Raw genomic sequence first — 71,367 nt, 5'->3', positions numbered from 1 at the left:
GCCAAATACTGAAATTCTGATATCGAAGAATGAAAGAATATTCAGCAGATGTTGAAGGCCTGGAGATTATTCACACCTGAAAATTACAAAGGAGAAATTTGAGGAGAATTTGTGGGGGCAGTTTCATTTCATTTCAGTCTCTGGCTCGCTAGAGTACTGTTGTCCAGTTTAGCTTAATGTGGCTGAAATAACTGCATCAAGATCAGCTTCACAGGGGATGATCAAATGAAATAAGGACGTGCTTTGCTAGCAAATGCACATTTTTTGTTTCTACTCTGCCTGTTCCTAGTCACTTCCTGTTGTGACTCCTAGTCCCAAGTATTTCAGCCCCCCAGCACCTGAACCCAGGAGACACACGTGACCTCACTTCCCACCCTAACTAATTCCACCTTGTGTTTGTAGCCAGCCTGGTGACAGAGCAGGACAAGTAAGTGCAAATCCACATTACAGAAAAAGAAGAATTTCTTGCTAGGGTGTCACTAAAGTCAAGTTATGAGGATGCCAGACACTTTGCAAATGGTTTACAAACAAGGAAAGAATGTATTATTTAGAAGGCGGCACCCATGACCTCAATACGTCATTAGAACGGGGCTAGGTAACATGTAGTCCTCTAGATGTTTGTATTTTTATTCAAAGCGGTTTTACTCGAGTAGACTTACTGAAATTAATGGGACTGACCTGGCAATGTTCATTAACTTGTATGTATTTTTATTTTATTTCATAAAACTTATACACTGCTTGATTGTTACAAAAAAAAAAATCCTCAGAGGTTTACAAAAAGATAAAACCATAAAATGGGGGGGGGGGTTTACAATGCATTAAAACAAACAATAAGTTAAAATGCTAAAGCAGATTAAAATTCACATCAGCATTTCTAAGCATCTGGGTAGGCTTGTCTAAACAATAATGTTCTTAAAGGTAAAGTATCCCCTGACTGTTAGGTTCAGTTGCAGACGACTCTGGGGTTGCGGTGCTCATCTCGCTTTATTGGCCGAGGGAGCCGGCGTACAGCTTCCGGGTCATGTGGTCAGCATGACTAAGCCGCTTCTGGTGAAACAGAGCAGCACACGGAAATGCCGTTTACCTTCCCGCCAGAGCAGTACCTATTTATCTACTTGCACTTTGGCGTGCTTTCAAACTGCTAGGTTGACAGGAGCAGGGACCGAGCAACGGGAGCTCACCCTGTCGCAGGGATTCGAACCGGCGACCTTCTGATCGGCAAGTCCTAGGCTCTGTGGTTTAACCCACAGCACCACCCGCGTCCCTTAGCAGGCGCTAAATGCTAGTGGACCTACTCTGAGCAAAATGTGGATGAGTACTACTCAAAGGAATCAAATCCTACAAAATCCTGGGAGAATAAGTCCATCGTCATTCCTCTGTGGAATCCTAACCATGTTATAATCCTAACCAGTTTGTGCCTCAAGAGGAAGGGAATTCCATAGTCAGGGTGCTGCTACAGAGAAGGCCCTGTCATGCAGTGAGCTGTACCTGCAGGTGGGGCAAGGAGATTCCCCTGCCCGCACGCCTGCCTGACCTCCCCACCTGAGCAGGCTGTTATGAGGGAAAGGGTCTCCATCCTACAGGGGTCTAGGAAGGGGGGCAGGGGGCGAGCCGCCCCGGGTGCCATCATGGAGGGGGGTGACAAATTATCAAGGAAGAAGTACTGCCCTACTAGGGTGGTTCATAAAAAACTTTTGTGTGTGTGAAAATGCCTGCTCCAAAGGTCTTATCTTACTACACATGGGATTATATAGCTATATCTGAAATTTCATGCATATCAGTTAATATCTTGACCCTCCTCCATGAAAATAACTGTTTACGTGGCCGTTTTCATATGTCATGAAGGCTGAAATTTCAGTTCAGTGGTGCCAAAACACAATCCATCCTCTAGATTTAACTATCTGTCCACAGTCGCCTCCTTGTTATCAGAGGCCCATAATCCACATTCCTTTGTAAGAAAATATGAAATAAAGTAAAACTATTTTTGCAGGCAAAATAAAAATAAAAAAATCAATGTGGGGGGGTGACAAGAAACTTTCTGCACCGGGTACCACCTGACCTTCCTACGCCTCTGCCATCATATACCTACATCCCAAGATATACAGGGCTGGCCATGTTAATGCCAACACCTTGAATTAGGTCTAGTAACATATAGACAGACAGTGCAAGTTCCACAGAACAGCTGTTACATTGGATACTGCAGAAGTACCAGATAGTACCATGCTGGTTGTGTTCTGTGCTAGCTGCATTTTATGGACCACCTCCAGCCCAACGTAAAGCACATGTCAGTAATCTAAACAAAAGGTTCTCGAGAATGCAAAATTGTGCCCATTATATCTTCGTCTTCCTTGGACTACAACATACATAAGCCCTGACTATTAGCTATGCTGATAGTAGCTAAAGTCCCACAACAGCTGGAAGAGACCACACTGGCTACCAGTATGAGTAGCCTCTTCCCCTCCCCTCTGTTTCCTCCTTTTAGGTCCTGTCAATTCCCAAGATGCCATCCATTTCCAAGGTACGTTCTGAAGACACACGGTCTTCTCTGTAGTGGCACCCTGACTATGGAATTCGTTGTGAAGACCCACAAGGCTACCACTTTGCTGCATGTAAGCCTCCTGTGTCTGGTCAGTGCCCAGCTGGGAGACCACCTGGGAACCACATGTACAGTGCCTTGGGTTCCATGGCATAAACATAAGAAAATAAGTAAATAAATATGTTCCTTAAGGCCAAGGGATTTTTAAAAGAACTATGTGAATACACAATACTCAGGACAAACAGAACCACCACCATAGCTAGTATTACTCTGATTTCAGAGAACCATTGCATCAATAATTCTGTTTCGTTTATTCATGGATATTTCGGCGTGGGACTGTGATCACAGCAAACTCTGGGAACTAGCACAAAGCCTGGCAAGAATAGAAATCCGGAACTTTTTCCAAACCCTTACAATATGTCACTTCCTGGTAGGGAACAGCTGCCTAAAATCTCTTCCTCAGCTACCCAGTAAGCATAGGTGTTTGCAGAAATAATGTTTTTAGGGGAGGGGCAAGGTCTATGACGCGTAACTACAGCTTGTTGCCTTTATACGACTGAACCCCACATACCAATCCGTGGTGTTGAAAGGAAGCAACAAGATACAATGTTGGGCTGTGCCTGTTAGTACTGTATGGGATTATACATTTCAGAACGATCTTTTAACAAATGGCTTTATTTGTCCATTTAACAATTGACAGAGCTGGGCCCTGGAAAGACATAAAGCTTCAGTCTGTTCATTGAACAACAAGACCGTAAGACTCTAAGCCAAATTTAAAACAACAACGTAAAGCTAAACTTTTATACAGAAACTGCCTGGGCTGTGGTGAATGCCGGATGTGAAGTCTGAAACCAGCCAGACTTCTTTGTCAATGCTTGTCTCCCATTCACTTAAAGCGAAATATGATACAAAGTCGGTCATTCCCTAAATGAAAACTGGAGTCTTTCAGGGTCTCGGTCAAAGCAGCCAATGGCACCTCTTATAAATTTGTCCTTTGACTTTTCTCCCTGAGCAGTCAACAAACACAAGCCAGGCAACTAAACTTTGCTTGTTGTGGAATGCAGCCATGTCTTCACCCTACACAAAGTGGTAAAAAGATCATTCAGTTGCGTATGTTGTCACTGGGAGGGAAAGTGCTGTAAAAATGCCCATTGTGATAACAGAGTGTGGGCTCGTCCACACTTCGCTCTGGTCCGTAACTTCTAGGCATGGGTCCAAGAGGTTTTCCCTTTGTCCCACCATGTCATGGGGAAATATTCCGGTGGCTTTAATTGTATAAACTGCACATCACTTACATTGTTCAGGTCATTTGCACTGAGATTATGGGCTTATCCACATTTAGCTTTCCTCCACTCTTTCCAGGCAGGGCTCACAATTTAAAGCTCCATGTCCGAGTGCCCTTTTTTGAATTGACATTTGCTCTAGTTCAGCTTTAAAGAGCAGGTTTTCAGGGGCTAAAGCTCAGGACAAAAACAAAAACCACACTCAGATAGCAACAAGCATGGACCAATGCCTGGAATCATAGAATCACAGGATTGTAGAGTTGGAAGGGACCCCAAATTCCATCTAGTCCAGCCCCCTGCAATGCAGGAACCTCAACTAAAGCATCCATGGAAAAATCACTTAGCCGACTCCAGGGTGGGCAATGGTGGCAGCTCAGCATGAGGACCCCTGGGCAGAGGAAAACAGCCTCCTCACTACATGGCTGGCCATTGGACTTGACCTCAGCCGGACTGCAGGGAATGGTGGGATAGCCTGCCAACATTCAAATTGTAGCCAGCCAATAGGGCAGATAGTGGGGGCGGGGCCTCGGTGATGGACCTGAGTGAAGAAGTCTCCCCTCTGGTCCACCGCTGGAGAATTTCAGCTGGCTGCCTTTGAGGCCAGCATCACCCTGGCCTCAGGCAGATGTGATATCTCAGGGAACCCTGGTAAAGGCGTCTGAGTGGGAATTTCTGTCTTGAAGCCATATGGAAAGCAGACAGGCCATAGAACTTCCAATGGCTGCCAGGGGAGAGACGGCTTAGTTGACCTGCCTCTGGGGGAGGGGGCTATAACCAGGCAGTGCCCTGTTCAAATTTCAGCCATTAGGCAATGACAGCTCCCCACATCAAATAGGGGGCGCTTTTTGCGTGGTCGCGCGCAGCCCCCCAGATCCCAGTGCGGCTCCCGGTAGTACGGGCTGGCTTCGCCCTCCCCAGGCTGGATACCTGGAGGTCTCCGCTACCTCAACCCATCGCCCAATCCCGCCTGGGGAGGCGTTGCCAGGGGATTGGCCAGGTAGGGGGAGGGACCGCCCTGCCCACACAACAGAAGATGAATCTTACCTGCAAAGCATCCGTTGGCTCCAGAGCTTCTCCCACCCTGCCCTCCCTCAGTGAAGCCTCCTTTTGCAGGTTAACCTCTTCTCCACAGGTTACGTCATGGTCGCTGTTGAAGGGCCGGAAAGGAATTTTTCCGCATTGGCAGGTTTTGACTTCCCTATAGCAAAATGTCACAACTTTGGTGGTTTCAGGCCTTGGGCAGAATCCTTTAGTCTGTCTTCCTAAATGGGCGGGGCGTGAAGCGGTTACCCACGCCCCCCTTGCGGCGGTGATCCCAGGGTTCCCCGTTAAAGGGGTCTTGAGGGGAGGCATTGGCCATAGGCCAAAAGGTTGTCATTGCTCTCCCCTCCAACGGTGGCGAAACGGGGGGCGGGCTCTCTGCTTGAATAAATGTTCTCCAGAGCCAGCCCAATCCCCACACATTCTGGATAACCCTGATGTCTCCCAGATCCCTGGCTGGGGACTGGGAAGGATAAACGCCCAATGCCTGAGCCAAGATCTCCCTACATCTGAAACTTAATAAAGTTGTGGCCAATTTTAATCCCATAACACATTGTCTTGAGTCATTATTCCGCTCGGGGGTCACCTGGGGTTGGGGGAGACTCCGCCTGTCCATGCAAAAACCTGGTGTCGTATTCACACCCAGTGCCTGAGCCAAAGCCTACCTACGCCTGTACTTAATAAAGTTGTGGCCAATTTTCAATTCCAGAAAGCTGTTGTGTCTTTTTGCTCCACCTGTCAATTCCATATTCTTCAGCCCCCAAGTGGCACACTGCGTGTGGGTCTGCAAAAAGTGAGTCTAAAGGTTAAGTGTGTACAAATCCTGTCTTTAGGATGAGCAGATTTGTGCTTCATTTCTTGCCATGGTTGGTAAAGGTAAAGGTACCCCTGACCAACAGGTCCAGTCGTGACCGACTCTGTGGTTGCGCGCTCATCTCGCTCAAGAGGCCAGGAGCCGGCGCTTGTCCGAAGACAGCTTCCGGGTCACGTGGCCAGCGTGACTAAGCTGCAGCTGGCGAGCCAGCACCAGCGCAGCACACGGAAACGCCATTTACCTTCCCGCTGGAAAGCGGTCCCTATTTATCTACTCGCACTTTGAGGTGCTTTCGAACTGCTAGGTGGGCAGGAGCTGGGACCGAGCAACGCGAGCTCACCCCGTCGCGGGGATTCGAACCGCCGACCTTTCGATCAGCAAGTCCTAGGCTCTGGTTTAACCCACAGTGCCACCCAAAGGATGTGTCAGAAGTGGGATTTGAACCCATGCCTCCATTCGGAGAGCAGAACACCCGGAGCCTGGGAAGGATATGAGCCTTGAGTCTGGCGCCTTAGACCACTCGGCCATCCTGACACTGACTGCCATGGTTGAACAAGCATTAAATCCTTGTCTAACAAACATTGAGATCCGGTCCAAAATCAGAACAAACGGGTAAGATTGTGCTGGCTGTGCCTTCTGCAGTTTGTTCTGAAATTGAAATAAACCCAAGGAATTCCTTTTGTACAGATGCATTTCCATCATTTCCATCAACGAATCTTATACCTTGAGATGGTTCTGGGCCAGAAATATGGCACCTGCTGTTTCATCTGCTAAAACTGAGACTCTCGTGGAAGCACATGCCCTCACAATAAGCTCTTCCCTTGAAGTTTGGCCACACAACTTTATTCATGCATTCTGCATTCTTGCAGATGTGCCCCAGCTTTCAAACTTAAAAAACAAACGAAAAACATTTCATCCCCTGCACAAACATGAAACTCTAAAAGGTCTACCATGTTACCTGTGAAACTAGTCTCGTCACGGAGAGCAAGTTGTGACTGATAATACCACAGCTTCTGTTTATTTTCCTTGATATGCTCCTGTGTATGACTTATTAAGATGCTATTCAGTTGAAACCTTTTTCCTGCTCGTGCCAGAAAGGAAATGAGAAGCATCTTCATGTGAACCCCTATGGCACAAACTTTGTGAATGCTTTCTTGCAGCATCATTGAAATCTTTGTACTTGGTACAAACCCTGGTAATGAATGTGCCCTGCATCCATTGTACTACTGGCTGGGGAAATGAAATGCAATAGTGAGATACAAGACCTTTCAAAACAGTAGAGTATGCTTAGAAAACCATGCAGGCCAAAATGTTATTGGTCCTGTACTAGCATGCCTGAAGCCATAACTTTCTGTCTGCATCCAGCATTGGGAGCCAGTGTGGTGCAGTGGTTAAGAGCGATAGACTCGTAATCTGGGGAACCGGGTTCGTGTCTCCGCTCCTCCACATGCAGCTGCTGGGTGACCTTGGGCCAGTCACACTTCTCTGAAGTCTCTCAGCCCCACTCACCTCACAGAGTGTTTGTTGTGGGGGAGGAAGGGAAAGGAGAATGTTAGCCGCTTTGAGACTCCTGAAGGGGAGTGAAAGGCGGGATATCAAATCCAAACTCTTCTTCTTCATCCAGCATTGCGTAAGCAGCTCAAATTTTCACTCATCTGGTAAAGGATGTGCTTTCAGTGTGTACTTCAGCTGCCATTCAGCTTGTCCTGTACTGGTAGCTGCCTCAGTATCTCTAGTTGGGATATTTGCATGCCTTCCTCTTCTGGTACCTGGCTATTTTTTCTCTCTTTCGATGCACACGCACATTGAGTGCTACATGCACAGAATAAAGTGCCATCTGAATGCAGCCTAGATCAAAGCCAGAAGCATTCCCCTGAGCTGCCTGCTCACCTCCATAAAAATGCAAAGAGTTTGAGTCTGGCAGCCCCTCTCTATAGGAGTGGTCTTGGAGATCACTTTAAACTTTAACTTGGAGATCACTTTAAACCTCTCGTTGACTAGCTGCTTGTGTGTGTGTGCCTACATTAAAATAAATATATCCAAGATTATGGGGAGGTGGCATGGAATGTCCTCTCTTGCCCTCCCCACACAGACACCACTGTCAGTAAATGCTGATTCTTCTTTTGAACTATTTCAATATGCATAAAGTCGGGACTTGATTTAAATCACCCCCCCCCCCCCCCAGAAAGACTCATTCTTGCTGGTATAATCTTAATATTTACAACCAGATGAAGGTTTCATTTTTGGAATAAAAAAAATTCAGAGTAGTTTTTAACAGTTATATAAAAAAATTACTGATTTGGTTATACTATTAGAAATAAACAGATGGATAATTATGAAACTGTTGTGAGGTTTAATAAGTTAAATATTTGTATTTGGACAACTTTTCTGCTGTACTTTATTGGAAGGAGAAAAATAATCATTTCCTTAATAACAATTAAAACAATAGCATTATAGCACATGTATCCATGTTTGTTAACTGATATGGTTAAACATTTTTTTAAAAAAAAACATAGACTGAGTTTTAGCACACATGAGAAACTTAAACAAATCCTTATTTCTTGATGAATAGCCTTTGGACTATAATGTAACTTAAATAAAAAACTATCTTTAGAAAGATATTTTCCTCCAAAAGCATTTTATTTTAAAAAACCCAATTTAAATTTAAAAAGTCCAATTTGAATAAATAAAAAAATCTGGTTTAAATTTTAAAAAATCTGATTTTTAAAAAATATATATATTAAAAAATCATTGATTTTAATCCACCCTGCATACAGTTATATTGACTAGTACATACCCACCCACCCATATCTCATAATAGCCACCCCAAGGCAAAAATGAAAAACTGCATCATTCCTTTCAGGTGGCATTTGGAGTGTCCGAGAGCTACTGAAGTTGGTAGATAAGGTAACGTTACTGGAACCACACAATGTCTGGAATGTGGCAGGTACCCATCAGCCAACAGAGTCTTTGTTTGTGCGTTGTACTTTCGCTATTGAGTAAGTATTCATTCTGTTCCAAAGTAATAGAAATGGCAGAGTCAGGTGCTTAAAAAACACATAATTACTGAGGAAAAGGAGCTGTCATCAAACATAACTAGGACTAAATCATCAGAGGAGAGTAACACCTCAGCAACTGTCTCAAAACTCTCTCTACATTCTCCAACCCCCTCAAGGTCTGTATCCCCTCTCTTGGAAAGTTAGACCATGGACTCATAGGGCTCGCTCCTTTGGCTCCATATTTAAATAGTTATTCTCTTCTCTATCTCCCAGCCACCATTTTGAAGTTGGATGACGTCCTAGCCAGCTGCCCAAGTAACAGCAACGGTGAGAGGAAGCAACCACGAAGAGCATTCCAAAATCCACCATTCTGGAACCAACTAAAATGTCAACACAATATTGTGCAAGCTTTCACACAATTCGGTGATGCGTGGGAGGGAGTGAAAGGAGTCGAATGACGCTGAAGTCAAGGCGTCTGCATCTGGTCACGGTCTTGAGCTGGAATGCGAGAGGAAGCAACAGACATTCAAAGGAGGCTCTCTTGGGTGCTGCAAAGGCTTTAGGTTGCACAAAGGGCTTCTGGGAAGGATGAAGGTAATGGTGGTTAAGAACATAAAAAGAGTCTTGTGGGGTCACATGGAGGAGGGAGCTTGCTTGTTTCCTCTTGCTCTGGAGGGTAGGACTTAATGGCTTCAAGTTGCAAGAAAGTAGATTGCGACTAAACATTCCAAAAAAACTTCTGACAGAACTGTTCAGCAGTGGAACAGACTCCCATGAGAGGTTGTGGACTCTCCTTCCTTGGAGGTTTTTAAACAGAGGTTGGATGGCCATCTGTCATGGATGCTTTATCTGTAATTTCGGCATTTCAGGGGACTGGACTAGATGACCCTGGGGGTTCCAACTCTAAGACTCTATACCGTATTTTGCGCCCCATAGGACACACCGGCCCATAGGACGCACCTAGTTTTTGGGGGGGGAATAAAGGGGGGGAAATTATTATTTTTTTCCCAGGTGCGGGGCTGGAAGAACCAGGTCAGCGAACAGCGGGAAGGCGCGCTCCACCTCCCCGCTGTCCCCGAGCTTGGGCTGGCGATGGGAAGAAGTGCGCTGAGCCTGGGACTGCAGGCAGCTCTGCGCAGCCACCAGGAGCTGGGCGGGACTTCGCGCCCCGCTCCCGATGGCCGCGCTGAGCTGCGCTTAGCCTGGGACTGCAGGCAGCTCTGCGCAACCCTTGGAGCCTGCATTCGCCCCATAGGACACACACACATTCCTTCTTCATTTTTGGAGGGGGAAAAGTGCGTCCTCTAGGGCAAAAAATATGGTAATTCTATTATTCTATGACTTGCCCTTGCAGAAGCCATGCTGGTTGTTCTTCAGCAAGGCTTTGTCTTCTATATGCTTGGTTATTCCATCCTTAACAATACTTTCCACCAGTTTCCCCATGATAGATGTTAAGATAACTGGATTGTAATTTCCAGGATACTCTCTTGACCCCTTCTTAAAAATTGGTGTTACAATGTCTTCTTTCCACTCCTTAGTTATGGAGGCTGATTTGAGGAACAAGTTCTATATTTTCTATATTTTTCTATATTTTTGTTAGAACATCAATTTCACAGCCGAGTTCTTTCATTATGCTTGTTCGGATGCTGTCTGTCAAGTTTTTATTTTCTCCATTTATCTTTGATCACCACCATCTGTCTCAGCTCCTCAGATTCCTCTCCTACAAAAGTCACCTCAAGCACTGGAGTCTGCCCTATATCTTCCATTGGGAAGACAGATACAAATAATTCATTCAACTTCTCTGCTGTCTCCTTATCTTCCATTAGACCCATTTGACTCCCTCATCATCCATGTGTCCTCATTTGGAGTTTAAATTTCTTTATTGAGAGTTTGAGGTTTCTTTATGTCAAGGAAAGGAGCAACGGAGTTGGGTCCCCTGACCTCCTTGCCCTGCTGCCCAACTCACACGCCTGTGTTAAATAAACCATTTTTGAATCTGTGGATTCATGTGGTGTCTTCCATCTGTCCATGCTGGATCCATGTTTACCTCTGGTGACCTGGGTTCACACGCTGTGCTTCATCCCACAAAGGTGGATAGTCCCTAGTCATCTGAATCACTGCCAAAAACCCAGTCATCTTCTGTTTCCTGTTCCGACAAAGAAGCAATATCAGACGTTGGCAAAGGTGACTGGATCTTGTCTCTGGCGCTGGCTCATTTTCTGCAAGCTTGATTAATTGTCCTATAGGTAATATATTGTTTCTGGGGAAGAATCATGACATCCTGCCTGCCTTTCTCCCGCTGAAGTTGATAAACCAGAATTTAAAGTAAATTCATCACCACTCTGTTTGGCTCCAAATTCTGTCTGTGTTTAACTCCCATTAGCTCTCTGTGAAGAAATTTCTGATCTCATATGCTGCTCTCATAGTATCTTCTTGATGTATACACAGTGGGGGTTTTCTGGGGGTATTCAAGGATATGTAGTACCTGCACTCCCCCCCAAAAAAAATTTTTTAAAGTTCCTTCATGGTGAGTACCAGCACCCCTTTTTCTTAAAAATAAAAAAGGCACTGGGTGTACAAAATGAGGTGAGATAACATAGCATCTCCAAGGCCTTCAAAATGTAGGGGTAACAACTTTCAGAAGCCCTCATTTCACGCTTCCTGATGGGCAACCCTGAGTCTTTTCCTCAACTGCCCCATTAGTGTTAATTATTTTCCAGAGTTAACAGGAAAGGCAGATTGCAACTCTACTTCTCTCCTCGTCGGCTCTGCAATGACTTCACATATGTCTCAGTTATTATCGTCTCCAGAATCCTTGAGAATAAATGCTCCCAAACTTCAAAGAAGAAGTTCTGTTTGGAAAGGGCAGTATCAGCGACAACAAAACCTCCAAAAATTATAGCAAATTATACCTACGGTAAATGTTTTGCTTCTAAGAGGCTAAGTGAGGCAGCTGCCTCAGGCAACTGATTTTGGGTGTCATGACAGGGCAGCAAATGGCCCGTTTCGAAATTTTTGTTATTCTTGCTGTTGTCATTACCATTATCACTACTACTACTGCTGCTGCTGTTGTTATAGTCTTAGTCCTAGAGAGAGATGCTTGAAGGATTTTCTGACTCAGGTTATAGCATAACCTGGCCAGTCTTTGTAGGGAGTCGAGATGGAGACCTTTGCCATTCCACACGAGCCAAAAATAACATGGCCAGCTTGATTGGGAAGATTGGGACATATCCTATGACATCTCATAGAGCAAAATGTCCTGGTTATACCTGCATTTCATCAATCCTCCTGATACAGAAAGTGCTTGCTATTGCCCTGTTTCCATCAATAATATCCTGCATTCTCATGAGTCTATGTTTTCAACTTATTTTTCCAGATGCTTTTTTTTTTTAAGGAAAAGCTGCATAAAGTCAACACACAAATAATAAACATAAAATAGTAAAATAAGAAGAGGAAAATGTGAAATGTTCAATACATTCAGAATATAGGCAGAAGTGGAGTGTCCAGATTAAGGGAAGCAATAGCATAGCCTCCAACATTTTTCCGATAAAAATAGGGACGCTCCATTCCAGAATGATAATTTTACTCTTTATACCCCATACATCTAACTGGGTTGCCCCAGCCACTCTGGACAGCTTCCAACATATATAAAAACATAATACAACATTAAACATAAAAAAGCTTTCCTATACAAGATTGCCTTCAGACAGCTCAGAGGGTCGTCTTACTCCATACATTTACTCCAACATTTCTCCAGTGAAAATAAGAACATCCTAAGGAAAAGCGCGTCCTAAGGGACGCGGGTGGCGCTGTGGGTTAAACCACAGAGCCTAGGATTTGCTGGTCAGAAGGTTGGCGGTTTGAATCCCCGTGACAGGGTGAGCTCCCATTGCTCAGTCCCTGCTCCTGCCAACCTAGCAGTTCGAAAGCACGTCAAAGTGCAAGTAGATAAATAGGTACCGCTCCTGCGGGAAGGTAAACGGCGTTTCTGTGCGCTGCTCTGGTTCACCAGAAGCGGCTTAGTCATGCTGGCCACATGACCCGGAAGCTGTAGGCCGGGTCCCTTGGCCAGTAAAGCGAGATGAGTGCCACAACCCCAGAGTCATCCGCGACTGGACCTAACGGTCAGGGGTCCCTTTACCTTTTTAAGGAAAAGTGGGACATTTCAGGACAAATCTGAAACCAGGATGGTTTCTCTAAATAGGGACACTTGGAGGGTCTGCAATGGTACTGCTCTGTTCAGCCTTGGTCAGACCACACCTGGAGTGCTGTGCCAGGTTCTCGGTGCCGTAGTTTAAAGAAGGATATTGACAAGCTGGAACGCATGCAGAGGAAGGTGACCAAGATGATAAAGGATCTAGGAATCAAGTTGGCTGGGGAAGAATCGACTGAGAGGTGATATGAAAGCCATCTTCAAATATCTGGAGGGTTGTCACGTGGAATACGGAGCAAGTTTGTTCTCTGCTGCTCTGGTGGGTAGGACCCGAACCAATGGATTCAAATTAGAAGGAGATTCCAACTAAACATTGGGAAGAACTTCCTGACGGTAAGAGCTGTTTGGCTGTGGAACAGGCTACCTCAGAAGGTGGTGGGTTCTCCTTCCTTGTAGGCTTCATGGCAGAGGTAGGATGCCCATCTGCCAGGGGTTCTTCAGAAGTGATCCCTACATTCCAGGGGATTGGACCAGGTGACCATTGGGTTCCTTCCAACTCTACAATTCTATGCCCTGAGTGCTCACTGGAAGGACAGATCCTGAAGCTGAGGCTCCAATATTTTGGCCACCTCATGAGAAGAGAAGACTCCCTGGGAAGGACCCTGATGTTGGGAAAATTGGAGGGCAAAAGGAGAAGGGGACGACAGAGGACGAGATGGTTGGACAGTGTTCTCGAAGCTACCAGCATGAGTTTGACCAAACTGCGGGAGGCAGTGGAAGACAGGAGTGCCTGGTGTGCTCTGGTCCATGGGGTCACGAAGGGTCGGACACGACTAAACAGCTAAACAACAACATTATCTTAGGATTGCGATATTTCAAAAAGTGAAAAGTTTTTGAGTTGGTGTTGTTGTTTTTCTAATTGCCCCCCAAGAAGCAACACTTCCATGGTTGCCATATGCCCAGGTTTTCCCGGGTGCTATGTCTGGCAAACAAATCCCAGCTATGTCTAGGCATATGTCAGCCTCTATATCTGCTCTTGTGACATTTTAACCAGTCTTGTGCATGTGGCTGCATTTGTGTGTGTTCAAACATGCTTGCACAAGGGAGGGCAGCAAGCATCCCTATAAAATATTTTTGGCAACGTAGACCTTAGAACAAAATTGGTTTCCTACCCCTGTCCAGTTTCCCCCATCACTAAATTCTCACTCTCCTCCTCTTCTGTAACAAGTGGTTTCTGACTCTCTCTCTCTCTCTCTCTGTCTGTCTCTGTCTCTGTGCTGCCATTCTCCTGGTATGTAAGCAATTTTGAGGGGGGGAGTGTTGAGATGTGTGACTCGTCATTTCTTGCTCATTTGGAAGTGAATTTTTTTTCCTGTTCACCCTCTTAACAATCGCTTGACGCACGCTCACTTTTTATAGAAACCTCATCTGAGGATTTTTTTTATTTTTTTTGCATCGCAGGGGGCGGGGGGGAGGGAAGCATTCACAAACTCTTCTACTCATCTTGTCGAGAGAGATTTTTCCTATTTTCGTCACAAAACAAACAAAGGGCAAGATTAATCATATCAGCTCTTTCAAAGACTCATTCTGAGCCCTGCCCTTCGTGGAGAGACCGTCCATTAAGATGAATAAGGTGTGCCACACCTTCTCAATCAAATGTGGCACATTTAGTCTGGCCCACCTGGTATAAATGCGACAGCTTTAGGAAGAGCTTATCCAGACTCTCACACTGCTAAAGCCGCAATGGACCACCTGCCGAAATTGTCCAAGCGTTCCTTGTGGATTATTTTGCTGTTGTTCCTTAACTTAACAGGTAAGGATTTTATTTTATTTTATTTTATTTTATTTTATTTTATTTTATTTTATTTTGCCTCTAGATCTTCTTCATGCTAGATTCCCAGGTTCCACGGAGCTTCCAGACAAGCTGTTTTGCTCAGCATTCATTCTGATTTGTTTCCAAGGGAGCTTAGATGAATTTGAATCAAAGCAAGCATTAAGCCACACTTCCTAGCGCATTTCCCCCGTCGCTTTTTTATTGCAAACGTCAGGTTCTTCTGGAGAAGCGGAGGTGTTGTGCAAGACCTCCCAATCAACTATAATTGCACAATCTGAATTTGCCAGCGTGCACTTGAATCCCACCTAAAAATAGAGGTGGGTTGGAAAACAGACCTTACAAGAGAAGCACGAAACTTGCAGCTCCCTGCTTCTCTCCTACGGCAAATGAGGAGGGTACTAGCGAGGGAGAATCAGTGGGAGGATGGGGTACCTAGCAGGCCCTCCAAGTGTCCCTATTTTCCAGTGACAGTCTCAGATTTATAGAAGCCGTTCCAGTTTCTGATTTGATCCCAGAACGTCCTGCAGAAATCACCAGTTTCCAGAACAAATATGTGTTTTTTTTAAGGTTTCTAGCCCTCATGAAGCAAGTATTCTTTCTTTTGAAATATTAGAAGCTGGAGGAGCAGCTTAAAATAATCTAAATTTCTATTATGTGTATTTTTTTGGGGGGGGGAGTTATTTGTGGGCACCGTATATAACCCCGTATTCAAAATGGTGTGTGTGTTTTAAAGAATAATAATATTTGTAGCCCCAAGGAGTTCTTCAAACTGACTTACAAATAAAAAAACTCACTCAAATCAAGAGCAAGTTTACTGCATCCATAGGAGCCAACGCCTAGGGGCCGAAGTCTCTTTGCCCCTCCCCAGTAAAATATTTGAGGAGGCCGGGATCCTTCAATGTTGATGGGAAGTGCCATTCAAATTGTGTGATTGATTATGTGGCGTGGGACTTACCTGCCACCACCACCACCCCATTTTTTATTGAAGTTGGCACCCCGACTATGGCCCCCAAAAGCTCATGCCATAAGGAATTTGTTAGGATGCTTCCAGATCAGTGTTTAACATGGGAATGGTACTCCTTGTGAATGCGGGTCTCATCCTTTCTTTCTATTTGCCCAGCATTTTGTTGACATAAAAATGTCAGCCTTTATTTCCCCCATCCAATTTAATGCCTATTCAACCTTTCTGGCAGTACAGTGGTACCTCAGGTTAAGTTCTTAATTCGTTCCGGAGCTCCGTTCTTAACCTAAAACTGTTCTTAACCTGAAGCACCACTTTAGCTAATGGGGCCGCTTGCTGCTGCCGCGCCACCGGAACACAATTTCTGTTCTCATCCTGAGGTAAAGTTCTTAACCTGAGGTACTATTTCTGGGTTAGCGGCGTCTGTAACCTGAAGCGTATGTAACCTGAAGCGTATGTAACCCGAGGTACCACTGTAATCATATCTCAGTGATCCATTTGGAGAATTAAGCTGCTCTCCAAAAGCAATCCTCATCTCGCTCAGCCCACAATGGCAAAAATCTTGCCTTATCTTGATAAACTCCGTCAATTCCAGCCTGGAAATTACCATATTTTTCCATTTATAACACTCCCCCCCTCCCCCCTCCCTCCCTCTCTCTCTCTCTCTCACACACACACACACACACTGTGTAACACGACCCCTATTTTTTGGGACTCCAAATAAAGAAATCCCCCATATGCACTATCCATGTATAAGACGACCCCCAATTTTAAACTTGAAAAAATACTGGGGGTATAGTCTTATACACGGAAAAAATACGGTATCTGCCCTATCTGGTTTACTTCCAAGCCAGGAACGCCTTGCTAGGATCAGGCCAATGTCTGGCATGTTGACATGTGATGAAGACATAGTGGCCACTTTTGTTGGAAGGACTTTAAAGCCATTAAGGAAGGCGAGCAGGGTCTTCATCCGTGTTCTACTCTAGTGTCACTTTTCTGCTGTCGACTAGCAGCTAAAGCCACTACATTTTGTATAATTTGCACGACAGTCGGATTTCAGAATTCAGCAGCTCCTGACACCACTTTTACACCTGAAAACCAGGACATGCCAGGAATTTTCTTGACGTATGGAAAGACTAAAATTCCTGCAATGCAGAGGTGTCATGTAAAGGGAGATGTAAAGGCACTCGCATAGCCAAACTTCTCAACAGGACTAGAATTATGCCTCTAAAACGTTTTAATAAAGTTTAATCATATTTTATCAGCCACAGCAGCTCAAGCAGCCTCTGGCACTACCACTCCAGCTCCTGCAGCCTCTGGCGCAACCACTCCAGTTCCTGCAGCCTCTGGTGCAACCACTCCAGTTCCAGCAGCCTCTGGCGCAACCACTCCAGCTCCTGCAGCCTCTGGCGCAACCACTCCAGCTCCTGCAGCCTCTGGCGCAACCACTCCAGTTCCTGCAGCCTCTGGTGCAACCACTCCAGTTCCAGCAGCCTCTGGCGCAACCACTCCAGCTCCTGCAGCCTCTGGCGCAACCACTCCAGTTCCTGCAGCCTCTGGCGCAACCACTCCAGTTCCTGCAGCCTCTGGCGCAACCACTCCAGCTCCAGCAGCCTCTGCCGCAACCACTCCAGTTCCAGCAGCCTCTGGCGCAACCACTCCAGCTCCAGCAGCCTCTGGCGCAACCACTCCAGCTCCTGCAGCCTCTGGCGCAACCACTCCAGCTCCTGCAGCCTCTGGCGCAACCACTCCAGTTCCTGCAGCCTCTGGCGCAACCACTCCAGCTCCTGCAGCCTCTGGCGCAACCACTCCAGCTCCAGCAGCCTCTGGCGCAACCACTCCAGCTCCAGCAGCATCTGGCGCAACCACTCCAGCTCCTGCAGCCTCTGGCGCAACCACTCCAGCTCCTGCAGCCTCTGGCGCAACCACTCCAGTTCCAGCAGCCTCTGGCGCAACCACTCCAGCCCCAGCAACCTCTGGCGCAACCACTCCAGTTCCAGCAGCCTCTGGCGCAACCACTCCAGTTCCTGCAGCCTCTGGCGCAACCACTCCAGTTCCTGCAGCCTCTGGTGCAACCACTCCAGTTCCTGCAGCCTCTGGTGCAACCACTCCAGTTCCTGCAGCCTCTGGTGCAACCACTCCAGTTCCTGCAGCCTCTGGCGCAACCACTCCAGCCCCAGCAACCTCTGGTGCACCCACATCACCCCCAGAAACCTCTGGCACACCCACATCACCCCCAGAAACCTCTGGCACAGGCACCTCCTCTTCAGCAACCTCTGGCACTGCCACACCGGACTCAGTAGCCACTGGAACGGGCACCTCAGCTTCAGGGGGCACTGCATCCCCCGATACAGGCACAACAGTCCCCACCCCTGGTGCCAATGTTACAATGAGTTCTGGAACCACAGATTTAACTTCAGCATCAAATGCTACCACAGGTAGGATTATTTATTGTTATTACAACACAGCACTTAAGGTCCCCATATTAGACATAAATATCTGTGCAGACAAAGACATTATGTGAAGAAGGCTTTGACCTGAGTGTTTCCCTGGCGTATTATTTTCCTACATGCAGGGATATGCTTTTTCCACTGGAGGTCCAGATATAGAAGCCCTCACTGGCAGCCTGAAATGGCACAGGCTGTGAAAGGCATTACCTCTTCACAGCTGGAAGGACTAGGTTTGTGTAGCTTGGTTGTGAGAAAATGGGAGAGGACCATGATAGTGGTCTTCAAATATTTGAAAGACTTGTCCTCGGTTGCTCCAGAAGGCACTACTAGTAGAATCTGACGGGTGGCAATTGCAGCAACCCAGATTTTGGATGGGCATGAGCAGAAACATCCTAAGGGTATGAACCGAAAGCCATCTGCTTTCACTGTGCATCGAATGCGCTTTAAATGCATGCACGGTGCAGTCAACACCAGGGATGGGAACCTGTGGCTTTCCAATAAATTGTTGGCCACCCCTGGCCATTGGCCTTCCCTCCTCATTATGGTAACCCGCAAAAGGAGCGTGTATGTGCATAGTTCTGTTAATGCCTGACTTATAACCCTTATCTTTTCTCTGCAGAAAACCCCAAACGGGACGAAGGCCTGCCTGCTTGGGCCATCATTCTGATCAGTGTATCCGCTGTGTTGGGAACTGTTCTCGTGGTTTTCCTGAGCTGCTTGGTAAGGAACATGGGTGGTGCAAGAAAGCAGACCCTCCAACTACCCCTCTTTTCCAGGGACAGTTCTGGATGTGCCGAAGCTGTACCAGTTTCTGATTTGACCCCGGAATGTCCCGCTTTTCCTTAAAAGGTAAAGGTAAAGGGACCCCTGACCATTAGGTCCAGTCGTGACCGACTCTGGGGCTGTGGCGCTCATCTCGCTTTACTGGCCGAGGGAGCCGGCATACAGCTTCCGGGTCATGTGGCCAGCATGACTAAGCCACTTCTGGCGAACCAGAGCAGCACACGGAAACACCATTTACCTTCCCGCCGGAGCGGTACTTATTTATCTACTTGCACTTTGACGTGCTTTTGAACTGCTAGGTTGGCAGGAGTTGGCAGGACCCCGGAATGTCCCGCTTTTCCTTAGGACGTCCCTATTTTCACAGGGGAAATGTTGGAGCTTGTGGCAGGGCATCCCTGTCTTCATGGGAGAAATGTTGGAGGGTACGGAATAGGACAGCTCTATTTCCATCGGAGAAGTGCTGGAGGGTTTGAGAAAGTCACCCAGCAACAACAAACACAGGAATGGAGAGCAAAAATGTGTTTTTAGAAGTTGTGTGTGATTGGTTGAGAGCAGACAACAGGGTGCTGGACCACAATGGACCATTGGTCTGATTCAGCAGGACTCTTCTTCTGTCTCAGTGATAGAGTCATCGTTTTAATAGCTACGGATGCTGTTCCTTCCCTGTTTAGGGAAGCTTTTAATGTTTGATGCATTACTGTATTTTAATATTTTGTTGGAAGTGGTTGGGGAAGCCCAGCCAGATGCACGGGGTATAAATATATTATTTATTATTATTATTATTATTATTATTATTATTATTATTATTATTATTATTATTATTTCTGCTCTACCTCTTACTCATGTGATGTATCTTGCTTTCTTGATGTTTCTGCTCTGTAGATTTGCTACTCCCTAAGGGCAGAGAGCTACAACACTCAAAACCAAACCCTCCCAGTTTACCGAACCCACAGTTTCCTCCAGAGTTTTCGGAATTGCAGTCAGTGGTGAAGGAAAGGAGATTCACCCGCAGCCTCTTACAGCGATAAGCTTCTTCGGAGCAGCTTTGCAGAATTCGGTCCGCTCCCGAAGCTTTCTTCCCAAGCATCTAAAGACTCCTCCAGTGGGCAGAAGTGGAATCCCCAAAACATTTAGTCGCAAAATGACTCTAGAAAGGAACCCAGTGAAATCTTTAGGGATTATTTGCCTGTTTTGTTTCTACCTTGTGCAGCCAACTGAGCCCACTTGATCTCAGAGCCGAGCATGTTGTTCAGCAGAAATAAAGAATATGGACAGGAATGTGGAAGCACAAAGCTGATAACCTGAGAATTAGCAGAGCTTAAATGGAGAACTTGGGAAAACTGGTTTAAAATCCTTGCTCGGGCACAGGAAGTATACTGGCTAATCCTGGCCAGAAAAGCACTGGTTAAAAATGTGGCACTTATTTTCTAGAACATGCAGACCTGGATACCTGGAATACAAACATATATCTATATAATATAATTTTTCCCCCTCCAAGTTCCTTTGCATTTTTTTTAACCATCTGGTGAAGAGTGATGGAGCACTTGAAAGCTTGCATACTCCATACTATTTTGTGGTATTGTTATTGTTCTAATAAAAAAGTATTGCCCCAAGATGAATTTTTGAAAGTTTCTAACGGGCCAACCTAGCTACCTCTCTATGTTTTATTTTTGTGTGTGAGAGAGACAAATTTGGGCTCTGTTCTGTTAAACACCTGCCTCACATCTTAACAACACCACCGGCTACGAATCCCAAATGGAGGTGTTCTGGAATGTACAATCTAGCCAGGATGTATTTATTCAAATATATATATATATATATATTTGTCTGTGGAAGATTTTAATAAATAAATGCAACAATACTGCACTGTCTAATTATTGGCATGTCCTGGTAATTATTCTACCTGAAGGAGCGTCTCCACCCCCATCGTTCAGACCAGACACTGAGGTCCAGCTCTGAGGGTCTTCTGGCGATTCCCTCATTTCAAGAAGTGAAGCTACAGGGAACCAGGCAGAGGGCCTTCTTGGTAGTGGCACCCGCCCTGTGGAACACCCAGAAGTCAAGGAAATGAACAACTATCTGACTTGTGTGCAGTAGTCACTCTCTGCAGAGCTGGCAGCGGCTTGCTAGTCATCATGGGAGAAGGAGGTTGATATTTACCTTTGCTGTCCTAGTCACCCAGCCACATGTCCCCCAGTCCTAGTCTTCCTAGATCATAGAGGAGAGGTGAAGCAGGAATGTCTGGTCCTGCACATCATGTTGTGCCCTTGCTCTCCGCAAGCACCTCTCTGTAAAGTGTTCCCAGTCTAGAAGCACAATGCATTGAGGGAGGTTTGGCCAAAGCTACTCAAAGACGAGAGGAGGAAAGAGCTATACAGGTCATGTTCGAGCAAACTCAGAGGGGATGTGAGGAGGACTTTAAAACAATCTCAGTGCAAAGTCCTGAGCTCATAACCTCCTTGGCTGAAACCCTTCATTTAACTTGCAGCAATGCTTTTATGGCTAGCACAGGGTTGTATATAGCCTTGAGTATATCGCCTGCACACAAGTCTTAATAATAATAATAATAATAATAATAATAATAATAATAATAATAATAATATATTTACACCCCGCCCATCTGGCTGGGCTTCCCCAGCCACTCTGGATGGCTTCCAACAGAATATTAAAATACAATAATCTAATATGAAATACAATAATCTATATTATAGATTAACAGCTTTGGGCTTGTCCACGTTTCCCTCCCGGGGAAAACCCGCTCTTTACTGCTGAATTGGAGCAAATGTTCATCGGGTTTTCTGCAGATCAACGTTTGCTCCAATTCAGAGGTAAAGAGCAGGTTTCCTGTGTATAAGGGACCACTTGGAGCACCCCACAATCTCCTAACCTTGGCTCCCATAGGTTCAGGTTGGGGGTCACAAGAGACTTCACCCAGGAGATAGAAGCAAAACAGTAGCCTGTAGGCCTGATCTTTATTGTTACAACAAGGCTCCCCACTAGTACAAAGATGAAGCAGCCAGGAGCCCCAAACAATGTTTACATCCGTATTTCAAAGTTTCCCATAATACATCTCAGAATGCATCATCAAGACAGCATAGATATGTCACAGAAAAAGGTGTGGTCTCAGGTAGAACCTGAGATCCAGATGTCAGGAGCTCGTCCTACACTCGAGTAGGACCCCGGTAGAGTCACATGCCCGACTGGCATGTTCCCTCCCTTCTGGTCATTCGTTCGGGAGCTTCAAAAGCTTTCTTCAGCCCGCACATCACAGCGACCAATGCCAACAGACATCGGCACACTTAGGGATCCGCAGAGTCATCACAGCTTGCGTAACAGACCACAACAACTCAGCATTTTGGCTAATCTACTTTATTTACATATAAACACACACAGAGCACTGCAACATGGCTCCTTCTCTCTCTAGCATCAGACAGCAAAGGGGGGGGGGACAAAGGACAATAGTCCCACTTCACGGAACACAGTAACACAAACATTCTGTCTCTATCACTTCCCACTCTTTGGAGTCAAAACATACACCATCATGTGATAGACAAAAATCCCATGACTGCAATCATGGAGCAGGAATTCTAACACCAGACATGCCCCGTCACTCAAATATAGTCTTTCACACTTACTCCACCACAGTACAAAGGAAAGCATTTACAGTTCCCTGGTCCCTGAGTCAAGTCTGATACTCTTGGGCAGGATATCGTCCTGATCTCAGGGATTATGGTGGGCTCACTAACCTCTCCTCTTGTACCTCACTTCCCTGGGTCCTACATGCCACTGGAACTGAGAAGATTGATACGACAAGTGATTTCTTAAGAATTTCTAAAGTTTTCCTATTGAGCCAGTACATAGATGCATTTATCAGTGAATTGCTACATTTGGTAATGTGCAGCAGATTCTCTTTGTCTTTGCCTCGTAGTGTGGAAAGGAAAGGCTTGTGGGGAGGGTGTCTCTCACCCGCCCCCTTCCAATTTCCCGGTGACACCTGGGGGAAGCAGTGGGGCACACTAAAAACTGCTCAGACCTTTCTCGACATGGGACAAGCCTAAATCAGTTAGTAGGTACAAGTCACTGATCTCTCATGGGTAAATTGGGGGAAAGAATCTCTCACACTCACTGCACTCTTATGTGGCAAATCTGCTTCACTATGAGGAATAGGATTAGGAAGGATAGCACAGGAACTCCCAACCCAACCCCTTCGTTGATGGCCCCAGAGTGAACCATAGCCCCCAAATCCCTATCTTTCGCTTTAAAAAGAGAGAGCAAATTTCTAGCATTTTTAGAACCCGAGATATGACGCAAAATGTACGAACAACATTCTTTTCGGTGGAAGTTAGGCTGCTCCACCTTTTCTACAGGCACCTGTGTGAGAGAGAGAGAGAGGGACAGATTGGGGGAGAGAGGGAGTTTGGGAGAGAGATGTAGGGGTATGTGAGAAGAGGGAGGATAGTGAATATTTGCAGTGCGTTTGTAGCACATGTTGTTGTACAAATATACCAAAGAAAATGTTGTTGCACAAATATACAGACTGAGTAGGTGGGAAGCAGGCTTAAAGAAACTCTCCAAGTGTCTGAGTGCAAACCACTTGCAAATGCTAGCAACCTTTTTCCTCAGCTGCATACAAAACCCAAACTGTTCTCTCTTGCCAAATTCAACCCATTCTTCCTTTCAGCATATATATCATAGAATCATAAATCAGAGAGTTGGAAGGGAGCCTGAGGAACATTTAGTCCAATCTCCTGCAATCTCCTGTGACCTCAGGGTGAATCGCAGTTTAATAATACTAATATAAAAAAGAAGAAGAAGAAGAAGAAGAAGAAGAAGAAGAAGAAGAGGAGGAGGAGGAGGAGGAGGAAGAGGAAGAGGAAGAGGAAGAAGAAGAAGAAGAAGAAGAAGAAGAAGAAGAAGAAGAAGAAGAAGAAGCTGTTCGACAGTGGAATTTGCTGCCAAGGAGTGTGGTGGAGTCTCCTTTTTTGGAGGTCTTTAAGCAGAGGCTTGACAACCATATGTCAGGAGTGCTCTGATGGTGTTTCCTGCTTGGCAGGGGGTTGGACTCGATGGCCCTTGTGGTCTATTCCAACTCTATGATTCTATGATTCTAAGAAGAAGAAGAAGAATTTGGATTTGATATCCTGCTTTATCACTACCCTAGAGAGTCTCAAAGTGGCTAACATTCTCCTTTCCCTTCTTCCCCCACAACAAACACTCTGTGAAGTGAGTGAGGCTGAGAGACGTCAAAGAAGTGTGACTCCTCCAAAGGTGGAGGAGCGGGGACGCGAACCTGGCTCACCAGATTACAAGTCCACCACTCTTAACCACTACACTACACATACAGTCATACCTTGGAAGTTGAACGGAATCTGTTCCGGAAGTCTGTTCAACTTCCAAAATGTTCGAAAACCAAAGCGCGGCTTCAGATTTGCTTTAGGAGCTTCCTGTAGCTAGTCGGAAGCCATGGAAGACCCGTTGGATGTTCAGCTTCCAAAAATAGTTCACAAACCGGAACACTCACTTCCAGGTTTATGGCGCTCAGGAGCCCAAATGTTCGAGAAATAAGCTGTTAAGAAACCAATGTATATGCATTTACATCCCAGGTTTCCTAAAGTGAAGAGTATGTGAACAGATTCATACAAAATCCATATAACAGTATAAAAATGTAGATGTATTAATATACTTATAAAATTATGCCGCAGAAATGGAGTACTGCACAGAGTTTGACCTGTAATGCATATTATGCATATAAAGTATGTCTTTTTAATACAGTTCTGTGTATAATTTTGCATGCAATTAGCCAGGCTTCTTTTTAATAATAAAACAATCCCAGCAATGAACAGTTGGCTGAAAATGAGCAAGTGCTGAATGCAAGAGATGATCGGATGTAGGCAAAGCTCAATCAACTGCCAAATTCCATGTATATAAACCCATTTAAAATGGATTTATTCCTAAAGATAGTAAAGGTAAAGGGACCCCTGACTGTTAGGTCCAGTTGTGACCGACTCTGGGGTTGCGGCGCTCATCTCGTTTTATTGGCCGAGGGAGCCGGCATACAGCTTCCAGGTCATGTGGCTGGCATGACTAAGCCGCTTCTGGCGAACCAAAGCAGCACACGGAAACACCGTTTACCTTCCCACCGGAGTGGTACCTATTTATCTACTTGCACTTGACGTGCTTTCGAGCTGCTAGGTGGGCAGGAGCTGAGACCAAACAATGGGAGCTCACCCCGTCGCGGTGATTCAAACTGCTGACCTTCTGGTCAGCAAACCCTAGGCTCAGTGGTTTAACCCACAGCGCCACCCGCGTCCCTATCCCTAAAGATAACACCCGGTTATTTCCAAGTATACTCAATTACCAGATATTGAAGGGGGGGGATAATAAAACAATTTGCTGCAAGGGTGGGGAGAGAGTGCGCATACAACGAAGGGGATAAACATGAGGAAGCATAGAAGAAATTACATGCCGTTCTCATTTTCAATGGGACATTAGCAATGAATGGGGCTCAGGGCATACTTTCCACTCCTCAAGCCACTCCTGGCTCCAGACTTCCCGAAACTTGACTGCGGCCCTCCTTCCACGCAGATTCAAAGTAAGCCAGAGAAGCATATCTCGGTGTCACTCGGCCGTCACAGCGCTGAAAACCTGCTGCTATTATTAGGTTCCTCTCCCCGCAAATGCATACCTCTCCAGCACAAAGGTGATGCAATGCGTTCCGGACACTTTATTTTTAATTTCCCATCAAGGGAGCCGCACCTGGGGAAAGGTAAGAGGGTGAAAGTATGCAGGCAGAGACAGGCACGGAGGAGATCTGCAGCTCAGCTACCCTCCTTCAGCAAGGAATCTGGATCCAAACGCTCATGCAGCTTCGCTCCTGTCCACCCTGCAAAGCGGCAAGATGAAACTGCTGGGGATTCTGGCATCAGGGATCAATTACCTGATTCTCCTGCTCTTCTCCATCTTCTTAGCAGGTAGGCCACTGGAGCCGTCTTAGCGGTGGTCAGCAATCTGACCGGTCATGGAGGAAAAGCAAGGAAAAGAGTAGGGGGGCGAGCAGGGTTCCTCCTCCTGCAACTGCTCCTGTTCCTCCTGTGGTTCCATAACATGTGGAGGTTATTCTAAAGTGTCTCACTGTCCATCCAGGGTGGTTGGAGGAATTGCTTCTTCAGATGACCTGTTTATTGGTCCTGGTTTGCTTGCCCAATGCTTACACAGAAGAAGGGATGGACGAACATCAAAGATGCTCAATCAGTGTGGTGTAGTGGTTAGAGTGTCGGACTAGGACCTGAGGGAACAGGGTTCAAATCCCCACCTGTAAAAGAAACTCACTAGCTGACCTTGGGACAGCCATTGCATCCCCTCCAACATGTTGAGTCCCCAAACCGGGATGCAGGTATCTTCCCATCCGTGATATCACATGAGTCATGTGACCCGGTTGACATCACAGCGCTCCCAACATATGCTTTCTTTTCAGGGCCGTGCTCTCACAGTGCCCCAGACCACACATTTTGGGGCACCATGCAAGATCTGGAAAAGTAAAGCTTTTTTAGGACAAAATCTTCTGGGGCGGTGGAAATTGAGTGTCCTGTTTTTGGGGGATACTTGCGGGCTATTCCGCTGCCCCTCAGCCTAACCAACCCCACAGGGTCTTTGTAGGGATTAAATGAGGAGTTTCTTCATAAAAGTGATGCACCACAAATTGTAGTACCAGTAGCTCCAGTTGTGTTAGTAGATCATAGATCATAGATCATAGAATCGTAGAATTGGAAGGGACCCTGAGGATCATCTAGTCCAACTCCTGCAATTCAGGAATATGCAGCTGTCCCAGGCAGGGATCGAACCTGCAACCTTGCTATTATCAGCACCACGCTCTAACCAACTCAGCTATCCGGGTGATAGGTAGTCTTGGCAGATTATAAATTTAACAAGAACAGTAAGAGGGCTGTGTCCCTACTAAATGTGCTCTGAACTGGGTATTCTTAATATCCGGCATGAGAATTGGGGAAGCTTTGAGTTTGAGATGTCAGCCCCCCCAAATGTCAGCACACAATCTGACCAGCCACTGGCATAGCTGTCGAGGTTTCCCTTTTTTTAAGGGAAATTCCCTTATTCCGAATAGGATTTCTCACAAGAAAAGGAAAAAGTTGACAGCTATGACCACGGGGTTTGAACCCAAAGAGCCAGCAAGAATTGGCTACTTGATGTCAGTGTTGTATGAGGCGATGCTAGCACATGTATTGTTCGTTTGTTTGTTTGTTTGTTTTACAGAGGTAGATTGAAAACCAGTTTGTTTGGGTTGGGATGGGGGAAAGCTCATCTGTCAAGGAGAAACTGTCACTGCGAAGGAAACAAGCCCTTGTGTCTGCAACAGAATAAGATTCTTTTCTTACGGGAAGGGTGGCTGATGTGAATAAAGGCAAGAGTTGAAACAGAGTTCAAGCCTGCTTTAAAAGCCAGAACCAAGGCCAAGAAGTACAAGCCAAAAAAGGGAGACGCGGGGATGAAGAGAGTGCTTGTCTGCACCATGAGTCACTATCTGCTCTGGCTTCTGAAGAGCCCTTGGGCTGCCTCTCTTCCCTCACTGAGTCTACCTCAGGATTCATCAACCCGGTACTCTCCAGATGTTGGTGGGAGTTGTAGTTCAGAACATCTAGAGGGCACCAAGTTGGTGAGGGCTGGCCTACCTCCCCACTGCCATTATCACAAGGTTGCTACCACTGGGTGGCCTGCCAAGCAGAGAGCCAATGACCATAGAATCATAGAATTTTAGAGTTTGAAGGGACCCCAAGGCTCCTGTAGTCTAACCCCCTGCAATGCAGGAATTGTGGGAATGCTGTGGATAGTTGGAGAGGGTATATTTTTTAAATATTATCCTTCCTTCCTCACTCACGCTAGTGAGTCAGTAGCAGAGTACCGTATTTTTCGCTCTATAAGACGCACCAGACCATAAGACGCACCCAGTTTTTGTAGGAGGAAAGCAATAAAAAAAAATATTCTGAATCCCAGAAGCCAGAACAGCAAGAGGGATCGCTGTGCAGCGAAAGAAGCGATCCCTCTTGCTGTTCTGGCTTCTGGGATAGCTGTGCAGCCTGCATTCGCTCCATAAGACGCACACACATTTCCCTTTACTTTTTGGGAGGGAAAAGATGAGTCTTACAGAGCAAAAAATACGGTAGTTGGTAGATTCATTTGAATCTGTTTACTTAAGCAATTCAATCTGGCTTGTCCAGTTTGGATCCTGGTAAATTCCCCTGTGATCCCTTTTAAAAAGAATAAAGACACAACAGTCTTTTCTTAAAGTAATGATAAGAAGTTTACTTACGTTCAGTTCACAGTAGGTTCCCTGAAGGCAGGCTTTAGCTTGTAGTTACAGAAAAGAGAGTGGGTTCATCCCATGCTGGGAAATGAGCCCATGTGCTGCTTGCTGGCTGAGAGCCAGCAGACAGCCAAATACCGTATTTTTTTTGCCTTAAAGGAAAATATTATGAAAATGGTTTATAGGTGGTACATGACTCCAGTCAAGCTGGCAAAAATTTATCATTTGCCCGATAATAAATGTTGGAAATGTAGAGAGACTGAAGGCACCTTTTACCACCTCTGGTGGACGTGCCCGAAGATTAAGGCTTTCTGGGAAATGATCTATAATGAAATGAAAAAGGTACTTAAATGTACTTTTCCTAAAAAGCCAGAGGCCTTTCTCTTGGGCATTGTCGGCCAATTGGTGTTAAAAAGGGATAGAACTTTTTTTATGTATGCTACAACAGCAGCAAGAATACTCATCGCGAAGTATTGGAAGACACAAGATCTACCCACTCTGGAAGAATGGCAGATGAAAGTGATGGACTATATGACATTGGCTGAGATGACAGGCAGAATCCGTGACCAACGAAAGGAGACGGTGGAAGAAGAATGGAGAAAATTTAAAAGCTATCTTAAGGACTATTATAAACTTAATGAATGTTAAAGTGTTGTGGTTTTTAGAAACAAAGGGATACAGTGATATAAGGTCAGAATATAGAGAGGACTAAGATGACAGAGGTTGGAAGTAACAATTGGGAGTTGCTAAAAATTATGGACATCGGGATGCAGAAAGGGGGGGTAAGGGGAAGTCCAAGAAAAGAGGTTTATGAAAATATGTTATGAAACTATACGTGTATGTTTGTCTCTTTAAGTGTTTGTTTGTTATTTAAAATTTTTGTAAAACCAATAAAAATTCTATAAAAAAAAAAACAAATACCGTATTTTTTGCCCTATAGGACGCACTTTTTCCCCTCCAAAAATGAAGGGTAAATGTGTGTGCATCCTATCGGGCGGATGCAGGCTTTGTTTTGTGATGTTTTGGTTGATCGCGGTCGATCTCTGGCTCCCTTTCCTCTGCGTTGGTAAATCTGACTCCTGCGCCGACCTCATCCCGGCCTCCATTGTTGTTTGAACTCAGGAAGGGAAGACAGAGCTCCCTCTTTTTGGCTGTTTTCATCCACAGCGATGTTTTTGTGAGTGACTTAACCCCAACCTCCCTTGCCTTCCTCCACCACCCCAAAATGGAACTCCCCTCCCCCCAAAAGCCTGCACCTTAACCCCCCCCAAAAAAAATGGGGCATTCCTCCTCCCAAAGAAAGCTCAACAACTTTGAGCTGAACCCCTTAAAAACGGGGGTAGATCACTGCCAGATTTTAATTCTGAAAGTGGATCGCAGTCTCTTGGGAGTTAGCCACCTCTGGACTAGATTATCCTCAGGGTCCCTTCCAACTCTGCAGTTCTATGATTGGCCCTAATGCCATTTGCTAAAATAGAGTACACTGGCAACAAGGAGAGATTGTCGCAGCATATATCATTTTGTTTTTTTGTTTTTTTTAATAAAAATTTTATTGGTTTTACAGAATTTTTTAAAGACAAACAAACACTTAAAAAGACATACAAACATGTATAGTTTCATAACATTTTTTCATAAACCTCTTTTCCGGGACTCCCCCATACCCCCGCTTTCTGCATCCCAATGTCCATAATTTTTTAGCAACTTCTAAATATTCCTTTCCAACCTCTGTCATCTTAATCTTTTCTATAATCTGATCTTATATCACTGTATCCCTTTTTTCCTGAAAACCTCGACATTCTAGCATTCATCAAGTTTATAGTAGTCCTTAAGATAGCTTTTAAATTTTCTCCATTCTTCTTCCGCCGTCACAGATTCTGCCAGTCATCTCAGCCAATGTCATATAGTCCATCACTTTCATCTGCCATTCTTCCAGAGTGGGTAGATCTTGTGTCTTCCAATACTTTGCGATGAGTATTCTTGCTGCTGTTGTAGCATACATAAAGAAAGTTCTGTCCCTCTTTGACACCAATTGGCCGACAATGCCCAAGAGAAAGGCCTCTGGTTTTTTAGGGAAAGTACATTTAAGTACCTTTTTCATTTCATTATAAATCATTTCCCAGAAAGCCTTAATCTTTGGGCATGTCCACCAAAGGTGATAGAAAGTACCTTCAGTCTCTTTACATTTCCAACACTTATTATCAGGCAAATGGTAAATTTTTGCTAGCTTGACTGGGGTCATGTACCACCTGTAAATCATTTTCATAATGTTTTCCTTTAAGGCATTACATGCTGTGAATTTAATACCGGTGTTCCACAACCATTCCCATGGTCGCAGCATATATCATTTTGTTTGCAGATAAAGATAAAGGTAAAGGGATCCCTGACCATTAGGTCCGGTCGTGGCCGACTCTGGGGTTGCGGCGCTCATCTCGCTTTATTGGCCGAGGGAGCTGGCGTGCAGCTTCCGGGTCATGTGGCCAGCATGACTAAGCCACTTCTGGCAAACCAGAGCAGCGCACGGAAACGCCGTTTACCTTCCCCCTGGAGTAGTACCTATTTATCTACTTGCACTTTGACATGCTTTTGAACTGCTAGGTTGGCAGGAGCAGGGACCGAGCAACGGGAGCTCACCCCGTCACGTGGATTCGAACTGCTGACCTTCTGATTGGCAAGTCCTAGGCTCTGTGATTTAACCCACAGCGCCACCCGCAGAGCAAAATAGATGTGAGTTGTTTATAGATTTTTAAAAAAACAAACCAAAACCTACTTATTAGCAGCCACAAAGATTCAGGAAGTGGCACTAAAGGAAAGGGTATTCATCCTTTATATCCTGCCCCCTCTTCCTTTCCTCTCCCACCCTTCACAGAATCTGCCATTTGTTCAACTTTGGGGAAAGAGGGACAGAGCATCTATCATCTGCAGGAGGACGTTAACAGCATAGGAGAGGTATAGAAATTAAATTGGAGAAAGAGCATGAGAGGAAAGAGTTAAACATGCTCGCTCTCGAGTGCTCTCTCCCCCCCCCCCCAACTCCACTTCCTTGATCATCCACATGAGGCCACTAATGAGTTCTTGTTTTTAAAGAAGTAGATCCAGGTCATAATTTTGTACATCTCACCTGTTGTTGTTTAGTCGTGTCCGACTCTTCGTGACCCCATGGACCAGAGCACGCCAGGCACTTCTGTCTTCCACTGCCTCCCGCAGTTTGGTCAAACTCATGCTGGTAACTTCGAGAACACTGTCCAACCATCTCGTCCTCTGTCGTCCCCTTCTCCTTGTGCCCTCCATCTTTCCCAACATCAGGGTCTTTTCCAGGGAGTCTTCTCTTCTCACGAGGTGGCCAAAGTATTGGAGCCTCAGCTTCAGGATCTGTCCTTCCAGTGAGCACTCAGGGCTGATTTCCTTCAGAATGGATAGGTTTGATCTTCTTGCAGTCTAGGTTGCTCTCAAGAGTCTCCTCCAGCACCATAATTCAAAAGCATCAATTCTTGCAGTGCAAATAATGTCTTCACCAGGACAACAGCAAGGAAGAAAGGGGTTAAATGCCCTCTCCCTCTGCTGTGATGCCAGTCACAGAATCACAGTATTGTAGAGTTTGAAGGGACCCTGAGGGTTATCTAATCCCCTGCAATGCAGGAATTTCAGCTAAAGCATCCATAGCAAATGGCCATCCAATCTCTGCTTATAAACCTCTGAGGAAGGAGAGTCCAGGAGCTCACAACACAGTCCTTTTTACCATTAAACAGCTGTTACTGTCCTTTCTTGTAACTTAAATCCATTGGTTGGGGCCTACCCTCCAGAACAGAATACAAGCTTGCTCCTCCTTCCATGTGACAGCCCTGTAGATATCTGAAGGTGGCTATAAAGTCTCCTCTAAGTCTCCTCTTGATTCCCAGATCTTTGATCATCTTGGTCACCTTCCTCTGCAGACATTCCAGCTTGTCAGTCTCGTTATATGGTGGTGCCCAGAACTGGACACAGTGTTCCACGTGTGGTCTGACCAAGGCAGAATAGAGCGGGACTATTATTTCCCTTGATCTGGACACTATACTTAAGCACATGTTAAGCTTTTGGTCTACCAAGACCCCTATCCTTTTCACATGTACTAGAGGCAATCTAGGTGTCCCCCATCTTATATTTGTGCATCTGGTTCATCCTGCCTTAGTGCAGAACCTTACATTTGTCCCTATTGAAATTCATTTTGTTAGTTTTGACCCTGTTCTCCAATCTGTTAAGGTCATATTGAATCCTGATTCTATCTTCATTGGCTCCCAGTATGTTTCCGAGCACAATTCAACGTGTTGGTGCTGACATTTAAAGCCCTAAACGGCCTTGGCCCAGTATACCTGAAGGAGCGTCTCCACCCCCATTGTTCAGCCCGGACACTGAGGTCCAGCGCTGAGGGCCTTCTGGCGGTTCCCTCATTGCGAGAAGTGAGGTTACAGGGAACCAGGCAGAGGGCCATCTCGGTAGTGGTGCCTGCCCTGTGGAATGCCCAGCAGATGTCAAGGCAATAAACAACTATTTTACTTTTAAAAGACAACTGAAGGCGGCCCTGTTTAGGGAAGTTTTTAATGTCTGACACTGTGTTGTTTTTAATATTCTGTGGGGAGCTGCCCAGAGTGGCTGGAGAAACCCAGCCAGATGGGTGGGGTATAAATAAATTATTGTTATTATTATTATTATTATTATTATTATTATTATTATTATTATTATTATCATCATCATCATCATCATCTTCTGTGGCATTAGCTGCCCCTCCCATTCCCCAGGGGCGGAGGAAAGTGGTGGGGGGGGCGGTGCGCACCGGGTGTCATCACTGAGGGGGGTGACATTCGGCGCACCGCCCACCCGCAACTCCCAAGCCTACCCCAACCCATCAGGGGAAGAGGCAGAGCTGCACCGCTTTGCCGGTGGCCTTCCCCCCTTCCTCCTTTGTTTTGACAGCTTGGGGGAGGCTTGGGAGTCACGGGCAGGTGGGCAGATGGTGTGCCATTGCCCCCCACTCCCAGGCTGCTTCCTGGGAGGGAAGCCTCCCCCAAGCTGTCAAAATGAAGAGGAAAGGGAGGAGGTCTGCTGGCAAAGCGGCGTAGCTCCCTCCCCAACACAACGCGGGAAGCAGCCCACCATGGGCGGCTCGCTCCACCACTACCCCTGGCAACTCGCCCCGCCCCCATGGGCGTCTTGCCCCTTGGGACGCTCGCCCCGTCCCCATGGCCCCACCCCAAGGTGTACAGCTTGCTCCGCCTCTGGCTACCCCTCCCAGTTTGACGCTATAATTATGGTCTCCTCCCAGAAGCTGCTATTTGTACTTGCTCATTAATTACAATGTATTTAGCATGGCACATTAAATATAATGTATTTAACAACACATCTAATTTGGCTGGAAGGATCAGGATTCCTGACTTATTTCAGAGTTTTGGAGAAGAAATGTATTTACAGTCATACCTCATGTTATGTCCGCTTCATGTTACATTCTTTCAGGATACGCCCCGCAGCGACCCGGAAGTACCAGAAAATGTTACTTCCGGGTTTCGCCTCGTGCGCAGACGCACAAAATGATGTCACGCACATGCGCAGAAGAGGCGAGTTGCAACCCACATGTGCGCAGACACACCATTGCGGGTTGTGCTCTTTTCATGTTGCGAACGGGCCTCCGGAACGGATCTCGTTCGCAACCAGAGGTACCACTGTACTTACTGGCAATTAGAAAAATGGTTCAACAGTCTGAGTTAAAACTTGGCAGTGTAGGAAAGGTGAGCCATGAATCCTTGATGAGTTGGGAGTAGAAACAAATACTCACTTTGAATGAGTGACTTCATTTGATGAGTGACTTCATGAATATATATTATGCTTGATGATTTTAAAAAATGCTTAAGCGGACACTATTGCCTGAGTTGGGCTTGTTGTTTTTTCTGGAACTATTGTTATCTTTTTTCCTCTTTGCTAACAAGAATACTTCTTTGTCTTTAATTGCAGATAAATAATTTCTAAGCCAAAATCCAGGTTTCAGCTCCTCTTCCTTGTACCTTCCTTATTCAAGAGAATAAACAAGGAACTGCTGTTACACTTGTTCAGGGGGGCTGCAACCAGATCCTGTGGCAAGTGTGATCCCCAGCAGATCCATCCGTCATCATTTGAGCATCCTTAAACTGGAACCAGAAGTTCCATAACTCTCTTAAGTCTTCCCAACTCCTAACTCAAGCACCAGACCTTAACTCAAGTACAGTGGTGCCTCGCAAGACGAAATTAATTCGTTCTGCGAGTTTTTTCATCTAGCGAATTTTTCGTCTTGCGAAGCACGAAATCCCATAGGAATGCATTGAAATCCAATTAATGCGTTCCTATGGTCAAAAAAAGTCCAAACAAAGCCAAATTTGGTACAACAAGAGTTTATTAAGTGCTCTTTAAAGTCACACATACTGTAAAGAGCATTTCAAAAACTGAAGGAACAATAAATTAAGTTTCTAAACATGACAGGGAAAACATTTAAAAATAAACAAAGTGTACAGTACATTTTCTAAGACTCTGGGGGACCACTCGAAGAAGGTTCCTCTTCCACTCTTTGCTTCTTGCTGAAGAACCTGTCCATGGTCTGCTGCTTCATCCGCCTTTTCAGCACCTCCCTGAAAGGCGACATGACCGTCGTATCAAAAGTGTTCGCAAGGTCATGTGCCACGTGCTTGTTAGGGTGGTGCCGCTCTGCAAAAGCCTGCACATCCTTCCACTTCATGCAAATGTCCCTCAGTTCTTTGGAGGACAGCCGTTGACTCTGACCACTGTTGACTCTGATGCATCAGAGTCACTTGGTGCCACACAGTCCAGCCACAGGCTGCGCCAAGCGCAATTCAAATTTCTCTGGCTGGCAGCCTCTCCATGCCTGACCACGCTGTGGATTCCAGATCTTGCCTTGAACCTGTCAAACCAGCCTCTGCTTGCCTTGAAGACTTCTGGCTCGCCTGAGGTTCCTGGCTGTTCCCGGACGAGGTCTGCATGCAAGGCCTTGGCCTTCTCACAAATCACGGCCTCAGTCACTGTGTCCCCTGCACGCTGCTTCTCTTCTAACCAGATGAGCAGCAACTTCTCGACCTCCTCCAGAACAGCTGGGCGGTTCTTCACGATCCTGGTGACTCCCTTGGCTGCATCAGTCGCAAGGATCTTCTCCCTCATCTTCAGGATGGTGCCGATGGTCAATGGGTTCCTGCCGTACTCCCTGACGAGGTCTGTCACACGCATTCCACCGTCGTGCTTCCGGATGATCTCCTTCTTCATTTCCAGTGTCACCTTCTCCTTCTTCCTCTCGCCGGCCTCTGCAGCAGCAGTCTTCTTGGGTCCCATGGCAGCACAGCTCCTAGCTTCGTAAACTCAGAAAGAAAAAAAAATCAGTGCTTCACACCCAAAAAATTCAAAAGCACCCAACCACCCACCACACAGGAATTCAAACCCAGAATCAAGTCCTTGAATTCTAAACACCCAACCCAAAATCCAAAAACCCCAAAAATAGTTTTAAAAGTTTAAATTACGAAATGGCTGCAAATCACAAAAGTCTTCAAAATCCTCAAATGGCTGCAAAAGAAGTTTTGGAAAAGCTTTAAAAATCACCAAAGTCTTCAAAAACCTCAACTGTTCCCCCAGCCACCCACCCACCACACAGAAATTGCAAACCCCTCCCCAACTGTTGCAAACCCCTCCCCAACTGTTCCCCCAGCCACCCACCACACAGAAATTCAAACTCAGAAAATTTTTTTTTGGAAAAAAAACAACATGGCCCAATGGACACAGAAAATCATAAAAATTCAAAAAAAAACCCCACACAAGCTCCCAGATTCTTGCAAACCCCTCCCCAACTGTTCCCCCAGCCACCCACCACACAGAAATTCAAACCCAGATTTTTTTAAAAAAACAACAACAGCAGAGTGCCCCAATGGTCACAAAAAATCATAAAAATGCAGAAAAACCCTACACAAGCTCCCAGATTCTTGCAAACCTCTCCCCAACACCAAGTCCTTGAATTCCAAACACCCCAACCCAAAATCCAAACCCCCCCCAAAAAAGTTTTAAAAGTTTAACTTACCAAACGGCTGCAAAAGAAGTTTTGGAAAAGCTTCAAAAATCAGCAAAGTCCTCAAAAACCTCAAAAAAGGCTACCACACCGCGTGCTATGTGTTGCTCCTCAAAGTCAAGTCGCAACTGCACCTCTTCAAGCAATGCACCCTGGGTATTAACGGTTTTATGAAAAAGGAAACAAACTTGCAAGACGTTTTCGTCTTGCGAAGCAAGCCCATGGGGAAATTCGTCTTGCGAAGCAGCTCAAAAAACAGAAAACCCTTTCGTCTAGCGGGTTTTCCGTCTTGCGAGGCATTTGTCTTGCAGGGCACCACTGTACAGAGAGACTTTAGAACAATGTTGTGGAGCACCAATGTTTTCAAATGTGGGGAAAAAATAAGACACACAAGCTATTTCTATCAAATATCTTTTGCATTGTCTTGGTTTTCTCAGCCTAAAAATGTAATGAAATGTAATTAGTCGCATGCTAACGATCCCCTGATGGGTGAGATCTTCCAGTTACCACTTGGGGTACTATTTCCTTTGCCCCAAAATTCTGCAAAACATTGGGGGATCACCAAACGCAAACATGAGACTTCGGTGTGCAATTGTGGAATCCAATTCCACGGGGAAACTTGCACTTCTTTGACTGCAGAAGGTGGCAGTAGGGATTATCTATAGATCATAAAGAAAGCCCATTAAGCAATTATGACTCACTGCTATCCTGTTCTGCAAATGCTGATATATGGAAAAGTAGGCACCTATAATGTGTCTAAGAGTAAGCACCACCACTTCTCATTCCCAGTTCTTCATTGCTACACAGACTTGCTGACTGCACAGCACGCTTCCCGGCCCACACAAAGCCTCAAGCTGCTGTTTGTTCTGTAATTTGCCGCTGTCACCTCAGTTGTATCCTCCAGGGAAGGGAACTTTTATTTGACAAGATTAGCTGAGGGATTGCAGGTTCTGTGTCTGGCAGCGTCATATAATTAATAAAATAGGCAGGGTTTTAATAGCACACTGGTGCCTTGGCCTTGACATTCTGTGCCAGCATGCAAGGTGAGTTATGCCTGCTGGGTACGAAGGTTTGATTAAACCCCAACACCACTGACACCCCATGACCAATCATTGAGGGTGTATCTTAGCCCTCCAATGTTTGGTGAGCGATGCTCACAACAGGTGCTGCTATTGGCTCAGTGCGCTTTCTTTACAGCAGAGAATTCTGACCCCAAAAAAATTGGTAATGGGAGCCACCTGCTCTGGGCACTAGGGATGGGGGGAAATTCAGTTGCCATTTAAAGGGGAACTTACTTAATTCACACTTTCAGAAACAATGCACATGCCGAAACACACCCACCCTTTGAAATTCACGCTTCTTCAGATTTTGGAATGCAGTCCCCCAGTCCAGTATCGTATACAAAAAATGCATATATTAAGGCAAAATATGCATAAAATTGCATATATTAGTGAAAATAATATACCAAAATTGCATTTTATTACAGAAAATCTCTTTGCAAAAATCAAAAACTAAAGTACATTAGACACAAACTAATGTAGGAATGTGGAGAATCCATTGTAGAGCTGGAAGGGATCACGAAGGGCATCTAGTCCAACCCACTGCAGTGCAGAAAACTAATTGTGCAATGCAGGGCTCAAACCCACAACCCTGAATCATATTGAGAGAGTTCGTGCTCTACCAACTGAGCTATCCCACAGGCCCTGAAAAACAGATAGAACCCAACATTTCCAGTGTCACTCATCTCTACCAGGCAAAGATGTTTGATGGGCATTCAGATTTCCTCTGCCCTTAATATACGCCCCCCCCCCCCAGTCCTTTCAGTGGGGCACACACAGAGGCAGCCCAAGTCATTTCACGGCCTAAGGTGAAAGACGCAATAACACCATTTTCCTTCTTCATACAGAAGTCAACCAGACTGGCGTTGGACTTTTACTTCATTATGAGTATTAGGATAGCACAGTGGTGGCAAACCTATGGCATGCGTGCCAGAGGGGGCACTCAGAGCCCTCCCTGTGGGCACGCGTGCCATCGCCCCAGCACAGAAGGCGAGGGCAGCGCGTCGAGTCCTCAGCTCAACTTGTGTCTGAGTAGAAGTGCCTTGAATGAGGCGTGGGTGGGTGGGTAGGTGGGTGTACAAAATAGAGCCACAACCTTCAGAGTGATTTTCCCTTGGGGAGCCTCCACTGTGGGTGGGGAGGGTGCAGCGCTTTGCATGCGCTCAGAAGCGCACTGCCACATTGGTGGGCCGCCGAGAGTTCTGAGCAGCCGCCTTCCTCCTCCTCCTCCTGCTGCTGCTGCTGCAAGGTTAAGGCTTTACACACCTTCTGGTTGGAGACAACGGGAGTGGATTCAGAAGTGGAGCCGAGGCTTTGCGCTCCCCACCGGAGCTGCCCGATCCCGCTCCTACTTGTGTGCAAGCAGGAGAAGGACGGAGATCTCAGCTGGGAAGCACGAAGCCTCCATTTCTGAGAGATCCTCACCCTGCTCCTGCTTGCTCGCGAGTAGGAGAGGGAGCGGGCAGCTCAGCTGAGGAGTGCCTGGCTGCCTTCAGGTGGTGCAGAGGCTCTCAGATGCTGCCTCCACCTTCCCCAACCCCAGCAACTATTCGGCCTGCCTGCCTTCAGATCTGACGCGGAGGTGGGGGCTCCTTTAAACTTCTCCCTTGAGGAGAGTGCAGCCGCGAACCCCTCAATGGAAAGTGTGACGGAGCCTGCACCTCCCCAGCTGAGCAGCCCCGATCCAGCTCCTGTTCCCGTGCAAGCAGCAATGCTGCCTAGCAGAGCAGCCAGATCCCACTCCTACTTGCCTGTAAGCAGGAGCAGGCTGGGGGGGGGGACATCCCTTGCCTGCTCGCTTGCCGCCCAGGCCCAGCCTTCCCTCACTCAGAGCCTCCGGAGCGGGGGGGGTGTTGCTGTTCCGCTTCTGAAAAAAGTTCGAAAACCAGAACACTCATTTTCGGGTTCCAAGCAGTTCGAGAACTAAGCTGTTCAAAAACCAAGGTACCACTGTATTGCTCCGCTCTTTCTTCACATGGATGCGCCAACCTCCCCTACTAAACTAAAACCTCAGTATTCAGGTTAAATTGCCGTGTTGTCACTTTGAGATAAATAAGTGGGTTTTGGGTTGCAGTTTGGGCACTCGGTCTCTAAAAGGTTCGCCATCTCTGTGATAGCATCTCACATGTGGGGGCCGAAGGGTAGATATAGAAGGGAGCCAGTGTGGTGTAGTGGTTAAGAGCGGTGGACTCGTAATCTGGTGAACCAGGTTCGTGTCTCCGCTCCTCCACATGCAGCTGCTGGGTGACCTTGGGCTAGTCACACTTCTCTGAAGTCTCTCAGCCTCACTCACCTCACAGAGTGTTTGCTGTGAGGGAGGAAGGGAAAGGAGAATGTTAGCCGCTTTGAGACTCCTTAGGGTACTGATAAAGCAGGATATCAAATCCAAACTCTTCTTCTGCTTCTCTTATACCTGTGCTATGTCTCACACAGAGCTCTATTCTCCTACATAAAATTATGGCCAGGAAGAACATCTGGTGGCTTCCACCACAGCCCCTCAAGACCAGCCACCTGAGGCAGTTGCCTCATTCTGCCTAACAGTAGGGCCGACCTTGAGCACACGTTCCTTTGCGTGTGCAAATTGCTCCACACAGCTAACATGAATAGAAAATTCTTGTGTGCATAAGCAACTCTGGCTGGAAGTGGCAGTTACCCCACTAGTAGGTACAAGAAGCTCACTTTCCACTTGACTGTCTGGTTAGATTCCTTCTGTGCCCAAAGGAGTCATTATCCAATGCCCTCGAGGTGGGGGGAACCCTTTTCCTTCATTCAGAGGGAAATATGCAAATACTTCCTCTTGCATGTTTCTTCCAACTGCCAGTGACTGGTTCTTTCTGTTATTTTATCAGGCTTACGCATCTAGGCAACATGTTTTCTAATTAGACTGGAAAACTACAAACAAATGGATCTCTTATCTTAAACAACAGAGGGCTTATAAACCCTCTTCCCTAAGGAGCAGCTGCTAGCAGTTGACCCATGCTGGCTTACAGGACATTTGCGTGATTATAAATGATAGAATAATAGAATGTCATCGTTTGCTAATAAATCTGGAATGGATTTGGTACACCTCTACTCACTGGGTTTGCAAGCCCAGATTCTGAGCCACTAAACCCACCCTGTTAACTGGTAGTAGTAGTACTGGTAGTAGTAGTAATAATAGTTTATTTATACTCCACCCATCTGGCTGGGTTTCCCCGCCACTCTGGGAGGCTTCCAACAGAAGATTAAAAATACATTAAAACATCAGACATTAAAAACTTCCCTTTTGATAATTACTACCTTTCATGAGTGCATCCATAAATATTCAGGCCAGGAAGAATGGACTGTTTGGATGGTTGCAAGGGCTGGGCAGATGTTTTATTATGGCTGTGCAAACATGCAGAGAAGATTGCATTAGAGCAAACAATAGATATTTCTAATGCAAATATTTTATTTGGAGTTTTTTTATTGTGCAAGAAGCAGTCATAATTGTCTTCTCGCTTGTAACCAAGTGGGTGGCATACTACAGAAAATAGTTCTTGATAGACAGAAGAGTTGGGTAGGTAGGTAGAGAGAGACAGATAACGTATACATGTATCATATAAACAAATAGACATAACTGCACTTCAGGTAAAAATGCAACATTACAGGATAGTTCGATTGAACGGTGGCTGGAATTTGCTCTGCAATTCACCAAAGCTGAATTGTATCTTCAATGACAGGGTGAGTAATCTTCTTTTTCCAGTTGTCACTCAACTTCCAAGAGCTATTCAGGAAAGATTTACAACAGGAGCCAGTCTGGACTTGGAATACTCATTGCTGACATGTGTGTGGTAAATAGAAGGTATGGTTCTATATCAGCCGCAGGAGAACCCTGGAGAACCTGGCTGTGTAAAAATTAATCCTCATCAGAGGGTTGTTTAGGAGGTTTCCCTGAATCATCCCACTCTGGCAGTGGTGGCCAAGGTGCAACAGGCATCAGAGGAGATGGTAGAAAAGGGTCATCAGGCAGCGGTGGCTTAGGAGGACTGGATGGTCCAGGAAACGGTTGTGGTTTGTTAGGGCCTAAAGGTGTTGGTGGTTGTGGGGACCTTGGACGTCCAGGATCAGGAGATGTAGGGGGGCCTTCTGGCCACGGCTTCCCAGGCACCAAAGGCCCCAGTGGTTGAGGACCTTCAGGCTTGGGTGGTCCCACAGGCCAAGGTTTCTCTGGAACGGGAACCAATGGATTGTCGGGTTTCGGCACAGGAGGGACTCCTCTTGATCCGGAAGGGCCAGGCCCTGGGTGACTTGAAGACATGTTGAGCCACCACAGGAGGGTGCAGAGCTAGAGAATCCAGGAGGGGAGAAGGTGAAGATCTTTTGCAACATCTGAGAGTATAAAATGAGCTGATAGAATCTAGCACAAAGCAGTCATAAACGTAAGAGTTTAAAAAAGAGTTTGTAGTACCATGTACTTTCCAAACAGACTGAACTCAAACCAATGTCTAATTTCCAATATGCAAAGACTCAAACCTGTCAGGGAGACCTTGAATCCCCTTCCCCGGGGGATTAAATCAAGTTGATAGACTATGCCAAAATGGTGAAACTAACTGGGAAGCTCAGGAACCAAGAAGATAATAACTTTAAAAAAAGAGTGGGGAAAGTTTATAATTTATATACAAGATAATTGTAAGCAGGTTAAAACATGGACAGGATTTTAAACACACTTGTAATGTAACAGAATGTATGGATGATTTAGAAAGACTAAAAATTGGAGAAGTATTGATATGCAGTGGAAAACAGTATCATGGAAGGGATGGGAGGAAGTCAAGAGATTCAGAGTAATCTCGATATTTGGATTCGGAATTGATTTTGTTATGTGCAAAATCAAACAAAATTTATTTCCAAAAATAAAAAGGAAGCCCTTTAATCCCACATTTTTGCAAGTAGCCAGTTATCCAAACAGCCATCTTATGCTCAGAAATGGCCTCGCTGCAGTTACGGTAAACAGTACATGCTAACATATTTCACTAGAAGTCACTGCAAGCCAATACCTTTGTAGGAAAATAATGAACTCTCTTCATCACTGTTACAAACATTAATTGCTAAGATAAAACGTAGCCATGTATTTATTTCTTGTTACACTCCTCCTTATATTAATAAAATAATATATTCTTAGGAGTCTTTATCCTTGCTATTATTATTTTTAAAAGATCCAAAAGCCATAAAAACTGCAAATATAATGCTCAGAGCTGTTCCACTGAATCATTTATATTATAGAAATTTAAATACCTTTACTGTCAAACACACTACAGTACCCCCAAGCCCACTCTGATAATGGCTATACCTAAAGGCTGAGAGATGTTGCCTTTGGCTCCCTCAGGAAAGCAGCAGTCACTCCTCTGGGAAGCTCACGGCTTTGGTGCTTTGAGGGCTCTGCCTGGCTTATAAACCCTCAAGGACCAGATAAACCAGAGCTGTGGGAGTTTCTCAAATAGCTCCATCTCCACCCACAGTGGAAGCAACTTTCCAGGCATCCTAACAAAGTCCACTGGGGGGGAGGGGGTGGCAGGAAATGTGTGTCAGCATATTGGGGAGTCACTCAGACCTGTACAGGGCATAGGATGCTGAGTCAGAGAAAAACCAGGTGAGCCAGGGCAATAACAGCCGCTGGGAAGAGGTTTGTCAACAGGACACAGCTAGTGATATGGAGTTAGACTAAGATGCTCCAATAGGAGTCCCTGGAAACTTACTGGTAGAGAAGCTCTTTGATTTGCATTCTTATTATATGGGCATATAGTGCCTTCAGTGTTTTTTTGGTGTTTAATGGTGAAGAAGAAGAAGAAGAAGAAGAAGAAGAAGAAGAAGAAGACCAGAAGTTTTTTTATTAGGCATTTCAGGTCAAGATATGCCAAAAGAGAAGAAGAAACTTCTTATGTATGCTACAACTGCAGCTAGGAGAATGCTAGCCCATAGACTGAAAAGTGATGAAATACCAAAGACCAATGGCAAGAAAAGCTGGTGGAATATGCTGAAATGGCGAAGCTAACTGAAAGACTCCGAGACAAAGACAACATAGAGTTTTAAAAAGACTGGGAACCATATATGATGTATCTACAGAGGCAATGTAAAGAAATGAACTCACTGGCAGGGTTTAAATAAACACTTACAATTAATAAAATAAATATAGAAATTAATGTTGTTGTTGTTTAGTCGTTTAGTCGTGTCCGACTCTTTGTGACCCCATGGACCAGAGCACGCCAGGCACTCCTGTCTTCCACTCCACCTCCCGCAGTTTGGTCAGACTCATGTTTGTAGCTTCGAGAACACTGTCCAACCATCTTGTCCTCGGTTGTCCCCTTCTCCTTGTGCCCTCCATCTTTCCCAACATCAGGGTCTTTTCCAAGGAGTCTTCTCTTCTCATGAGGTGGCCAAAGTATTGGAGCCTCAGCTTCACGATCTGTCCTTCAAGTGAGCACTCAGGGCTGATTTCCTTAAGAATGGAGAGGTTTGATCTTCTTGCAGTCCATGGGACTCTCAAGAGTCTCCTCCAGCACCATAATTCAAAAGCAGCAATTCTTCAGTGATCAGCCTTCTTTATGGTCCAGCTCTCACTTCCATACATCACTACTGGGAAAACCATGGCTTTAACTATATGGACCTTTGTTGGCAAGGTGATGTCTCTGCTTTTTAAGATGCTGTCTAGGTTTGCCATTGCCTTTCTCCCAAGGAGCAGGCGTCTTTTAATTTTGTGACTGCTGTCACCATCTGCAGTAATCAGGGAGGCAAAGAAAGTAAAATCTCTCACTGCCTCCATTTCTTCCCCTTCTATTTGCCAGGAGGTGATGGGACCAGTGGCCATGATCTTCGTTTTTTGATGTTGAGCTTCAGACCATATTTTGTGCTCTCTTCTTTCACCCTCATTAAAAGGTTCTTTAATTCCTCCTCACTTTCTGCCATCAAGGTTGTGTCATCTGCATATCTGAGGTTGTTGATATTTCTTCCGGCGATCTTAATTCCGGCTTGGGATTCATCCAGCCCAGCCTTTCGCATGATGAATTCTGCATATAAGTTGAATAGGCAGGGAGACAATATACAGCCTTGCCGTACTCCTTTCCCAATTTTGTTGTTCCATATCCAAAATTGTTGTTCCATATCCAGTTCTAACTGTAGCTTCTTGTCCCACATAGAGATTTCTCAGGAGACAGATGAGGTGATCAGGCACTCCCATTTCTTTAAGAGAAATTACATAGAGGATGTTAAAACGAGAATAATAATATTGATATAAAGAATTGAAAATGAATATATACTATAGGAAGCAGGGGAAGTTAATATGTAAAAAAAACAACAACCCAGAAAGGGAAGTTGAGGGAAGTTGGGGGGTTGGAATTGGAGAATTGTATTTCTTTTTTGTTATTTGATATGTATAATGTAAAAATTGTAAAACTTAATCAAAACAGAAGAAGAAGAAGAAGAAGAAGAAGAAGAAGAAGAAGAAGAAGAAGAAGAAGAAGAACAACAACAACAACAACAACAACAACAACAACAACAACAACAACTAGAACTGTAGGTTCTCTCCCCAAGGAGCTTACAGTTAAGAGCTGCCCCTGGCCCAAAACAGAAGTAGATCTGAAATTTCCAGAGAAACTAAATTGATAAGATTAGTGAAGAAGTGAAATATTGGGGGGAGGGAGGGGAAGAAGAAGAGAAGGAGGAGGAGGAGGAGGAGTTTGGATTTGATATCCCGCTTTATCACTCCCCTTCAGGAGTCTCAAAGCAGCTAACATTCTCCTTTCCCTTCCTCCCCCACAACAAACACTCTGTGAGGTGAGTGAGGCTGAGAGACTTCAGAGAAGTGTGACTAGCCCAAGGTCACCCAGCAGCTGCATGTGGAGGAGCGGGGAAGCAAATGTTAGAGTTCCGCCCCTGTAAGCCGTCATTAGAAATGTCATGGGGTCGTAGAAGGATTTTGCTAAGAGACTGATGAGATCATGTCATCATCATGTCCAAAGCACTTTTGTCTGTGTGCTGGTGTGCAACGCCGGGCGTTTAACTAGTGAAGGGAAAACCCTGGTGATCCTTGCTGATTCATGCACGGTGTATTATGGCTCAGAATGGGGTTGCCCTGGCCAAATGCATGCCAAGATGAGCTCTACAACACCTTATGAGACAAACTAGATTGTGAATATTTGCATGGCAAATTTGTCGGCTTCGCTGTCAACATCATGCAGTTGACTAAGCAGATTGCTCCCAAAGTCCGCACTATTATGTCTCAGTCTCTTAATCCAAAGCAAATTTACCCAACGGGTCTCATGTCTAATTAAACATGCTTAGGTTGCATTGCACGGCCACTTTTATACTTAAGGTTTACATTTTCATTTATATTAATGTCTGATGATTGCAATGAGGATTACAAAGCGAAGGAAATGCGTTTGTATTGCAAGTGAGCATCCCAGCCAATGCAGTTATTTATCTTTGACTTACAGAGCAACTGAAGCAAGAATGACTTTAAGCCTCACAAGTGAAAAACTCCCAAAGAGGCCACAGCAGCTTTGGGGCAGAGGTTTGTAATTCTCGCTAATGAGATACATTTTCCTTGCCCCTGAATGTCTGAAGAGTGTGAAGAAAACAGGGCCGGGCCAAGTTACCATACGACGTTTAGAAGACATCTGAAGGCAGCCCTGTATAGGGAAGATTTTAATGTTTAATGTTTTGTTATGTTTTTATATATGCTGGAAGACACCCAGAGTGGCAGGGGAAACCCAGTCAGATGAGCGGGGTACAAATAATAAAACTGTTGTTGCTGTTGTTATGCAGCTTGAGGTGAAAGAGTTTACTTATGCCACATTTATATACTGCTTGATTATCACAAAAATCTAAATGCAGTTCCCAAAAAGAACAAACCAATAAGAATATCAATTAAAAGAACAGTTAAAAACAACAACACTCAAAAACAATTAATGATAAACACATACAAACACATGGCAGCTTCCACATGCTCAGATAGGTTTGCCTAGACTAAATTGCTTTTAGCAGGTGTGGAAATTATTATTATTATTATTATTATTATTATTATTATTATTATTTTATTATTTATAACTCACCCATATGGCTGGGTTTCCCCAGCCACTCTGAGTGGCTTAACAGTACAGTGGTACCTCGGGTTACATACGCTTCAGGTTACATACGCTTCAGTTTAAAGACTCCGTTAGCCCAGAAATATTGCTTCAGGTTAAGAACTTTGCTTCAGGATGAGAACGGAAATTGTGCTCTGGCGGCGCGGCAGCAGCAGGAGGCCCCATTAGCTAAAGTGGTGCTTCAGGTTAAAAACAGTTTCAGGTTCAGTACGGACCTCCGGAACGAATTAAGTACTTAACCCGAGGTACCACTGTATACATAAAACATAATGCCTGAAATCAATAGGCAGGGAGTTCCACTTCCTCTCTGTGCTCTCTATCTGCATGGGTGCTGCCATTCTCTAGCAGACATTATGCTGGCCCTCAGACTTCTCACCAAGTCTAAAATACCGGTAATCAAGAAGAGGATCAAGAAGTTCATCTGCCATCAGTCTGATCACTATGATTCAGCGTAACTGGCACGAGCTCTCAGGTATTGACAACAGAGTCTGCAGAAGGTTCCAGGGCCAAATCTTGAGGCCCGACATTGGGCATGGCAGTAGTAAGAAGACAATGCACATGTTGCCTTCAGGATTCAGAAAATTCTTTGTCCACGGCGCAGAGATTTCTCACAATGTTTCGTCCAAGAATTGGAAAAGTCATTGTTGAAAGAGCAGCTCAGCTTGCTATCAAAATTACCCAGCCAACTGCCAGACTTCACAGTGAGGAGAATGAATAAAGAGTTGCTCTTGTACAACTGTATTTAATGAAATGTCAAAAAGTTATAAAAAAAATTAGGGAGTTCCCAAGTATGGGTGCTGCAACACTAAAAATAAATAAATCCATATTTAATAAGGATAGAATGGTCCGTCTCTCGCTGGTTCCACATGTAGAAACCAACTGGAGGGGAATCCTGTCAGTCTGCATTTCTTAGTACAGAAAGTATTGATCGGATGTGTAGAGATCTTTCCTATTCAGCTTTTTGTGCTCTATAGCTCCTTACTCCTCCTTACAACTAGCTGAAAGAGAATCTATCAGGCATAATAAGCAAATATGTAACATTTGTTTGTGTTATGTATTGGAGTTCTCACCCTGGCCACCGGGGGGATTGTGTATGTAGTTTTCACTCAGGTCCACGTCAGTTAATTTAGGCGGGAAACCCTGGGCTGTTGTTGTTACAATGTTGACAGCCTATAAAAGCAGGTCGGCTGAGCTGTTTGCTGTTCAGTTCAGTTTACTCAGCTTACTTATTAAGAACTACAGTGGTACCTCGGGTTAAGTACTTAATTCGTTCCGGAGGTCTGTACTTAACCTGAAACTGTTCTTAACCTGAAGCATCACTTTAGCTAATGGGGCCTCCTGCTGCTGCCGCGCCGCCAGAGCACGATTTCTGTTCTCATCCTGAAGCAAAGTTCTTAACCTGAAGCACAATTTCTGGGTTAGCGGAGTCTGTAACCTGAAGCGTATGTAACCTGAGGTACCACTGTACTTGGAGAAATCTCTGTGTCGTCTGCTATGCCACAAGCCACTGAAAATGTGGGGAAGAGCGAGTCTTTGTGTTGTGTATGCCTCATCACCTCTGCTTATAGCCTCAAAGAAGATATGGTTCACATATTTTCAGGCTTTCCTGTGAAAACCGCAAATGCTCTTTTGCTTTCTGAAATCTCACATTCTTGGGCTCACCCCAAGCGTTCCTGGACTGGTTGCCAGATGTTCTCCAGACTTTGACTTGATGACAACAATGCAGGCTGTGAGATCCCTGATCCGTAAGATCACTGAAGGCGGCGAAACAAAGCTAACAATGAATCATCAGATTATTTGGGTTCTGACTGTTGATCATGCTGCAAGAAAAGATCGGAGGAAGGTTTTCATTTGCTTAGTGATGTCAGTGATTAGGCCACCAGTTTCATTATGACTGTTGAATGTACACTTTTTGCCAATGCTCAAAACTGTACATGCACTTTCCTTTCCTGCGCTCAGTTCAAGGCACTGCTTACTTTTATTTCATTGATTTGTAAATTCATGTATAAGCAAGGCTTTTTTTTTAGCCGGAACTTGCCAGAACCCTACCCCACCCCCAAAAAAGCTTCCATCCAGGAGATTAAACATGGGATGAGGGCAAAGTTTTAATAGGATGATCAGATGTAAGGCTGGGCAGGGGTTTTGTTTTGTTTTTGTCTCTTTAAACATGCAGGTGGATTTCCTGGGATCTCCTCCCTCTCACCTCAGCCTCCCAGGAACTTTTTGAGTTTCCTTATTCCAAATGTAGATTGCCTAGGCCTCCCTGTGTTTACTGATACAGAGGCCTAGGTGGGCCAATTCACTTACCTCTGGCTGGTCGCCATGGAGATGCTTCGGCTACCATGTTGGGTTGCCATGGAGCTCTGCATCCTGGGAACCAGCTGGTTCTGCTACCAATTGTAGGATGCTTAGAGAGATCTGGAGATGGGGATGGGATCCAACCCCAGGCTGAGCTACTAGCAGAGCAGGGGATGAAGCTAGCCAGCATAATAGGGTGTAGGTATATTTGCCTTCTGAAGTTCCTTTATTAGTGAACTATTTGTAAACACAGCTTTTGGCTGTCTTTCCCTCCTCTAAAATCTTATACAGTGGATGCTCGGGTTGCGAACGTGATCTGTGCGGGAGGCACATTCGCAACCCGCAGCGTTCGCAACCCATGACCCGCGCATCTGCGCACACGCGGGTCACAATTCAGCACTTCTGCGCACGCTCAAAGCATGATTTAGCGCTTCTGTGCAAGCGCCGAAACCCAGAAGTAACCCGTTCCTGTACTTCCGGGTTTGGCGCAGTGCGCATCCCAAAATCGCACAACCCGAAGCATCTGTAACCCAAGGTAAGACTGTACTGTGGTTTTGTTTTCAGAAAAGAAGAAATGGCTCACTTGATAGCATTAATGGTCCATTTGTTGCTGTTACTGACGGTTCTAATGGTGTTTTTTTCCAGATTGTAATAATGAAGAAATAAAGTTGGTTTTTTCGATGATCCCCAGCACTATACTTTGATGGTATACTGGCTACTCCTTGCACTATCTAGAAGAGCTTATCTGATGGGTGCACATAAGAAAATAGAGTGTAACTTAAAAAAAATAAATCAGCCCTAATTTTGAAATGCAACGCAGTGCAATGAAATTTCATAACTCTTGGAATATCAGATGTGGATAACTGATCATCAAATATTTGCAGAATATCCAGAGACTATTTGCAAATACTAGGAATGACCATTGGTTGTGTGCAGCGTGATTAACATAGTGAATTTGGCTGATTCATGACAGGTTGCTCAAATTCCTCCTGAATTGGATTGCATCATTAACAAGCATGTCAAGGTGAATTAGGCAGTTCCCAGCGTTTGTGTAGCTCCATTGCCTTGTTTTCCCCCTAAAAGTTCAACACACAACCTCCCCCATCTCCCCTTCTTTCCTGAGAAATGAAAGCAAGCCCACAGGAGAAATTCCCAGATTTGAAGAGGGGAGAGCATGGGGAGATCTTTTATTTCAACATGCAGCTTTTGATGCAGCTTAGGTCCAGGCTATTTTGGAATTTGAGTGACAACTAAGAAAAGAAGATAATTTGAGCGCACAAAATGTGTTCTTATGAGACACTCAACTTTGATAGTGCTGGGCATCACCTGTTCCAAGAAGTGGGAATTGTACAAGAAGCTCCCCATAAAATATGTTAACATGAACTGCATTTTCTCTGCTCTAATGCACAATTTATGAATATGATCGTTTCTGCATACATTTCCAGCTTCAAAGCACCTCTTTGACTCTAAAACCTGAATTTGCTGGTATGCACGGTGCACCTACAAAATAGTGACAGACTGGAAACGACCACCATAATTTCACACAAGAGAAAAGTCTGATTTGCTTCTGCAACCAAGAGGGAAATGGTTATATGTGTGAGTGTCTACTGCCCTCTAGTGGAGAGTATCATATCTACTGGTTGTGTGTCTCTCCATTGCCACCTCCTGGAGAAAATAAAACAGAGACTAGACTTGTTTTTAAGGCAGTTCAAGACCAAGGCACATTGATATGAATGTGTGAGCAGCATTATTATACCCATGTGCAGATGAGAAGGGGGATGTTAAAAGACAGGAACATAGGGAGCAGCCTTACAGTCCACGAAACCATTGTTCAGCTATAGATGGGCCCCAGTATTGTCTAGGTCATTTTAGGAATGGAAAGCTCTGCAAATCTTGGTTCCCTCCATTTCTCATTTTTCCAATCTTAAAATCAGTTCCCCACATTTGAGTAGTATTTATTTATTTATTTTTAAAAAATATCCTCTTGAGAACTCCTTAGCATTTTAGTGCAATCTTCTCCCAATGCACATAGCTTTGTATGCAGTTTTGACTAATATATACATTTTTGCCACCAGTTTCTCCTTATACGATGCATCTGTTAAGTTGTGGGTGAACATATCAGATGATACAGCTATTCTTCAAACAGCTCTTGTTTATTCACAGGCCAGAACTGAATTGAACTGAAGGGTTCAGCCAGCCTGCTTATATAGAGCTCCACTACTACGCAACAGTAACCACTTTCTGTAACTATCCAATCACTGAATGTCACTTTCAATCCCTTATTTGCATATGTGGACCTGAGTGAAAACTATCTACAGTATTCCCCCGCTGGCCCAGGGTGAGAATTTCAGTACATAACAGCATCTATCTATCTATTTTCACTTATATCTTCCTTTTTACACACAGTTTCCCCTGATGCGTGCATTCTTGTAAACACTGGCTGGTTGGAGAAGTGTATCGCAAAATGCAGCTAAGTGCAAATTCTGAAAGACCAGCTGTGTTTCAATTTGCATACTGTTTCCAAATGTGTGGATTTGATGGCTTCTGCTTAAAATATGTGCTGAATTGAATCCCACCCACCCCCATCCCTAGTCATTGGTCTTTCACGGGTGGCCCAGTGAGACCCACAACTGGGGTGGGTCATAACAGCTGCACTACGACCATACAGATATATGGTAAAAATAAAATAAAAGATATGGGTCTCTGCATGCATGTTTGGGTTACAAGTTAGTCCGCAGTCTAAAAAGATTGAAAATTGCTGGGCTGAAGGAAGCTGTAGCCTTCCTGGTGTTGTTGGACTCTAACTATACCTGATAATATGCTGGCTGGAGTTCATGGGAGTTACCGTAGTTTGTCTATTAATCAGAATAGTATCTGAAGTATCTGGAAAAGTGTGCATGCACACCACACAAAAGCTCATACCTAAAACTACTCAGTTGGTCTCTAAGGTGCTACATTATAATTTTTAAACTCTTTTGGAAGAATTCTTTTAAATACTTTCTTAGATCATATAACTTTTTTGAAAACTTGATTCTTCTGAGGGAGTTTTAAGGTTTTTAAGAAGAGTCTTTTTAACTATCTTCTAAAAGAATTGCTTTAATTTATTTCGACTGCGGCAGACCAACACGGCTACCTACTTGAATCAGAGACTGGTTAATAATAATAATAATAATAATAATAATAATAATTTATTTATACCCCGCCCATCTGGCTGAGTTTCCCCAGCCACTCTGGGCGGCTCCAAACAAAATATCAAAAACACGATAAAACATCAAACATTAAAAACTTCCCTAAACAGGGCTGCCTTCAGATGTCTCCTAAAAGTTGGGTGGTTGTTTATTTCCTTGACATCTGTTGAGAGAGCATTCCACAGGGCAGGTGCCATCACCAAGAAGGCCCTCTGCCTGGTTCCGTGTAACCTCGCAGTGAGGGAACTGACAGAAGGCCCTCGGCGCTGGGCCTCAGTGTCCGGGCCTCAGTTGGTGTGGTGGTTCCCCATTTTGCTCCGCTGTGTCACCCCATCATCTTTCTCTTCAGGTCTTCTTGGCGAGTTTGCCACAGACACCTGGCTGGCTATTGTGAGAACAGAATGCTGGACTAGATGAGCTATTGGCCTGATCCGGCATATTAGTGATTCCACTCAGTGAGTGACCGAATCTGGCTGTGCTCTGATGTCCATCCATCCCATCTTCGTCACCAGTATTAAATAGTGGGTGGACATATCAGACGACACAGAGATGTCTCCAAGTAGCTCTTTATAAGTAAGCTGGAACTGAACTGAACTGAACAGCTCAGCCGGCCTGCTTTTATAGGCAGCCAGCTGTCAACATTGTAACAACAACACCCCAGAGTTTCCCGCCTAAATTAACTGCCATGGACCTGAGTGAAAACTATATACACAATACCCCTGGTGGCCAGGGTGAGAACCTCAATATATAACACAGCAGGGTTCATTTTATGTTCTCAGAGTGTCTGGAACATGACAGGGATGAATGTGTACAGTTCCAATTCCACATATACCTTACCATGGGAGTACAATTATTTGGTAGCACCAGGGGCCACCAATCTAGAGGTAGCCACAGGCCAAGGGGATAATAAGGATGAGGAACTCCCAAGAAACACGTGGCCAGCAATGTAATGCTGCCAATTCCAAGATGGCTGCCCTTCTAATGCAAGGATCTACTCCGAGTGATTCTCTTCTGAGTAAAGGCTGCTCTCCTATGGTCACAATACATTGTGTATCCCTCACACGTCATAGAATCATAGAATTGTGGAGTTGGAAGGGACCCCAAGGATCATCTAGTCCAGCCCCCTGAAATGCAGGAATATGCAGCTGCCCCATATGGGGATCGAACCTGCAACCTTGGCATTACCAGCCCTATGCTCCAACCAACTGAGCTATCCAGTCATTCCCACGTTGGCTGAGTGAGATCTAACTGCTCAGCCCCACTCCCTTACCTCAGAGAGCATCAGTAGAGGCTTTTGCCTAGCAGGCAGAGGGCTAAAAGGGCAGTACTGAGAAAATACAACAGTATGAGTTGCAGTGGTAACTGGTACCCATTAGGACTGGTATAGTGAAAGGCAGGGAGTCCCCCCACACACACACCTTTTAACGTATGTGGTGGACCTTTAAGGCAATACAAACCTATTGGGAGATAAATTTTAAAAAATAAAAAAGTCCAGTAACACCTTTTGTTGTTGTTTAGTTGTTTAGTCGTGTCCGACTCTTCGTGACCCCACGGACCAGAGCACGCCAGGCACTCCTGTCTTCCACTGCCTCCCGCAGTTTGGTCAATTCATGCTGGTAGCTTCGAGAACACTGTCCAACCATCTCGTCCTCTGTCATCCCCTTCTCCTTGTGCCCTCCATCTTTCCCAGCATCAGGGTCTTTTCCAGGGAGTCTTCTCTTCTCATGAGGTGGCCAAAGTATTGGCGCCTCAGCTTCAGGCCCTGTCCTTCCAGTGAGCACTCAGGGCTGATTTCCTTCAGAATGGATAAGCTTAATTTCCGTCATGGGACTCTCAAGTGTCTCCTCCAGCACCATAATTCAAAAGCATCAATTCTTCGGCGATCAGCCTTCTTGGTCTCTAAGGTGCTACTGGACATTTATTTATTTATTTATTTATTTATTTATTTATTTATTTATTTTTTACTTATTTTGACTGTGTCAGACCAATATGGCTACCTACTTGAATACTGGGAGGTGATATATAATGAGCTTTAAAAAACGTTCAAAATACTTTTGTTAAGAAACCAGAATCCATTTTTATTAGGAATTTTAGGTGCTGAGGTACCAAGGGAGTACAAAAGTCTATTCATGTATGCGACGATGGCCAGTATGCTCTTAGCCCAAAGATGGAAGGAAGACACAACACCTACAAGAGAAGATTGGACAGCAAAATTGATGGACTATGCTGAGATGGCCAAAATGACTGGAAAAATCAGGAATCAGGACGATAAAAACTTTAATAAGGATTGGGGAAAATCTGTAATATATTTGACAGAGCACTGCAAACAGTTAAAAACATTGGCAGGATTGAAATAACACTTGCGATGTGAAAATGACTATAGGAGAAAATAGAGTTTTATGGATAAATGGAGGATAACATGATATGCAGTGAAAATGGTTATTAGTGGACTCCGCAAATAGGGAGGATGGAAGTCCGAGAATTCGGAGAATTCTATATCTTTTGATTTTATTTTTTTCTTTGAATGTAAAACCAAATTGTAAAACCAATAAAAATTATTATTTTAAAAAAGACAGGGAGGCCCCAGTAGGGGGAGCCAGAGCCCAGGACAGGCAGAGTTTGATGCCCATCTTCTTCCCTGCAGAATTCTGCAAGGGCAGCACTGAGACTTAAGGAGGATAAGGAAGCAGATAGGCCATGCCAGGAAGGCAGGCCAGTGGGAGGTACCGTATTTTTCGCTCTATTGGACGCACCGGGCCATAGGAGGGGGAGAATGGGGGGGTTATTGTTCTCCCCCTCAAAAACAAGGTGCATTCAAGGTGCGTTCAAGAGCAGGTCGGGGAACAGCGCAAAGGCTGCGTGCAGCCTTGCCGCTGCTCCCCGAGCTTGGGGGGCTGGCGGTGGGGGGAAGCGCTGCACTCCAAAGGCTTGAGGCTTCAGGGGCATCCTTTGTAGCCTCCGTAGGGCGGCAGCGTGCCTTCACCCCGCCGCCCTGCGGAGGGTTTGCGCAGCCATCCCAAAACTGGAACAGCGAGATGGAGGGCTGCGCAGCACCCCGTCTCGCTGTTTTGGCTTCGGGGACAGCAGGCTGCTATCCGCAAGCCTTGGGAGCCTGGCGGGAATTCCCGCCGGGCTCCGCAGGCTTGCGGAGAGCTGCCCGAAGCCCGGGGTGCACAGCGCCGCACTCCCCGGGCTTCGGGCTGCAGGCAGCTATCTGCAAGCCTGCAGAGCCCAGCGGGAGTTCCCGCCGGGATCCGCAGGGTTGCGGATAGCTTCCTTAAGCCTGGAACGCGAGAGGGGTCGGTGTGCACCGACCCCTCTTGCTCTCCAGGCTTCAGCGAAAGCCTACATTCGCCCCATAGGACACTCACACTTTTCCCCTTCATTTTTGGAGGGGGGAAAGTGTGTCCTATAGAGCGAACAATATGGTACATGAAGGCAGACAGAGGTTGATGGGGGCAGGGCCCCATTCGCTCCAGTGGACCAGCCTCAATTGTCATAATACCACCATTTATGCCACCACTAATTTAGCCAGCTAGCCCTGGTGATCATCTAATCCAGTGTTTCCCAACCTTTGGTCTCCAGCTGTTTTTGGACTACAATTCCCATCATCCCTGACCACTGGTCTTGCTAGCTAGGGATGATGGGAATTGTAGTCCAAAAACAGCTAGAGGCCAAAGGTTGGGAAATACTGATCTAATGTTTATTGGATGGATTTTCCCCCTAAATTGATTTTTGAATTCAGAATTTATTGTTATTCACGTTTTATACTGTATTTTATGCTGTTTTTTGTTGCATCAAGTAAGTGTTTTAAATTTGTTGTTAGCCGCTCTGAGCCTGGTTTTCTGAATCAGGAAGGGAAAATTATTATTATTATTATTATTATTATTATTATTATTATTATTATTATGCACTTACGTTCTTCAAGCAGGTTATGGTTTCTACACATAAGCAAAATGCATTCCACAACTAGGAGCTGCTTATGTCATATATACATGTAATGTTCTGATAATCTTACATATAACTCTGGAAGCTTTGCTCGAGAAATGGATGTGTTTTAACATGAGGAGAGAAGGAAAACTGCAAGCACTCCCTTATTGAACCAAGATCTAGCTTCTGTGGTAACGTTTCTAGATCCACCTCCCTTACTTACTTCTTGCTGTGAGCCAATTCCTCTTGAAACTCATCCCATTCTCTCCACATGCACGCACGCGCGCGCGCACACACACACACACACACACAACACCTCCTACACCTTGCTCCAGAGGCTCATCGCCTGGCACCAATTAGATGGTGGTTTGACTTAAGTCTCCCAGGATACCTTAAGAACCACCTGATTCCTTACGCCCTTGCCCGATCTTGACATCTTCAGAGGAGCCCCTTGTTAGTGGTACCCCACGGCTCAGGCATTCATGGCTTGTATCCACCAAGAGCCATGTCTGTGTTCAATATTCTGTGGAATTTCCTTCCCAGTTGAGGACAGACTTGGTGAACTTCCAGCACTTGGGGAAGATTTTTTAAATTTTCGTTTCAGCAGTCATTTTCCGTCCCCGATTTCCTGAGTATATTTTAACTGATTTTATTATTATATTGCATCCCTATTGTGCACTGTTTTATACAGTAAGATAAGGTACGCTAGTGACCAAAATTGTGGAAACCTTTTGGGGAAAGTGTATTTCTGAGGTTTGATGGCTCATAACACCACTTTTTTTTGGAGTAATACCATATATTGTGTATGGTATTGGAGTAATACCATATATATATTTTTGGAGTAATACCATATATATACAAAGATAATTTAATGAAGAATTTAATGCAATAAAGTTTGTTCCATTATCTGTATTCTATCAAAAGATATAGCCAAGTAACCAGAAAAAGGAAGCACAACTTGCTTAGGTTGATATGCAATAGCTTTCCTTCATTTGAATGTAGCCAATGAGGATGGGCGTTTAGAGAGCCAATCAGGTGTTATGAGCCATCAAACCTCAGAAATACACTTTTCCCAAAAGGTTTCCACTAGTGTATATAAAATAAATAAATAAAATAATGAGGTCATGACCAAGGTGAGATTTGAATCTGGGACATTTCTCCCACAAACACACACACATACCCTGCAACTTTTCTCCAATGTAAATAGGGATGTCTTCTTCTTGTTGTTGTTGTTGTATTACTACTTATACCCCGTCCATCTGACTGGGTTCCCCCAGCCACTCTATAAAGGGCTGCCTTCGGATGGCTTGGGGGTCAGATAACTCTACAGCCTCCAACATTTCTCCAGTGAAAATAGGGACATCCTATGGAAAAGCGGGACATTCTGGGAGCAAATCAGAAACTGGGGCAGCTTCTGTAAATCTGGGACTGTCCCTGGAAAACAGGGAGACTTGGCGGGTCTGCGGACACACGTGACAAAAGAACCTATGATGTTGTCTCTCTTATTCTCCTCCCCATTTATTTCGCCCTCTCTATCCCGCCACAGGACGCGGGTGGCGCTGTGGGCTAAAGCCTCAGCGCCTAGGGCTTGCCGATCGAAAGGTCGGCGGTTCGAATCCCCGCGGCGGGGTGCGCTCCCGCTGCTCGGTCCCAGCGCCTGCCAACCTAGCAGTTCGAAAGCACCCCCGGGGGCAAGTAGATAAATAGGTACCGCTTACCAGCGGGAAGGTAAACGGCGTTCCGTGTGCGGCTCTGGCTCGCCAGAGCAGCGTTGTCACGCTGGCCACGTGACCCGGAAGTGTCTCCGGACAGCGCTGGCCCTTGGCCAATAAATGTGAGATGGGCGCACAAACCCCAGAGTCTGGCAAGACTGGCCCGTTCGGGCAGGGGTACCTTTACCTTTACCTTTTATCCCGCCACAGTACCCACAAATCCCAGTGGTAATTGTTCTTGTCTCTTGAACCTTGACTACAGATTCAGGCTCCACGCAGGTACTAGTAACCAAACAGGTTTATTAAGCAAGGTGATATACAGCTTTTTGGCAGTGCTCTTTATACAAGCCTGCAGCAGATTCCTAGCTTAATGAAGATGGGGGAGAATCTGGAGGCTGGGCTGTATTTAAGGAAACTAAGAAGAGTTGGTTCACTATGCCCAAATACAGTTAGGGATAGATAAGTCTGCCCACTAAGATAAGGCAGCGTTTCTGTTCACGCGCAGATTTGGGATGTGCGAATTAGGCAGGCTCCGATTCAAATGCAAACCAAATTGAATTTCTCCTCCGATCCCTAAGTACAACACACCTTTGTGTAGCTCTTGGGTAGATGCAATATTAAATTGCCAAATGAAAAACCGTGTGTTTTTAAAAGCGTATATTGTGCTTACTTTTTATACCTTGTTAATAACAAGAAATAGAGGTGATCTCAAGGAGAAAGAGGAGGTTGGAGGAATGAGGCTCCCGACCAGCCTTCCTTTTTCGTTTTCCTCATTCTCCAAAAAGGTGAGGACTGCTTTGCTGTGCCTGCTTAATAAAATCTCTCTTCTGAGTCTGGGACTTCTGGGAGAGAAGGCTGGCTTGTCTGAGGAGGTTCAGGTATGGTTGGTTGGGCAGTGGAGGCTGACGCTTCTGGCAGAGATGGGGAGGAAAGGACTTCAGATCCAGTGGGCTGGGGAGAGGCGGGGGATATTTGTAGGGCTGGCTGTGGAGAAGTAGGCAGATAAGATCTGCTGCCAGCTGGCTTGGGATCCTCCAGCAGTTTCTTCAGGTCAGGAAACCAAGAAAAGAAGTCATCCGGTGAGGGAGCCTCAGAATTTTCTGGCGTGCTAGAAAACGCTTTCAGCAAGGGCCCCAAGATTTTGGGCAGGTCGGTAAACAAAAAGGAATCCTCGTCGACTGGCTTCCCTTCTTCAGCTGCCTCCTCCTCTTCAGCGGCTCTCTTGGCAACCAGCCTAATGAAGTTAAGAGCATCGTCGTCACTTGACATCATTTCCTCTGCCTCTTCCTCTTCCAGCTCCTCAGCAGCTTTCTTGGCAATGAGACTGATAAAGTTAAGGGCATCATCAAGGTCAGTTGGGTCTACTACCCCTTCCAAAATGTTGGTTTCCGCTCGCCTGTTGTCCTTTGGGGACACTTCCACGTTACTCGCTCCCTCCTCGTTGGCATCGTCTTTCATGGTGTCTTTTGGGGACTCGGTTGCGCCTACTTTGTCAAGTGAAACGGTCCCATCGTATTCCAGGGAGTCGTCACGGTCGGCCTCGTCATAATCTATTTTAGGCTCATTGGCATCAACCTCGTTTTCATCCAGGGTCTCCTCCTCCTCAACAGTACCAGCCACTGATGGATTAGCCACGCTGAGGGATACAGGAGCGCTTGTTGCAGCAGTGCTTCGAAGGCTCATACATGTCACACCTGGGAAGGGACCACAAAGGGGAGAGATTGTGAAACGGTGAGCCTATAAACTGAGACACCCATGCCACATGCCCAAGCCCAATTTGTACATTACGCAGGTTTTTTAGGGACATATGAGGAAACACCATTAGCCAAAGAACAAGCAAGCAGTATACTCCCCAGAGATCTGCTCTGTACCACATGATTTCTCTGAATATGCAGGTTCCTTTCCTCTTGCTTCATCTAAGGTGTTGCTCCTGTTGCTGCCTCAGGCAGCCGCCCACACACCAATGACTCCCAAGGGATTGAGAGTTTAAGTGCAGGCCTCACCCTATTTGTATGGCAAAGGACACGTGACAATGTTTCCTTATCCATCTATCTTCGTATCGGTCCTGTGATCAGGTGTTGTTCCCATTTAACTCCTAAACAGAATCCTGTGTTGCAATATAGACAAGCTGAACAAAATAACGCAACACGATGGCCAATAACAATGGCACTAAACACTATTTATAAAGGTAAAGGGACCCCTGACCACTAGGTCCAGTCGTGGTCGACTCTGGGGTTACGGAGCTCATCTCGCTTTATTGGCCGAGGTTTCGGTGTACAGTTTCCGGGTCATGTGGCCAGCATGACGAAGCCGCTTCTGGCGAACCAGAGCAGCGCACGGAAACGTCGTTTACCTTCCTGCCGGAGCGGTACCTATTTATCTACTTGCACTTTGACATGCTTTCGAACTGCTAGGTTGGCAGGAGCAGGGACCGAGCAACAGGAGCTCACCCCGTCACGGGGATTCAAAGTGCCGACCTTCCGATCGGCAAGCCCAAGCAGCACAGTGGTTTAACCCACAGCGCCACCCATGTCCCAAAAAAACACTATTTATAGACTAATACAAATGATCAGAAATTGCAACCAAAGTCTCTGAATCTTCTACACCACTCGCGGTGGAATAATTCAGAAGTTCGATAAATACATAATCTGTCAACAAATATCGTGGGAACAGAGTTCCTGGATAACCAATCTGTTTCATTCAATGCTTCAGCCATTCTTGATCAATTCTTCATCAGCCAGACTTGTAACTACAGTATCATATGACCACTGATCCAGAGCATATTTTCTACAGTGTTTATATTTACTTACATGTAAGTTTGGCTTGTTAAGAAATTGAACTGCATCCTTCTCATATTAATTCTTACAAGTCTGGCAGATGAATAATTGATCAAGACTGGCTGATGAAGCATTGAACAAAACAGATCTGCCTAAAATGTGGATACTAAAGGCACAGCTACTAGCAAAATCAGGCAGAAATTCAACCAGCTGAGAATTTCCCCATTCTCTCTCAGTGGTGAAGTTGAAGCTTAACCTGTTGGATTGGCCTGGCCCCAAGAGATTAAATGCACAGAAGCCCCTCCCAAAAATCAAGGTGACTTCTGACTTATCTTTAAATGGTAAGTGAGTTATTTGTTTATTTAAATATTTTACGTATCACACTTTCCTAATAATACCACACCATATAGAACTACAGTACAATAATAACAAAATCATCGATAAATACTGGTTGGTAATACAAAAGCCCTGACTGAACAACACCATTTGTTGTTTATTAAAGCTTTTTTACTCGTAGCTTTATAACAAAAGACAAAACACACCCACCCACAAAACAGAACAAACCAAAATCCACAACTAAGAAATAGCAGTACTGTATAAACGAGCTTCTTTACATTAAGATAGGTCTGCCATATGTCCGGGTTCTCCCAGACACATACGGGATTTTCACTGAATTGGTAAAGTGCCCGGGAAAACCCGGACGTATGACAAGTAGGGCAGTATACTTTTAAGAGCCATGTAAACAGAGGCAAGTATAATTTCTGCCAAACTTCTACTGTCAAGGAGTTACGCAGGGCAGCAGAGCTCGCCTTGGCAAAGACGCAGACCCCTCGTAAAGGCCAGCCAAACCTCTTATTTATTCAGGTCTTAATAGAAGGAAGCACAGCTGTCAATAATTTTAATTGTATGTCTCAAAACGATCCAGCCCCACCCTGAAACCAATTAAATTGTTTGTCACCTTCAGCACATCTTTGCTGGAATGCAGAATTCATAGCTGAGGGATGAAAGCTGCTATTGCTTCAGATAGAAGGATTGGGGGGGATCTGGAGTCCTCCATGTGGGCTTAGACTCCAACTCCCATCAGCCCTAGAGCCAGCATGGCCAATGGTTAGCAATGATGAGAGTTTGCTTTATTTGTCCACTGAAAATTTTCAGTGAAATATAATTTATTTATTTTTTAAGGGATGAGGAGGGTTTGAGAGCAACAGCACCTAGAGGTTCTCTGCTCAGAAACTACAACATGCAAGAAAATAAGATAATTCAAAATGGGAGGCTTGCTTTATTAGTATTTAAAGAAAACTCCCCATTTTTAAAAATTCTTTAAAAAGATAATTTTGAAATGCTTGTTGAATAAATTTATAACCCATCTTCCCTCGCAAAGGAGCCCAAGGCAGAAAACAGAGGGTAAAGGAACCTAAATCCTGCCTTGCATTATACAACTTTAACATCCAAGCAAAAATTAGCATATATTGAACCAGGTTGGAAGGGTTTAGGGAGCATGTGAGAATGAAGTTGCCCCAGAGACCCCTCTGCAATAAGGATAGGTTGATCAGCCTGCTTCAAGTCTGTGTCTGCTTCATGCGTGTTTCTTCAAAAGTCTGCTCCAATCAATTCCCACTTTAATCTCAAATTTTAAAATCTCCACAAAAATTCATTTTTAAAGATGTAATCAAAATTGTATGTTGATACATATTTATTCCCAATACATGCATTTTTAAACATATTTTTATCCCGAACTACACATTTTAATGCATTCACAGGCATTGCTTGAGCTGAGAACTGAACTGCGATATTCAGAGAATGGCAGAATCCAAAGGATAAGTACATTCCTATCCGTGTGCGAGTTCCTGGAAGCGCAGGTCAAGTAGGTTTGCATCATAACACAAGGAAATCAAGTTTCTCAAGCCCCCTACCTTGAAATCACTCTCACAGAGTTCAAGCCGTACGTGCCTATTTCTCACGAGGGTCAAGCTCTGATAACGGGAGTTCTGCAGCTCTGCAGAAGAAGCCAAAATTCCACACAGTGTGGAATGACCAGCACTCTGTGATGTCATCCGAAAACGTCCCCTCCAATCCCTGGGGCCATTTTGAACTTGAAAGTACCTAGATCACTTTGGAGAGAGTCTTTGTTCCAACCCCAGGCCTAGATGTGAATCAAAGGTTACTCTGCTTAAACTAAGCTTTGATGTGCCTCCCCCTACCTTTCAACATTGGGCCCAGGATGCCTTAAGGACAGCCCTCCTTGGGCAAAAGATTCCTGCTTTGCAGGGGGTTGGACTAGATGACCCCCGTGGTCCCTTCCAATTCTACAATTCTAGGGCTAGGTCAATGCCTTTCCCACAAATGTCCTAAGGTGATGAGTTAGATCATCACTGGAGAACACTACTGCTGGTCTTCCATGGACCAGAAACACAACTCACGCAATAGCCCCAACTTTTTGGAACTCCTTCCCATGAGAAATCAGACAGGCACCGTCCCTGCTAAGTTTCAGGCCTGGCTACGTTAAACAGACTTTGTTTCAGGAGGCTTTTGCACTACGAACATTGTTCTAATGTTTTCAATTTTCTGATGTTTTAAATTTTGTATCTTTTATGGGGTGTTTTTTTTGGGGGGGGGTTGTAAGGGATATAGCATTCTTAAATAAATACATCAGTGGGCTGTTGGACTCTGCACACGCTTGGCAAACCCTCACTGTGATCAACTCCTGTCCGGAAACCTATGTCCCCACTGTGGAAGGACGTGTGGATCCAGAATTGGCCTCCACAGTCACTTACAGACTCGCTGTTAAAACTGCATTTATGGAAGACAATCTTACTCGGCTACAAGTGATCACCAAAGAAGAAAACACTCTCTGCAACAAGGGTTGTTGTATTGTTGTCGTCGTTGTGTTCCTTTCTTAAGAAAATAATTTTTTTTTAAATAGTATATTCCTTTTGGGGGGGGGAATGATGAATAAGTGGATAAATTGGTGGAGATTTCTTCTTATGCTTTGAAAGGAAGCCTTTTTAACAAAAACATGACGAGGAGATGCAAGGCTGAGCTAGAGCACTTTCCGCAGTGCTCTGATGGTGTTTCCTGCTTGGCAGGGGGTTGGACTCGATGGCCCTTGTGGTCTCTTCCAACTCTATGATTCTATGATTTCTATGATTCTATGATTCTAGTATTTGCTGGTAGGCATGCTTGTCATTTCAGGCGTAAGTAGCGTTCACCCTAGAATCATAGAATCATAGAATCATAGAGTTGGAAGAGACCACAAGGGCCATCGAGTCCAACCCCCTGCCAAGCAGGAAACACCATCAGAGTACTCCTGACATATGGTTGTCAAGCCTCTGCTTAAAGACCTCCAAAGAAGGAGACCCCGTGGCTGTGATGTGAGCTTTCTTCTGATGTTGCAAATCAGCCAGAAATAATGCATCCCCATTGACTTCAAAGAAAAAGTTGCATATATATTCTTGGCTCTTTTAGCAAAGTTGGTTTTTTATTTGGCTGGTTTCTGTCTTAGTCTAGTTAGAAATTATAACCAGTCATTTTAGCATGTGATGGTTTAGCAAAGCAGGTTGATTTTTATATAAGGATTACGGGTTGTACCCAACGTTAGCCATACTCCAGGCTTGATTATTGTAACTCACTCTACGTGGGGCTGCCCTTGAGACTGACCCAGAAACGCCAGCGGGTGCAGAATGCCGCAGCAAGACTCCTTACGGGGTCCTCGCCACGTGATCACATTCACTGCAATGGCTCCCAGTGGAGTACAGGATCAGGTTTAAGGTGCTGGTTTTAACCTTTAAAGTCCTATATGGCCTAGGACCCTCGTACCTACGGGACCGCCTCCCCACGGAGGACCTTACGGTCTTCAAATAAAAATATATTGGAGATCCCGGGCCACAAGAGGTTAGACTGGCCTCAACCAGAGCCTGGGCTTTTTCGGCCATGGCCCCAATCTGGTGGAACGCTCTGCCACAAGAGACTAGGGCCCTGCGGGTCTTGACATCTTTCCGCAGGGCCTGCAAGACAGAGCTGTTCCACTAGGCCTTTGGCCAAGGCACAGTCTTGTTGTGATCCCAGAATGCTTCATATCAGAATTGCCACAACATAGAACAGTGGGAAGGATGGGTGAATGCCTTGCCAACCTGTCATCTCTCATCCAGGAGGACTGTCCCTCTCGCCCACATCACTGTTTCAATTCAAATTAAGGGCTCCTGATCATAATAGCAGCAGAAGAAACTGAACCGAGTTCAGTAAAACCATGGGCCGACGCTTACTTGGAATGCGTCAGAACTAGGGAGGCAGGAGCATTCCATTCTTCAGGAATCTTGATGTGAATGAACTTGATCTGCAACTCCCAGACTAACATGAACATTGGAGCACAGACACGATTTGGACTTTTCCCTTCTCTGTATTTTGCAGCACAGTTCTGGCCTTTTAGAACTGCGTATATGCTGAGAAAATGCTTTCAAAAATACAGTGGAACCTTGGTTTTCAAACGTAATCCATTCCAGAAGACCGTTCGACTTCCGAAACGTTTGAAAACCGAGGATCGATGGGCAATCGGCAAAATCCATTGGGGGGAAAATGGAAAAACACGCAGTGGAAGCCGCTCTACAGTGGTACCTCGGGTTAAGTACTTAATTCGTTCTGGAGGTCCATTCTTAATCTGAAACTGTTCTTAACCTGAAGCACCACTTTAGCTAATGGGACCTCCCGCTGCTGCTGCGCCGCCGGAGCACGATTTCTGTTCTCATCCTGAAGCAAAGTTCTTAACCCAAGGTACTATTTCTGGGTTAGCGGAGTCTGTAACCTGAAGCGTATGTAACCCGAGGTACCACTGTACTTCCGAGGTGCGTTCGAAAATGGAAGCAATTATTTCCGGGTTTATGGCATTCAGGTTCCAAATCATTCAGCTTCCGAGATGCTCAAAAACCGAGGTTCCACTGTAGATATTTAAAATTCAATTTTTCAGACAGACTGTAGATTAATGCAAAAAAGGGCAGCAAGAATACTCATGGCGAAGTACTGGAAGACACAAGATTTACCCACCCGGGAAGAATGGCAGATGAAGTTGATGGAGTATATGGAAATGGCGGAAATGACTGGCAGAATCTGAGACCAGGGAGAAGAATCGGTGGAAGAAGACTGGAAAAAGTTTGAAGACTACTTACAGAAATACTGTAAAATTAATGAATGTTAGAAAAATGTTGGAATGAAGTTATATGGCTTTAGTAGAAATGTTATAAGGAATTAAGTATAAATAAATCAATAGAGTATTAAAGGGAAAAATAAGGTTAGAATGTGTTAAGATAATTATAGGATAGAAAACAGGAAGATGGAAAGGAATTGCTGAAACAATTAATAGAAGTGGAATACAAAAAGGGAGGTGTGAGGAGGTCGTGGAAATAAGTGAAAGAAAGATAAGATATTGAAATTGGACTGTGTTTTAAATGGTTTTTGTTTTGTTTTGTTGGTTGTATGTGTTAGTGTTTTGTAGTGTTTTTTGTACTGTATTGTATTGTTGTATGTTTGTTTTTTTGTTTTTGTTTTTTGTAGTGTTGTGTTTAATTTGTTGGAAAATTAATAAATATTATTTTAAAAAAAAGATTAATGCAAAAAAGGAAAGGGGTCTGAATGGACTAATGAATGAACACATACCTAACTAACGCAGACAGGAAACAGAATGATCCGTTGATCCTTATTGCGTTTTTGTGAGTTTCCCACAGGCATCTGGCTGGTCACCGTGAGAACAAGATCCTGGCCTGACCTAGCTCTTATCCTTGATCACAACATAGGCTGAATGCCAGCATCTGAGCATCCCACAGAGTGTTGGTTGAATGGCAGCACCCATGTACCAAATTTGTAGTGCTCGTAAAGACCCATAGCGAATGGTTCTTGAAGGAGGATTTGACAGCGTTTGAACATGGGTTACTAACATCTTGGCAGGCATTAAACTCGTTAAATGTCTTCAGCTTGGCTGCTCTCTTTCAAACTCGCCAACTTCAAAGGGGTAATTATGGGTTAGAACTAGAGACGGATGATACCTTGGGCACACTCAAGAAACAATCTAGTTTCACCAGTCTAACAAACTCGCCTAGTACTTCTCCTCCTTTTTGGGGACAGAAACTCTGTAGGCCCAGAGCCGTGCATGAAATGCCACCTCAGACACAGGTAGATATGGCCCCACATGATGCAGCTTCTTTGCTGAAGCTAAGAAAGTTGGGGTTAGGACAGTGCCTGAGTAGAAGACCACTTGGGACCTCTTTATGCACCCTCCAACACTACTCTAACAAAAATCAGGATGCATGTCTTTTGGTGCAGCGCTCTCGTGGGAGACAGCACCACCTCATCCCTATAATAATAATGTTATTATTTATACCCTGCCTAGCTGGCTGGATTCCGCAGCCACTCTGGGCAGCTCCCAGCAGAACAGTGAAAACACAATAAAACATCAGACATGAAAAACTTTCCTAAGCAGGGCTGCCTTCAGAAGTCTTCTAAAAGTCAGATACAGTGGTACCTCAGGTTACATACGCTTCAGGTTACACACTCCGCTAACCCAGAAATAGTGCTTCAGGTTAAGAACTTTGCTTCAGGATAAGAACAGAAATCGGGCTCCGGCAGCGCGGCAGCAGCAGGAGGCCCCATTAGCTAAAGTGGTGCTTCAGGTTAAGAACAGTTTCAGGTTAAGAACAGACCTCCGGAACAAATTAAGTACTTAACCTGAGGTACCACTATAGTTGTTTTTTTCCTTGACATCTGAAGGGAGAGGGTTCCACAAGGAGGGCGCCGCTACCGAAAAGGACATACCGGGATCAAATTAGAAGTTGGGATGGCTTCTGTAATTCCATGAATGTCCTGAGCAAATGGGGATGGTTTGGGGGTATGGGTGCCATGGAAGAAAGATATAAATAAGCAATGGCAACCATGTTGACCGGCTGATTTGACAACAGCAGACGGGAAGCAGACAGCGGCCACAGAGATTTGGCACCTGCACACGTCCTCCTTGGGAGCGATGCTTCCTGGTTGCTCAGCAGACTCTAGAAGGTCTGCCTGAGATCTTCTTCTGCATTCCACTCCCCCCGCCCCCCACATCAACCTCAGGGGGAACCTTTTCCACAGCACTTCCTAGAATTGTAGAGTTGGAAGGTACCACGAGGGTCATTTAGTCCAACTATATCCAACATTCTTTACAATTGGTATCGGCTCATCTCTAGATCTGGAGAAGTCTTGGGCAAGATGTACTAGGTGGGCTCACTTTAATATTGCCTGTTTTTGCTTCCCTGCTCCCACTGGGAAAGAGAGGCTGGTGTTCAGGGTCCTCATTCTTGCCACTGCTTGCATGCAAGGAGCGGGCAGGTGAAGATGCATTGAAGAGGAGCACATCCAAGAGACTTCAGGTGTTGGCAGCAGGCCCTGTGCAGAGAAGTGGCCCTACCAAATGCCCAATACTACCGATGCTTGATGCGATCCCTATTTACAATTCTTACAAATTTAATTCTTACAACAACCTTCTAGGTTGGGTCGAGGGATGATGTCCCAAGCTATCCAGTGAGCATCATAATTGAACTTGGATATTAAACTCCCCTCCCTCCCTGTCCAGACGGAAGCAGCAACCCCATGAACAGATGCAGCGACTGGCCAAAGATCACCCAGTGAGCATCATGGCCGAGTAGAAATTTGAACCCTGGTCTTCCAGGTCTGGTGCTCTAACCACTATACCACACAACTGCATGACCTAGATCAGGGGTGGCCAGCTCCCAAGAGACTGCGATCTACTCACAGTTAAAAACTGGCAGTGATCAACCCCCTTTTTTGGGGTTCGGGTCAAAGTTGTTGAGTTTTTTCAGGGAGGAGGTAAAATGTTGAGCTTTTTAAAGGGGAGCCGCAGTTGTTCAGCTTCTTTGGAGGGAGCCAGTGATCTACCGCAGACATCCAATGATCTACCAGTAGATCACGATCTACCTGTTGGACATGCCTGACCTAGATGAAATCAAGTACTTCTAACCCTCACTGATTTCCATCTAAAGGTTAATAAGCATGTGTTTCTCTCTCTCTCATTTACATTGTTAAAATCCTTTTTCACCCATCTGGAATAGCTATGGATGAGTTACTTAAATCTATTTTACACAATTGGTGGTTTAAAATAAAACGTTTCTCTAACAAACAGGTATGCTGATTGCTTGCCTGGCCTCATGAAATAATGGCTACAATTCCTTCAGCATTTCTCCAAACTGAGGGCCCAAGCTGTGGCTCTCAGAGATGCTTCTCAACTACAATTCCCTTTTACCCCTGATCATTGGGCCAGGCTGGCTGTAGCTGGTGGGAATTTGAAGTCCAAAAATATTTAGGGGGCACAGTTTAGACCCATCCCCCTGCTCTAAATTTGCAGGCAGTGGTGAATGAAGAACAGCATCAGCATTTGAATCAACTCAGCATTCCCTCCAGCGTCCTAACACAGGACCATTTTTTCCTAACATAGTACTTTAGCATTGTAGTGTCCAGTCATATTTTTCAAACCAGCTACTAGGGTAACTCCTAGACCATTTTTTCCAGCCCAATCAAAGTAAATCTTACTTCTTTCCAGAAGAGAAAGCCATTGCAGGGCCCGACTTTGGTAATATGGCACTCTGAGCAAGGACAACATTTGCATCTCTGCCCCCCCCTGCCAAAAAAATATATTTTGGGAAGCAAAACAAACCGGAGGAACAGTCTCTGTTGCTGGGAGCTAAAAGCAGTCAGAAAGCAGCTCTACTTTCTCCCATAATCTGTTACAGCAAAACCAAGAAAGGGTCTTAAAGGTAAAGGTAAAGGGAACCCTGACCATTAGGTTGTCGTGACCAACTCTGGGGTTGCGGCGCTCATCTCGCTCTATAGACTGAGGGAGCTGGCGTACAGCTTCCGGGTCATGTGGCCAGCATGACTAAGCCACTTCTGGCGAACTAAAGCAGCGCACGGAAACGCTGTTTACCTTCCCGCTGGAGCGGTACCTATCTATCTACTTGCACTTTGATGTGCTTTCGAACTGCTAGGTTGGCAGGAGCAGGGACCGAGCAACAGGAGCTCACCCTGTCGCGGGGATTTGAACCGCTGACCTTCCGATCAGCAAGTCCTAGGCTCTGTGGTTTAACCCACAGCGCCACCCGCGTCCCGGCAAGAAAGGGTCTTACGGCTCCTTAAAAGACTAACAACACGATCCTAACTGTGGAAATACTACTGAATCTCGGGTAAGTGGAGCTAGAATCGCAGCCCATTAGATTTCACAAGCTCCTACACACTGCAATGAATGTGCTAATGTTTAAGGAGCCACAAAACTCTGCATAGTCCTGTTTTATTATGTTCCTTCCCACCCACCACCCACCCCTGGGACCACCCTGTCAGTTACCTACCTTGAAGAAGAAGAACCACTGCCAAGACGAAGGCAGGTTTCACCCCCAGGGGCATCCTGCCCGAACTGAGCTTCATCCTTTTCTGTTTTGGCAAGTTCAGGACCCCGCTTCATAAGTCAGGACCGGCTCCGCACAGAGAAAATTGCTCCAGACGTTCTCGAAAAGTGGGGGTGCCGCTTATATCCTTGCTAATGGGATGAAGGGCTGGGTTTCCCAGACTGCCAGGGCGTGGTGCGTTGCTATCACCTGCAAGGAAGCACCTTCCCTGGTGTTTCAACAGAGCAGACGCAATGTTTGGAGAGCATCATCCTACCGGGAATTTGGCAAGAGGCTACAGGAATGACGAAAGGAGCCTGGCCAATGGAATTGTTTGGGAATGGAATTATTGTGGAGCAGCAGCATGCATTGGCAAGAACGTTAAGGAGAGCTCAGCCGTGTCAAGCCCAGCCCTGGTTGGTCCAGCATTCTCTTCTCCAGGTGGCCAATCAGATGCCCATCGTAAGTCCACAAGCAGAGGCAGATTTAGGGGAGCCCACCAGTTTGGTCGGGACGCGGGTGGCACTGTGGGTTAAACCACAGAGCCTAGGACTTGCCGATAAGAAGGTTGGCGGTTCGAATCCCTGCGACGGGGTGAGCTCCCATTGCTCGGTCCCTGCTCCTGCCAACCTAGCAGTTCAGAAGCACATGAAAGTGCAAGTAGATAAATAGGTACCGCTCCGGCGGTAAGGTAAACGGCGTTTCCGTGCGCTGCTCTGGTTCGCCAGAAGTGGCTCAGTCATGCTGGCCACATGACCCGGAAGCTGTATGCCAGCTCCCTCGGCCAATAAAGCGAGATGAGCGCCGCAACCCCAGAGTCGGACACGACCGGACCTAATGGTCAGGGGTCCCTTTACCTTTACTAACCAGTTTGGTCACTGGGGTGCCACAACTATTATGTAGAATGGAAGACAAGAGGCGAGGGGGGACCCAAATTTTGTTATCGCACAGGGCTCCACTGAAATTTGAGGGGCCCCCCCCAAAAAAATCCACAAGTATGACCCAGGTGCAACAGCGTTCTCTCTACTTGTGGTTCTCCGCAACTGGCTTTGAGAGGAATACTTGAGAGGGAGAACATAGGCATCATGGCTATTGGCCATCAATAGTTTTAGCCTTCATAAATTGGCTCAACGCTTCAATCTGCAGAACCTGAAATTCTGTGAGTAACTCACAATGTCTGTTCTGCATTTGGTCATGCCTTTTGTGCGGGAGCATCTGCACATTGGAACTCCCTGCCTAGTGACATTCATTAGGAAGGTGTCATCTTTGTATTCTTTTAGACACCAGCTGAAATGCTTTCTATTTAGGTGGGCCCATCCAGACACAATATTTACGTGTTTTATTGTGTTTTGTTGTGTTATTATTAGTTTAGATGTATTCAAGTCTCCAGGGCCAGATGAACTGCATCCAAGAGTATTAAAAGAACTGGCAGATGTGATCTCAGAACCACTGGCAGTCATCTTTGAGAATTCCTGGAGAACAGGCGAAGTCCCGGCAGACTGGAGGAGGGCAAATGTTGTCCCTATTTTCAAAAAGGGGAAAAGAGAGGACCCAAATAATTACCGCCCAGTCAGTCTGACATCAATAGCAGGGAAGATTCTGGAACAGATCATTAAGCAAACAGTCTGTGAGCACCTAGAAAGGAATGCTGTGATCACCAA

General features: G+C 45.3%; 2 protein-coding genes, 3 long non-coding RNA genes and 1 pseudogene across 7 annotated transcripts; 3 read left to right on the top strand and 3 right to left on the bottom strand.

Annotated features, from left to right (window-relative positions):
- Positions 1 to 14,432: 14,432 nt before the first annotated feature.
- On the bottom strand, positions 14,433 to 17,963 carry LOC309525091 (uncharacterized protein; the record flags this gene model as incomplete). 2 transcript variants are annotated; one of them, XM_082210479.1, is made up of 2 exons in its annotated part: positions 14,433 to 14,631; positions 17,011 to 17,963. In XM_082210479.1, the coding sequence occupies 2 exons, from the start codon at positions 17,961 to 17,963 to the stop codon at positions 14,628 to 14,630; spliced, it is 957 nt and encodes a 318-aa protein (XP_082066605.1). In that variant the 3' UTR covers positions 14,433 to 14,627. The 2 variants fall into 2 exon arrangements, with proteins under 2 accessions (XP_082066605.1, XP_082066604.1); XM_082210478.1 differs by having other exon boundaries at positions 14,613 to 14,631; positions 16,921 to 17,963.
- On the top strand, positions 17,715 to 20,715 carry LOC309525235. Its single transcript, XR_014216115.1, has 3 exons — positions 17,715 to 18,059; positions 18,691 to 18,791; positions 19,737 to 20,715. It is a non-coding gene; the product is annotated as an uncharacterized lncRNA (long non-coding RNA).
- Positions 20,716 to 25,589: 4,874 nt separating this feature from the next.
- LOC309526106 lies at positions 25,590 to 36,640 on the top strand. The gene is made up of 3 exons (XR_014216669.1): positions 25,590 to 25,825; positions 34,150 to 34,401; positions 36,561 to 36,640. It is a non-coding gene; the product is annotated as an uncharacterized lncRNA (long non-coding RNA).
- Positions 36,641 to 40,698: 4,058 nt separating this feature from the next.
- LOC309525416 lies at positions 40,699 to 52,934 on the bottom strand. The gene is made up of 2 exons (XR_014216253.1): positions 47,945 to 52,934; positions 40,699 to 41,596 (listed from the first exon to the last, which is right to left on the bottom strand). It is a non-coding gene; the product is annotated as an uncharacterized lncRNA (long non-coding RNA).
- Positions 45,319 to 47,879, top strand: LOC309525293 (large ribosomal subunit protein eL32 pseudogene; annotated as a pseudogene). The gene has a single exon. The product of its transcript is annotated as a large ribosomal subunit protein eL32 pseudogene (transcript).
- A 4,865-nt stretch (positions 52,935 to 57,799) lies between the features above and the next one.
- On the bottom strand, positions 57,800 to 69,839 carry LOC309525120 (uncharacterized protein). The gene is made up of 2 exons (XM_082210527.1): positions 69,671 to 69,839; positions 57,800 to 59,210 (listed from the first exon to the last, which is right to left on the bottom strand). Exons 1-2 carry the CDS (start codon positions 69,744 to 69,746, stop codon positions 58,327 to 58,329), a joined length of 960 nt encoding a protein of 319 aa, XP_082066653.1. The 5' UTR covers positions 69,747 to 69,839; the 3' UTR covers positions 57,800 to 58,326.
- Positions 69,840 to 71,367: the final 1,528 nt, after the last annotated feature.

The sequence above is a fragment of the Podarcis vaucheri genome, assembly GCF_965113315.1.
Source record: "Podarcis vaucheri genome assembly, chromosome: 2".
NCBI classification, from domain to species: domain Eukaryota; kingdom Metazoa; phylum Chordata; class Lepidosauria; order Squamata; family Lacertidae; genus Podarcis; species Podarcis vaucheri.
Note: the sequence above shows the minus strand (reverse complement) of the source record. Positions and strands in the feature narration are given on the sequence as shown.

Bases quoted from the DNA above. Each gene is read 5' to 3' on its own strand.
- LOC309525120 (XM_082210527.1), bottom strand. From the start codon at position 69,746: ATGAAGCTCAGTTCGGGCAGGATGCCCCTGGGGGTGAAACCTGCCTTC. The intron at 59,211-69,670 runs GTAGGTAACTGA...GTCCCTTCCCAG, and splicing joins AGTGGTTCTTCTTCTTCAAG to GTGTGACATGTATGAGCCTT.